This window comes from Pistacia vera, unplaced genomic scaffold, assembly GCF_008641045.1.
Source record: "Pistacia vera cultivar Batoury unplaced genomic scaffold, PisVer_v2 Contig1585, whole genome shotgun sequence".
Classification (NCBI taxonomy): Eukaryota; Viridiplantae; Streptophyta; class Magnoliopsida; order Sapindales; family Anacardiaceae; genus Pistacia; species Pistacia vera.
This window is the reverse complement of record NW_022195669.1, coordinates 11,491-79,568: the sequence shown is the minus strand read 5'-3', so window position 1 is coordinate 79,568 and position 68,078 is coordinate 11,491. Positions and strand designations below refer to the sequence as shown.

Below are 68,078 nucleotides of genomic sequence, written 5' to 3'. Positions count from 1 at the left end.
CTTTCTAATACATAAAAACCAAAATACATGTTAGAATGGATATTTAACTGAACCATATTTTCCACACTTTTTTATTGTTAACTTCTTCATCATACAAGTAATGATATTATGATTACCAACTGTTTGAAACTATTATTTACAACTTTTTTTTTTTTTTTTTATTGTGGATCTTGTGTTTGAAAACCATTATTTGACTTACAATTTACAAGTGCAAATCTCTAAATCAACAGTCAAATGTAAAGCAAGTCTTACATAGAAGAAACATCTTCAAACAACGACATAAACTACTAGCAATAACTACTATAGGGCTTTCAATTATGAAGATCCTTGCAAAAGCAGAAAATAAGGATGATTCACTATTGCTTGGAACGCATTTGTTCTTCGTGGAACATGATAGAAACAGAGGATTACAACTACTTTTTGCATCTTACAAACAAAATAACCAACAAGCAATGTATCAGATCGTCGTTGCTCTAATCACTATGCACGACAGTAGAGGTGTAAAAAATCTAATGAAATTAGTGAAAGTAACTAATCAATTCCACAAACTGAAAAATTATAGGGAATGTTCAAGTCCATGACTCCAATTGCGACAATTCTCATTAAAAGAAGAATGTTTCAGATTTGCAAGAAAGAGAATCAAAATCGTATACATTGGAACAGATCAACGTCACCAGAAAATATCACATGTCCAAGATGTAACGTGGATTACCAAATAGTATGTATGAAATATAATTTTTAGTGAGCTCTTTATATTATTTATTCCACATGTAAAAATATCTCAATAAAAGTGTTATTCTCTATATTCAATTTTATCATTGGATTGTCTACACATGCTTGACAAACATCGATCTAAATATATTATAATGTAAATTAACAAAATCTATAAATAAACATTCCTATCGCATATCGAAAAAAACTTCGATTCTATTATGAACCAATTTAAATCCCACGCCGAATGATAACATCCATTTGAAGTACGACTGCCGAACCATTATTGACTATACAAATGATATATTATAATATCATCATCATATTTCTGACTTGAATACTTAACAAAATAATTATTAAATTTGTTACTGTTTCGTATCCTCTTATGCAAGAACTTATTAACGTTTCTTCGATCAACGTGTTTACTTATTCCTAGACATTTATTTGTTTTCCCAACGAACCTTTGGTATTCTCAAAACCAGATTCAGATAACAATACTGACTCCTATTAATTATAAACATCAATATAAATATATCATAATCTTAATTAAAAAAAACTAGAAATAACCATTTCTATTACACATTTAAAAAAACTTTTGTACCATTATTGATCAAACAAGATCAAAGTCAAACTATATGCATGTTTCATAACCATATTACCGAACCACAATTAATAAATTAATAAATATATTGTGACATTGTCATATCATCTCTGACTTTGATCACATTGTTTGTTTATCATAATAACTCAACATCTTGCTGACCCATTATTAACTACCTGACAAATATGCTGCACACTTAACAAAAATATTTATTACGGTTTTCTTTAATATTGTACAGATAGTCTACTAACGTTTCGTATTACCTTACCCAAATAATTATTAACACTTTTTTGATCGACACGTTTATTTAGTACCAGTTGTCTGCTCATATTCCACCTTTTCCTATCCTATTCTCTTATAAATATTGCTTTGACATCAATGACCCATTTAACTTTCTTCAGATACTATAAACTTTAATTGTTCATTTCTTCTCCAAAACTTAATTTGAAAATGGCTGACAAAACATCACAACAACGAATTCTAGCAATGACCTCAACAACAATAATTCTCCATCGAGGCAACCAAAAGGTATAAATATTGCACATCTTTTGTATGCAAAATTACAAAATCGCAAACAAAACGATGATACATATTTGCCGCAATATAAAAACCATTAAAAAAAATTTTGATATGTCGAGAATTCATCTCATAATTATATTTACACATTCATTGTAATATACTATATAGCTAGTAATTTTGTAAGAAATATAAGATAGAATTTACTAAATAACTTTTACAAACATATATTTACATAATGTAAATCCGAAAGTTCTAATTTTTATTTCATATAAATAGATACACAAAACATTGATATACTTAGTAAACATAAGGTAATCTTGAACAGTGTCGCCAAACTCCGCCACTTCTTAACGTCCCACCCGATCGCAAATCATCTAGTACCTGCAAAACAGTAAATTAATGGAGTGAGCACTAATTGCTCAGTAAGTAAACCAAACTGCACTACTGTGTTTCCTCCGTTACTTATGTTCTGATTTTTTTTTCTTTTCTCACTTTATTCGTTGATTATATTCTTCATTCTTTTCTATTTCTGTTTCTCTTATGCTATATCATTTTCTCTTCTTTTCTGTTTTTGTTTCTGTTTCTCTTATTTCTTCTTTCTAGTTTGCCGATCAGACTAGGTTGATGCATGGATTTGGAACCCTGGCCATGTGAGTGGGTATAGTCCTCATCTACATGCACTACTCACGGATTATACAAGTACTGTATTTCTCTAATGTGGTCGCTCGCTCGTGGCAGCGTGCATGTAGGTATACTCTACTGGGTATAGTCCTCATCCACATACACTACTCACAGACTATACAAATAATGTATCTCTCTGCTGATGCTGCTCGCTCATGGCAGTGTGTATATGGGTATTTCTATCACTCATGGGTTCCCCATCGCAAAAACCTTATATCATAGCATAATATAGAAAGAGATACTATGCACATTTCAACATGAATTTCCAAACTATGGAAATTCTACACTTGCATTCTTTAAAAACATACACTTTCCATATATGAACATATCATTTCATGATGACCATTTCATGGATGCATAACAAATTCATATAAACATATCATCCTTAGGCTTGTTTATACATACACAAGCTCATACTTAGGTGGTATATAACATATTACGCATAGCCTCCATGGTCATTCATTACATCAAATATATATGTTCATACAATCATTAAATAATCATAAAGACCACTCATTCAAACATGCTTCACAACCCTTTAAGCATCATTTTCATACTTGGAATCTGATGAGCAACTAAAGGGAATGGTCTACCGTAGGAAGAATAGTGGTAAGAAGTAGGGGAATATTTGCTAGGCAGGAGGTTAGAATTTGTTATGAGGGGACAAGTGGCTTGATAGGATTTGAGAGAAGAGAAATTCTATTAGAAATCAAAAGGTGTCAAGAGGGAGTAAAAAGGGCAGGAACGAAAGAGAGGAGATTCAAAATTAACAAGTTATTTGGAAGAGAGGTAGCTGACCCTCGAAGTCAGTATTTGTGGAGGTGGCTAACCCTCGAAGTCAATCTTTCGTTTACCATTTTCTTAAGTGTACTTTGTTTACTTTCTCAGTGTTATTTGCTTATTAAGTGCTGATAGGACATGGCTTCTGGATGTATCTTCTCTAGATGTAATGTTCTGTGTGGTTATTAATATAACAGGGTATTTTCTCATTTGAGTGTGAGTGTTAGTTGTGTTTGTTGAATAGATTGTTGGTATTGTTAGTGGAATTGCAGGCCAGGTTCCATCAATTGGTATCAAAGCATTGAGTTCTTGGTTATGGTATTGACGAGAATGGACTTTAGACTGGATAACGTGGAAAGAGAGGTTACGAAGTTGGGAGTGGAGATGGGTACTATTCGACAATGTCTAGTTGAATTACAGTCTTAGGTGCGAAGTGTTGGAGTAGGTGCCCTAGAGCCAATCAATTATTGTGGAATTGACTCTTTGTAATAATGTTCATTAATCAATAATAAAAGGCATTTTATTCTATATTGCGTAAATCATTATTATTGCAATATGTATTGATATATGTCCTTAGAATGGTAGAACCGTGACGAGGGTATCAAGTGTTTCAAATCTTGATAGTAAGAACCCTATAAGCACATATGGTGGCCATTCTAGAAACGTCCATAGCCCCAGTATTATTCTGAAGTAAGGGTACAGATAATACGGTAAGGCTATCATAGTGTTGAACGACCTTGTCGAAAGGCAGTGACTGATCTCACTTGTCGAGGTTGTTTGGTGACAACCTGGTGCAACACATGGGTGCCTGTTGTAGGCGAATACACCGTAGCAAGTTTACTGGACTGACCCACTAGAGGATTCCATATGGATGGTAACCCCAGTGTCTATGGAACAAATCCTCTAATGAATGGTGGTGAATGTGATCCTTAGACTTAAGATCACCGGAGTGCCTTGTGCACCGATTGGTGTAATTTGACACTAGCCTAACGCAGTTCTTTTTAGAGCTGTCAATACGGTGGTGATTGGCTACATTAAGGAGTGTATCAAGACTATGGTGGATTGATAGAGAATTCATCACTCCCGGGTACGGGAGAAGTTATCTCACGGTGCAATTCAGTATATGGCAATGACATTAAAACTGTGGCCACAATGGGATTGAGTTGTTACTCTATTCAGTTTATAATACGGGTCATTGGTCCAAAAACTAAATACATAATATCGAGAGTAACCGAAGGTTGACACTATTTCTATGCCTTCGTCTCGTCGAGATAACGAATGATGAAAGGATCGAATTGTACGGTAACCATATCGTTGACAGGTAGCTACTTTTCTAAATCCGAATCTACCGAGTGGCCATCATGCCTTGCTAGGTGCCAATCTTGGTCTGTGTATTAGTGAGACGATTAATTGGTGTTAATCGCGATACTATACACTGCCGATATGATGAGGAGCCTATGGGTCACACACATAGAAGATAATTTAAGATCCAAGAAGAAGGAAGGGCGTTTTCATCTTTTTAAGGTAAAAAGGTATTTTGGTAATATCACAATACAATTAAATTTGCTGAGGTCGTAGCCTTTATTTAATTTATTAGAAAAATTAAATAAGTGAAATTACGTTTAAATATGTGTTCATATATATTTAATTAAATCATCATTATTGTTAAATGTTAATATATAGATTAAATATATATTAATTGAGTTTAATTGAGATAATGATGAAATAAATAAAGTATCTAATTTGGGAGTGTTTGGTAACATGGTGTTTGGGTTGGAGCCCAAGGCTATTCCATATGGGAATAGGGCATTAAAGTTTTACTATAAAAGAAAATGATTATTTGTAAAAGAGAAGAGAATTCATTAGTTCATTTTCTTTGAAAAAGAACAAACACAACAGCCCCTTAAACACTCTCCCACGGCAGTATTGCATTTTTGCCCAAAATCAATTCATTTGATTTTCTTCTTTAATCTTAAAGCTAAGGAGGATCTAGCAAATCCCTCCTTAGTTCTTTGTGATTGTCTTCGTGTAGACTTCCTAAGTTCGATCCTACAATTGGGTCGGTAGCAAAACGTTCATTGACAAATTTGGAGGAGCCTCCAAACGTGCGTATGTTTTTCTAAACTCGGATTTATTTTCTGTAGATTCTTGTATTTTATAAACTGTAAAATTTATACCTTTGATCTTGGCTCAATGGGAATGATCCTAGAAATTATTGTTTTGTTTTCCGCTGCATTAACGGGTCGTTTACTAACACAAAGAAAGGATGAAGAAGAAACTGGTAGAACCGAGATGCGTTCAGTTGAAAATGTCCGATCTCACCAGGAAGAAAATCCAAATAGGGCGAGTGGGTCTGGCACCAGTAGCCAAGTCGCAATGAAATGAGTGGAAGAAAATTGGAGATGTTGATATTTTCCGACGAAGACCCCTTATGGATGGATCTTTAGAGTAGAGTGCTACTTTCACCTAAATGGAATAGCTGAGGAAGGGAAATTGACAGTGGCAGCTGTCTGTATGGAAGGTGAAGCCATAAACTAGTTCCAATGGATAGAATCTAGAGCTCCGGCGAGTTCGTGGGCCATGTTTAAGCTGGCACTCCTTCAAAGGTTTAGTGGATCCCAAGAGCTCAACCCCTATGAGTCGTTAATGGCCATGAAGCAAACTGGGTCAGTAATGGAGTTTTGACGTCAATTTGAAACCGTCGCTACACTTCTGGTAGGGGAGAAGGAGGAGATTTTACAAGCAACATTTATCAATGGGCTGAAGATTGAAGTGAGAGCTGAAGTTCGTTTAGCCCAGCCCACATCTTTAACTCAAGTAATTGATCTGGCCCAACGTATTGAGGAGAGAAATCACGTGATCGAAGAAGCCTAAGTGAGGGCAATTAAACATTCACATGTTAATGGGCCTGGGTCTTCATATGGATCCAGAAACTTGACCCGATTCGATAATAACCCAAACCCAAAATTCCCAAATACAATAGAATCCCTAAAATCAAATCCTAATTCCCATTTCAATCAACGATCGCCAGAATCTTCAATACATGGCTCGTCGACCAACTCCTCCAGTCACGACCAACTACTGTCATCTTTTCGGCCCTATGAACAACCAAACTTCCAACGACGCGAGTTCCCATTCCGTCGAATGACAGATGCGAAAATCCAGAAAAAAAAAGGAAAGGTATTTGCTTCAGATGTGATGGTAAGTTTTCGTTTAGTCACAAATGTGGGGAAAAACAGTTTCAGATTATTTTAATCGATGAAGAGGGAGATGATCCAGACCCGATTTGTGGTGGAGAGTCCATCAAATCTAGAATAGAGCCACAACAAGAATAGGTTGAGCTTTCTCTTAGCTCAGTGGTGGGGATTCATGGTCCAAAGACCATGAAGCTTAAGGGCAGAATCCGAGTTAAGGAACTGATTGTGTTCATTGATAGTGGGGCTTCCCATAATTTTATTAGTTCAAAGGTGGTGGAGTGTTTGGGTATTTTTGTAGTGGAACTCAGTCCTTTGGGGTTAGAGTAGGTGGGTATAGTGTGAGATGTGAGGGAGAATGTAAAGAGGTTTGCATGGAGCTACAAGGGGTGACGATATTCAAAATTTCTTTCCATTTGATATGAGCAGTGCTGACGTTGTTCTGGGAATTGCATGGGTGGAAACTTTAGGTGAGACGACCACAGACTGGAGGAAGCAAACCATGAGGTTTAAACTAGGAGATCAGATTGTGTGTTTGCGTGGGGACCCCTTTCTCAACAAAACCATGGTTTCACTCAAGGCTATGATCAAGGCGTTGCAGAGTGAGGGACAGGGGTGTTTGATAGAGTTTGGGCAGATTCAAAAACAGTGTGATAATAGTGAGGATGTTGATGATCTGTTGCTGGAAGTGTTGTAGAAATTTAGTAGAGTTTTTGATCCACTCCCTGGATTACCACCTACCAGGACTAGAGACCATGCCATTTAGTTAGTGCTAGGGACTCAACCACCAAATCTCCGACCTTATAAGTACCTTTACTACCAGAAAAATGAAATAGAGCATATTGTCAAGGAAATGCTAGCTTCAGGAATTATAAAGCCTAGCATCAGTTCATTCTCAAGCCCAGTTTTGTTGGTGAAAAAGAAGGATAGGGGGTAGAGATTCTATATAGATTATAGGGCAGTTAACAAAGTGACAGTTCCGGATAAATTTTCGATTCCAACCATCGACGAATTATTTGATGAGTTAGACGGCGCGACAGTGTTTTCTAAACTTGATTTGAAATCAGGCTATCACCGAATCTGAGTGAAACCAGAGGACACACTTAAAACAGCCTTCCAGACGCACAAAAGGCACTATGAGCTTATGGTAATGCCCTTCGGCGCTCACCAATGCACCGACTACCTTTCAAGCAGTTATGAATGATGTTTTCAGGCCTTACCTAAGGAAGTTTTTGTTGGTTTTCTTTGACGATATACTGATATATAGTAAGGAGATGGGCGAACACGCGAAGCATCTAAGCATTACCTTGCAAGTGCTCTTAGACAATCAGCTGGTGGTCAATAAAAAAAAGTGTAATTTTGGGCAATCATAGTTGGAATATTTGGGGCATGTTGTTTCAGCAAAAGGGGTGTCCGTTGACCCTTCAAAGATTAAGAGCATTATCAAATGGCTAGAACCGAGAGACATCAGGGCACTAAGAGGTTTTCTGGGGCTGACAGGATACTATCGATGATTTGTTCGCGATTATGGAAAAATCGCCCTTCCACTCACTAGCCTGTTACAGAAATACTCGTTTGTGTGGAATACAGCAGCTCAAGGGGCTTTTGATGAACTAAAATGGCTCATGACTAGTGTTCCAGTTCTCCAGATGCCTAACTTCACTCAAGATTTTGTCATAGAAACCGATGCTTCCGGAAGTGGATTGGGAGCAGTGCTGATGCAAGAGGGACGACCGATTGCTTTTCTCAGCAAAGGTTTGTCTCTAAATTCAAAGCTGAAGTAAGTCTATGAAAGGGAATTAATGGTTGTAGTTCTGGCTGTACAAAAGTGGCGCCATTACTTGTTAGGTAGACATTTTGTTATTCGAACGAATCAACACAATCTTCATTTTTTAATTGATAAGAAATTATTGAGTGAGAATCAGCAAAAATGGGTTATCAAATTGCTAGGGTTGCACTGTATAAACCAGGACCACAGAACAAGGCAGCCGATGCTCTTTCTAGGATGCCAGACGTGGAAGACCTTCGTGCTATCTTAGTGGGCTGTTTTTCTAGACTGGACAGTTTGGAAGTTGCTATTCAAAGTGATGACAGATTACGTGGGATCATGCAACAGCTCTTGATCGACCCCAACAGTCATTATCCCTTCAGATTGGTGGGCTGCCATTTGCTGTACCATAACAGATTGGTGCTACCTAAATCCGGGCCTCACACTCAGAAAATTTTACAGGAATTTCATGCATCGCCCATCAGGGGCCATTCGGGGTTCTTTCGGAAATATAAGCGTCTTACAAATGTGGTGTTTTAGGAGGGAATGAAACACGAAATCAAAAAGTTTGTAGCTACTTGCCCTGTTTGCCAACAAAATAAATATGACGCCATAAGCCCGGCGGGTTTGCTTCAGCCATTACCCATCCCTCACCAAGTGTGGGAAGATATTTCTATGGACTTTATCATGGGGCTTCCCAAAGCGAAAGGGGTCGATACAATTTTGGTAGTAGTGGATCGTCTGACTAAATATAGCCATTTTTTACCTCTCAAGCATTCGTACACAGCCAAAGTGGTAGCGGATCTATTTATCAAAGAAGTAGTTTGATTGCATAGGTTTCCCCGTACCATTGTTTCCGATCGAGATAGGGTTTTCATGAGCAACATTTGGAGTGAATAATTTTTACAATCGGGTACCCAATTACACATGAGTTTCGCATACCATCCGCAGACAGATGATCAGACAGAGGTAGTAAACCGTTGCTTAGAGACCTACCTCAGGTGCTTTGTCAAAGGGCAGCCACAGTTATGGCCAAAATGGGTTCCATGGGCGGAGTTTTGGTTCAACACTACTTATAACCGTTCCACAGGAATGTGTCCTTTTAAGGCCCTCTATGGTCGTGATCCCCCAACAGTTTTGCGCTATTCGGACCACACCTCTTCAGTCGAAGAAGTGGACCAACAACTTCAGCAACGCAACTGTGTTTTAGATGATTTAAAAGAGCATCTCCTCAAGGCTCAACACCGCATGAAGACTTATGCTGATCACCATCGCCGAGAAGTTGCGTTTGAGGTTGGGAACTCTGTATAATTAAAGTTACAGCCATATAGATTGAGATCTCTCGCTCATCGACTTAATGAGAAACTTAGCCCATGGTTTTACGGTCTATTTGTCATCACGGACAGAATTGGGGCAGTTGCATACCGGTTGGCACTACCACCTTCAGTTCGTATTCATGATGTTTTTCATGTTTCGCAATTGAAAAAGGCAACTTTTCCAATTCCCAATAGTCAACCTCTACCAACAGCTCTCAATGAAGATCTCATTTTACAACTTGAACCTGAAGCAGTACTCAAGAAAAAGAAACTCCTCAATGGATAGTAGGAGGTGCTCATTCAATGGAAAGGCCTACCCCCATTTGAAAACACTTAGGAAGACTTTGAAACTATCCACTGTCAGTTTCCTTCTTTCCACCTTTAGGACAAGATGGCTCTCCTTGGGGAGGGTAATGATGAGCAACTACGGGGAATGGTCTACGGTAGGAAGAATAGTGGTAAGAAGCAGGGGAATATTTGCTAAGCAGGATGTTAGAATTTGTTATGAGGGGACAGGTGGCTTGATAGGATTGGAGAGAAGAGAAATTCTGTTAGAAATCAAAAGGTGTCAGGAGGGAATAAAAAGGGCAGGAACGAAAGAGAGGAGATTCAGAATTAACAAGTTATTTGAAAGGGAGGTAGCTGACCCTCGAAGTCAGTATTTGTGGAGGTGGTTGACCCTCAAAGTCAGTCTTTCATTTACCATTTTCTTAAGTGTATTTTGTTTACTTTCTCAGTGTTATTTGCTTATTGAGTGCTGATAGGACATGGCTTCTGGATGTATCTTCTTTAGATGTAATGTTCTGTGTGGTTATTAATATAACAGGGTATTTTCTCATTTGAGTGTGAGTGTTGGTTGTGTTTGTTGGATAGATTGTTGGTATAGTTAGTGGAATTGCAGGTCAGGTTCCATCAGAATCAATTATAGATTATTAGACTACAAATAAACTAATAAAGTGGAAGCACTTTTGAGATAGTCATTCTGCACACGTCATATTCAAGAAAGAATATCTTGAGTTATACACATCGGATTGCTATGATCTTAGTCTCATTTTAAAGCTTAGAGAAAGGGCTACAACTTTTATGTTTAGGACTCAACCCAATTCGATAGGTAAGATGCTCAAAAATCACTTAGAAGGTCATGGATTTGACAGGGCAACCTTAGTAACATGCCTACTTTAAGGCTTTTCCATACCTATTTACCTCCACTTACTCCCTAACCTTTCCTAACCATTCTCCCCTGTGAAAACAGGTTAAAAGATCAATAATATACATTCAAATTTCAAGTCTTGTCTTTCTCTAACCCTTTCCTCATTAGGGTTTAGCCAACTCATGCATGCAATTTCTCTTTGGATTTTCATCAAACACTTCATATGCACATGCAACTATCTTGTTGGCTACACTTTCACTACTCTCTAATTCAACTAAATTGTGAGCTAAAAACTCAGTAATTATAGCATCAAACCTGTCCATTTTCAATAATTCTCTACACTTAAAAAATTTCAACACAAAATCTTCCACAACTTCACCAAATCATCACATAACCATATACTACTTCTCATGGATAGAATTAATACATCAATAAACATAAAAAACAGCCCATAACATGCAAAAATTCATTCAACACAAGTTTTGCTCAAATTAAGGTTCAAATTAGGTTTACTTACCTTGAATATGTGAGATCACTTCCCTTTTTCTCCAAATCACTTCCTCTTGGACCTAAATCATATAAAAACCATAAGAATTTAAAACTTTAAAGTCTAATCACACTCCTTTTGCTAGAATTTTACCTTAGGATGCTTGAAGATTGAAAATCTCCAAAAATCTAAACCAAATCCTATGATTTTCCTTTGAAGTTTAGTGAAGAAAATTGAGAGAAAAATGGGGTAGAGTGGCATGAACAAGGGCTGAATATGTGTTGCCATTTTGCCCTTACACTTTCTCTAAAATTCCATCTATGTCCCTTAGTCAATTACCATAATGCCCTCATTTTTATTGCATTCTCCATAAAATTCTATCTCTTTTCACTCTCCACAATTTCAACTAATTTTGAGTGAAAAGACCATTTTACCCTTAATGCAAGTTTAAGGCATTTTTTTTCACATTTTCTCAAAATAACTTTAACAAAAATCAACTAAAGGTATAAGAGCATAAATTAAATTACATACCTCCATGTGGGCGTTACATTCATGTTATCGTTTTTATATATTTATAAAATTTGATTGTATATTGTTTCTACAATTGTTTTAGACATTTTTCAGGGAATGCCAGAATTGAGGGAGATTTTCAAAAAAGTTGAGAACAATCTGGATAATCTACATACTGCAAGAGACAAATTCAAATAAGTCATTGACCAGATGTTACAAATCATGAAATATGTCATGGATATTATTTATAACCTAAACAAAAGAGAGTATGCATATGCATTAGAGGAATTGAACAACTATAAAAAAAAAATAGAAAATAAAGTCTATATCGTCCAAACCCACTTCACAATATGAAAAAGCGATGTACTTATTTCTTTTATAATAAAAATGTTATTCTCTATATTCAATTTTATCTTGATTCTAGTGTTACTCATTAATTGATTGAAAATTTTCTCCATGATAACACCTTAGTTTTGATTTAATTCTTCCATCTTTACACATTGGATGAGTACTAACAATAATTATATAAGTACATTACATAGATAAATGATCTTGACTGGAAAGAATCGTATACTATGAGAAAAAAATTTACCAATCAATGTCAAACGTGAAAATGAACTCAATATAAATTTTAAGTCAAATAATTGATCTTCATAATATTAATTGATGTTAATAATTATAAAGGTACAATTATTAATTTTATATTAACACAACTCTATACATATATAGAAGTTATATTTACTCTAAAACTTGTATAATCTAACAATTATCATCTCTTAATCTAATTACTTTATTCTGCTAAAATAAATTTGTTTACAACCTCAAGTAACACGTTAAGATAAATCATTTTTTTTTTTTATAAACCAAATTAAATTTGATTCTATTATGTGATAACATCAATACACTAAACCCTAAATCATTATTCACGATCCAAGTAATATATTATAATATCATCATTACGTTTCTTACTTGAATACTTAACAAAATATTTATCACGTTTACTACCATTTCATACCCCCTTATCCAAAAAGTTATTAACGTTTTTTCAATCAATATATTTACTTATTACTAGACATTTATTGGTTTATCCAAAGCACCTTTTGTATTCTCAAAAAACAAATAAATACTTTTAAATTTACATAACTTTTAAAGTGATACGAACTTAAATCACTCATGCAAGTTGAGAAGACTACCTGAATATTATGTGGTCTAATCGTACAATTGATGTTATTTTTCCAATTTATTCTTCTCATCCTTTCTATTAAACTCATGCCAATTAGATCTTATTCTTCTTAAACAACCTTGTTTATTTATTATAACATCTTTATTCATATTCCATCTGTTTCTTTTGTATTCCTAATTAAACAAAACACATCTATCAATAACATCAATACCCTTCTCATTATACTTTTTGATTGATGTGATTGATATTTTGATGATATCTCGTGTTGTACCGTGTGCGTACTAATCAAATATCTAAAATATTTAATATACATATATAGAAATTAACATGAATGCGAACCGTTTACATTTAAATATAAGTAAGACTTGACATTAAATGATTAATACAACCATCATTGATTTACAAAACTATTAAAAACCAAATTCAGATAAGAACGCTGACTCCTATTAATAATAAATAGAACATTATCTAAGCAATTGAAATACCAAAGAAAGAAAAAAAAAATTGTTCGCTACCCGCACGTGAACTATATAAACCACAGATACCATATTAACAACATAATTTACATATACTTGCATCCAAAAAACAACACCAAGACATCATGATTCCTTTCAAATTAACAAAAAAGCAACCCACAGGTCTATTACAATTACCATCAAAAATTCTACAACGAATTATTGTAAAAGCAACCAACAAAGATCACATTGCTTTACAAGCAATACGGTTAACGTAAGTTTTACTAAAACCATCCTATTTCATTAATCTATTGATTTCATTATTTTCTTACTCACACAGAAAATGATATTATATAAAATGGTTATAGTAGTTTGTTTCGCAACAATCTTATAACAATAATGGTTAACCATATAAATGACTCTGCCGAACCATGTGCATCTTTAGTTGTTAATAGTTTTCTAATAAACAAAAAACAAAATGCAGTTTAGGATCCATATTTAAGTGAGTCATATTTGGTACATTTATTTATTCTTAATTGCTTAATCATAAGGTAATGGTATTATGATTCCTAACTGTGGATTTTTTTTTTTTTTTAACTATTATGAATCTTGTACTTCAAAACCATTACTTACCGTACAATTTACAGGTGCAAATCTCTAAACAAACAAGCAAACATAAAACAAATATTACAAAGAATTGACATTTCGAAACAATGACACAAACTACCAACAACAACAACAGTGAGACTTTCAATTCTGAAGACATTTGCAGAAGCAGAAAATAAACAAGCTTTGCTACTACTAGGAACACATTTGTTCTTCATCGAACATGATACATATATGGGATTTTAACTACTAATTGTAGTTTGCCAAAAATAAAACATGTAAGCAATATATCACATTGTCGTTGCTCTGCATACTGTACTTGACAACAGAGGTACACAAATTCTAATGAAATTAGTAAAACTACCTAATCATTTCTACAAATTGGAATATTGTAGGAAAGAATTCAAGTCCCTGACTCCAACTGCAACAATTCTCATTAAAAGACAAATATTTGGGACTTGCAACAAGAAGAATCAAAATTGTATACACTAAGACAGATCAACGTCACCAAAAAATATCACATGTCATAGATGTAATGTGGATTACCAAATAGTTTGTATGAAATTTAATTTTTAGTAACTTTCGTATGGAATTTCTTGCACATGTACATATTTAAATGGTTTTTCGTTTAATCTGAAAATAAAAGTTAAAACTCACTCAATTATCAATGATTGATCCAAATATTTAATAACTTATAAAGAGAAATTCATCACAAGATTACAATTATCAGTAAAACGTAAACAATATTTAATAAGAATATTAAACACCAATGATTATGACAATTTCAAATAATTAAACATGTTCAACAAACAGCTATCTAAATATTGTTCCTATAACATATAAAAATAAATTTTCATTCCATTATTCATTAGATTGAATTTTACGCCAAACCACGACATATTTTGGAAACCCGCCTACTGAACCATTGTTAACTATTTATTACGCTCTCCTTTGATGCACCACAAACAGTTTTGCTACAAGTTGTCAAGACTTTTTCAATCAACATGTCTATCTATTGTTAGATGTCTATTAATTTTTCCAGAGCAACTTTCATACTGAGTGATACAGTACCCCAGACATTGTTCAAACATTACATTAAAAAATTGAACATATACAACAAACATCAATCTAAATATATTATAATCTTAATTTAAGAAAAAAAAAACTAGAAATAACCTTTTCTATTACACATTTAAAAAAACTTTTGTACCATTATTGATCAAACAAGATCAAAGTCGAACTATATGCATATTTCATAACCATATTATTGAACCACAATTAAAAAATTAATAAATATGTTGTGACATCATCATATCATCTCTGACTTTGATACTTGATAAAATATTTATTGTCCATCATTTAAAAATGTATCAATAAGATTTTATTATTAGTAAATCGCATTGTTTCTTTATCATAATAACTCAACATCTTGCCAAACTATTATTAACTATCTAACAAATATGCTGCACACTTAAAAAAATATTTATTACGATTTTCTTTAATATTGTACAGATAATCTACTAACGTTACATATTACCTTATCCAAATAATTATTAACACTTTTTTTATCAACACGTTTATTTATTACCAAATGTCGGTTCATATTCCACCTTTTCGTATCATATTCTCCTATAAATATTATTTTGATACATGACAAAATATTTATTGTCCATCCTTTGAAAATGTATCAATAAGATTTTATTATTAGTAAATCATATTGTTTCTTTATCATAATAACTCAACATCTTGCTGAACAATTATTAACTACCTAACTAATATGCTACACACTTAACAAAATATTTATTACGATTTTATTTAATATTGTACAGATAGTCTACTAACATTTCGTAGTACCTTTTCCAAACAATTATTAACCCTTTTTCGATTGACACGTGTATTTATTACCAGATGTCTATTCATATTCTACCCTTTCGTATCCTATTCTCCTATAAATATTGCTCTGACATCAATCACCCATTTAACTTTCTTCAGATACTATACACTGTAATTGTTCATTTCTTCTTCAAAACTTAATTCGAAAATGGCTAACAAAATATCACAACCAGAAGAATCTGCAACGAATACTAGCAACGATCTCAACAACAATAATTCTCCACCGAGGCAACTAGAAGGTATAAATGTTCCACATCTTTTGTATCCTAAATTACAAAATCGCAAACAAAACCATGACACATATTTGCAGGAATATAAAAACCACTAAAATTTTTTTTTTTTTTTTTATATGTTGAGAGTTCATCTGATAATTATATTTACACATTCATGTTACCGTTTCCATATATTTATAAAATTTGATTGTATATTATTTCTGCAATTGGTTTAGATATTTTTCAGGGAATGTCGGAATTAATGGAGATTTTTTGGATAATCTACATACTGCAAGAGACAAATTCGCAGAAGTTATTGACCAGTTGTTACAAATCATAAAATATGTCATTGATATTATTTATAACCTAAACAAAAGAGAGTATGCATATGCACTAAAGGAACTGAACAACTATAAGAAAAATAGAAAATAAAGTTTATATCTTCCAAACCCACTTCACAGTATAAAAAAGTGATGTACTTGGTTCTTTTATAATAAAAATATTATTCTCTATATTCAGTTTTATCTTGATTTTGGTGTTGCTCATTAATTGATTGAAAATTGTTCTCCATCCTAACACGTTACTTTTGATTTAATTCTTCCATCTTCACTCATTGGATGAGTACTAATAATAATTATATAAGTACATGATATAGGCATTCCAAAAATCTAACCATTTTCAAGAAAAACATATAAAGATGGAAATTAGTCTGTTATCAAATCTTGGCTGAAAAGAATCCTATACTGTGAGAAAAACAGTCAATATCAAACCTGAAAATGAACTCAATATAAATTTTAAGTTCAAATAATTGATCTTCATAATATTAATTTGTATTAATAATTATAAATGTACAATTATTAATTTTACGTTAACACAATTCTGTACATATATAGAAGTTATATTTACTCTGAAACTTGTATAATCTAACAATTATCATCTCTTGATCTAATTATTTTATTCTATTAGAATAAATTTGTTTACAACCTATTTCAAAAATATTAAATAAATATACTCGTGCATGCACGAGCCCCATATTTTGTTAAAGAATATTGTTTATCAAACCTCAGCGGGTTAATGTTTATTAACTCAAAAACAAGTTAAAGACCTAGACCCCTTGAGGGATAATGTAATGAGCAATCGACTTTTTTTCATTCAAAGTTTGCTTTAATGACACTTTCTCACCTAAAAAGTGTTAAAATACCAATTTACTACCCAAAATGCAGTTCTGTTATAAGTTTTGGTCACGTAGAAAGGCATAATGGTCAAAAGATAGTTAAAGGCAAGGGCATTATTGTCCATTAATAATTTTAAACAAAAATTAAATTTGAAATTGAAGTGTAAGGCTAAGGCATTGACACGTGTTTATCACAGTTGAAATTTGAAAGAAAAGGAAAAAGAAATGCAAAAGTCATTTGGCATTTGTGTGTTCTGGAAGCGACGAATCATATGTTTCGGGTTGACGTCTTCGACTACCTTTTGGTGACTGCTTACGATGACTAGTGAGTGTTAACAGCAAGGTAGACTGGTGGTGGAGTGGCGGTTGGCGAGTTTAGGGTTTTGGGTTCGTGTACAGTGTTAACGATAAGGGTTAAGGTTTGTTAACAACGACTTTTTCGCCGAACAGCGAGGTTTTGGTGACTTCTAGTGATGAGTTGGTCTTCTGAGTCGCAACTTTTGAAGTCCTTAATCGTTGAGGCTATCAACGATAGGGCTTAAGTGTGCGACTGTCTGAACTTCTAGAGGTAGTCATCTTTATTTATCTTTCTTTGTTTTCGTTTACTGTAGGTTGTGTTGAAAAGAAAGGTAATTTTGTTTTACTGTTTTAATTTACGATTTGGTTAATGGCAAGAAGATATGTTTGTTGCTTTCGTGTACCTTAGGGTTTATGGCGTAAAAGTATGTTTATCCTTTTAGTTTATGATAGGATTTAATGCAAAGGAATATGTTTGCTTTGTGGTGATTTGATGATATTGTTTGTTAAAAAAAAAAAAAAAAACTTTGTTTTGGTTTGTTAGGTCGAGGATAACAGTCAGAAGTTTGGAAAGAAGGGTCTGACTTCTATTGAGATCGGTGTTATTCTTCGGGACTCTCATGGTAATGCTCAGTGCAAGAGCGTTACTGGAAGCAAGCTTCTGCGTTTGTTAGGAAGAGGAAGGACAAGCCGTTTGGTTGTTGTTGAGAGTAGGATCCAGAGTATTGCTCGCTACTACAATAAAAGAAAGAAGCTTCTTCGGTCTAGAAGTAGTAAACCTTCACCACTGTTGCGGAGTTGTAATCTCTATGACTTAACATGGTTTGCCTGCGTATGATGTTTTTGGCTTTAACTGTTGTGTGGCTGTTATCTAAGTTTCTAGTTTATGCAATGACAGTTATAATGTTTTAACCTTTGTGTGTTTTTTTTTTTTTTTTTGTTACTGTTTTCTCATAAAACAATTTTGTTGTTGGGAGTGGAGTTAAAACTGTTTGTATATGTTATAGCGAGCAAGAGAATTGTTGGTAATTGACATTCAAATCGCAACCGCTGTTTATAATATCTGTGTAATTGTGGTAAGGTTGATGATTTAGAGCGTTATATTTTTCTGCAGGTGGGTCAAGACACTTATCAGGAAGAGACAATTCGTGTGTGACTGGAAAAGCTTGGCATCCTAATACTGTGGGTATCTCCTTCTTTGTCTTTTGCAGTACCTTTTTTGAGCATTTGTAATATGTGCATGTATGTATAAATTAATTCTTTACATTCATGGTTTGAATGTGATCTTGTGTGTTGTTGTTGCCGTATGTGCAATGCTTTCACTACTTCATAAAAATCTGACAGTGGGAAAATGTGAAAAAAAATTATGGGTTGTCAGCAATATAATTGTGAGATTTGTCAAATAGCGACTAGTTAGTCATCATCATATTAGGTATTGTAGGTATTAATTTTTGTAAATGAAGCTAAGGTTATGTGTCAATTGTTTGGTACTTTGAAAAAATTTTGCATAGGGATATATACGTTCATTGGTATGTTTTGGCTAATGGAAGAAAGAATTGCAGTTAACAACTAATTGCTGGATTTGGTTCAGTTGGTTGAAAATTTTGGCTTCCATGACCATTGTTTATTCAATGGGTTTTTTTTTTTTTTTCAATTAATTGTTAATCTATTTATTTTATATTGAAATTATTGAAAATTTTGACGTTAAATTTTTAACTGTTAAAATTGTGGTTGTGGATGTACTTGAAAATGGGTGTTGAGAATAGGTTTTCATGGGACTTTAAGAGAGGTGTTTTTAGTAGTTATAAAGGGCTTTTTATGGAAGGAATTTAGTAAATGTTAGTCAAGAATTGCAGGTCAATTCGAGAGACAATTTTGTCTCTTTGTTAAGGTTCGTGGCTCAAGTATGGTGTTTTGCTGTCACATTTTTATGCATGCATGGTTACTGCATTCTGTGTTTTCTTGGGCAATTTTTGGAAAGTGGTCTATATACCTGTTTTTGCTTGGTTGGCCTCCTTGTCGTTGTTATTTTGGTTTGGAGCACATCCTTTGCTGTATTTCTTTTGCTTTTGCTCACACACTTTTGTAAATTGTGTTAATTGCTGTCAGAAATTATTATTTCAGACTGTTTTATGCTCCATCATAATTGCTAAGTTGTAAACGCAAAGCATAAAAACTCATAATATTGCATATTTAGGGTTGTAAATGTTTGTTCCTGTATTGCGTAAATGCCATTTTAATTGTGTCTAAATGGATGAGTAATGTTGTTTGTGCAAATCTAAACCATTACCTTTTTCCTTCCCCTCATTGAAAGACTGTCTTCAGCCTCGAGCTCTAAAGAAGTGGCTTGAGGTACGAAACCCGATTCCCCTTTTAAATTACGCAGTGGAAGATCTTAAGCAGATGAATCCTTTTTATACGGCGTAGTGGGGAATATGCCTAGCTTTCTGGAATAAAGGGACTAAAAAAAGTTCCCAGCCGTGGAATTCATTATCTCTTTCGGATTCAATTGAAATTCCTGGTACGAACTCTTCAACCGTTTTCGTAGGGCTAGGATCAAGGGAAAGCTAAACGAAAGAAAGACAGATGCTCGAGTTGAAGGCACTTTTTTGACCAATTTAGCAACCCACTTTATCTTGAGCACAGAAGTAGTACTCTTTAATTTGAAATGTAGGATTAGCAGCCTATTTCTTGGAAAACCCCCTTCTATGATTCTAGAAAAAGTCAGAGGATAGCTCCTACACTAAGGAAGGGCGGCCCTTCCTGGCTAAATCTTTACTGCTACATCCCTTTTTCTATGGCTCATCAGCTCTTCCCTCTCAGAGGTAAGAATCAGTTGTAGCAAAAGAAGAAGTGTGACATTGAAGAATAAGGCTCGAGCTCGATAAGTAACTTCTTGGTCTAGTAGTTCGGACGCTATCCCATCCTCATCCGTTGCTACCACCTATTTCCTTACCCCCATCTTTGCCGCTTTTAGCTTTCTCGGCTTCCTATCCCAAAGCTGATGAAACTCTATCTGTGGATGGGGTAAAAAAGTACTTGACTAGCTTTCTTTTCCAAAGGAGGAATTTCTATTACAATTTTTCTTATTGTATTACTGTGGAAAGATTATCTGCTGTCGATACTCTAGGGTCGAATGGAGGGGGAAGGAAAAACCTTTCTTCATATTCGGAAATGGGCAGTATCAAGCCCAAACATAGTCATAGTTGTGTAATACACGATGAGAAAGTGGAGCAAATTAGTTGATAAAAGTGTCTATATTTAACAATGAAACGGGTTATTTATAAAGTTAATGGTATATTAGCATGAAATGATAGGCAATGGTTTAGTTGATTAAATTAGATGGAACTAAAATAAATAAATAAATGATGAACAAAAACCAAGGTCAACCAAAGAAACATAATGGGGCAAAACAAACTAATACCACAAAAACCAAGCCTAAACCCAAACACAAACTACTTAGTTAATGACTAAATAGCAATATTATTAGATTAGTCTTTGTGATGATGATGTGGCTTGTGTATGCCACGGTGGAGTCAGCATCAGTCAAAGAAATCAGCCTCAAATTAAACCAATACGGCAGCGTTTCAGCCATCAGTTTTAAGTGCCTTATCTAGCACACGAATTCAGTTATATAGTGTTGATTAACGACATGAAGAAATTGTTAGAGTAGGTGCCCTAGAGCCAAACAGTTATTGAAAATTGATTCTGTAATAAATGTTTATTTATCAATAAAAGACATATTCTTCTTATCTTCTATATCGTGTATTAATTGTATATGTCTTTAGGATGGTATAACCGTGACGAGGGTATCAAGTGTTTCAAATCTTGATAATGAGAACCCTATGATCACATATAGTGGTCATTCTAGAAACATTTGTAGCCCTAGTATTATTCTAACCAAGGACGCAGATAATATGGTAAGGCTATCATAGTGTTGAACAACTCTATCGAAAGGCAGTGATTGATCTCGTTTGTCAAGGTTGTTTGCCAACAACTCGGTGCAACGCATGGGTGCTTGCTAGAGGCAAGTTCACTGGACAGACCCACCAAAGGATTCCATATGGATGGTAACCCCAGTATCTATGGAATAAATCCTCTAATGGATAGTGGTACATGTGATCCTTAGACTTGAGATCACCGAAGCACTTTGTGCACCAATTGATGTAGTTTGACACTAGCTCAATGTAGTTCTATTCAGAGCTATCAATACGGTAATGATTGGCTACATTGAGAAGTGTATCGAGACTATGGTGGATCAACAAAGGATTCATCACTTCTGGGTATGGGAGAAGTTATCTCACTTAATAATTCAGTAAATGGCAATGACACTAAATCTGTGGCCACAGTGGGATTGAGTTGTTGCTCAATCCAATTTAAGATTCCTGTCATTGGTCCAGTAACTGAATACAAATATGTCGAGGATATCTGAGGTTGACATTATTTCTATATCTCAGTCTCGATGAGATAACAGTTGATGAAAGGATTTGATTGCACGGTAACCACACTGTTGACAGGCTGCGGTTAATCCAAATCTATCGGGTGGCCATGTGCCTTCCATGATGTCTTGCTAGGGGCCAATCTTGGTATGTGTGTAGTGAGATGATTAATTGGTGTTAATTGTGATACTACACACTACCGATATGATGAGAAGCCTACAGGTCACACACTTAGAAGATAATTTAAGAATCAATATGTGAGAAGGGTATTTTTGTCTTTCAGGATGAAATGATATTTTGGTAATCTCGCAGTACAATTAAATTGGCTAAGGTTGTTGCCTTTATTTAATTTGATATTAAAATTAAATTAGTGAGATTATATTTAAATATATCTTTATATTTAAATATATCTATGAATATATTTAAATGAATTATTATTATTAATTAAATGTTAATATATTATTATATATTAATTGATTTTAATTATAATATTAATTAATTCATTTAAAATACCAATTACATGGTGTTTGGTTGAAAGGGTGAACTAGCGTTGGAGCCCATGGCTATTCCTAAGTGGAATAGGGTTTTAATTGTCGTACTATATAAGTGTAACTTAAAATTAAAACAATGTAGAATTATTCATTCAATTAAAAACCCTAGCGACACAAAAGCTCTCTCTCTCTCTCTCTCACGTTTCACTCTTGAGTAAAAAAAAAAAAAAAAGATTTTTCTTGTTCTTCTTTCTTGATTCTTGAAGCCCTTGATTGTTCTAGCAAAATAATCAAGGATTCTACGAATTGTCTTCATGTGGATTTCCGTGAGTGCGATCCTACATTGGATCGATTAGCAAAGAATCACGTGAACAGTGTCTGTGAACAGTAGCCGGTGAGTCAGAGATATTCGGAGGAGCCTCCAAACGTCGGTATGAACTAAATCCTTGTATGAATTTGTTTTTATACAGATTTTATTTTACGTTTTAGTTTATGCATGTGAACAATACAATATGTGCCTGGATTTTTGGGATATGTAAGTGATCTTCTTCGTTTTAATATTTGGTTTTTTTGCTGCACGAACCTAATCACTTACTAACAGAAATGTGTGGCCAAGGAGAATGAGGAAGTGAACCTTTACCTTGCTGAGAAGTTTAGGGTAAAAGCCATGTTACCTATGTCAGGGGAGAAATAAGTGATGATGATGTAGCATTTATTTTGGAGCAATATGGGTTGAAAGGGGTGTTGGACATTCAGTTGTTTGTTGAAGCTTTGCCCGTAGAAACAATAAAACCATTACTAGCTTTGCCAGAACCTAGCACAAGCTTTGGACCTACTGATGAGCAACCAGAAGTTCCCCAAGAAGAGGGATTTCAGGATGACTTCTATTGGAATGTTGTTTCCAATGATGATGATGAGAATGTAGATGGTAGGGGTAATGTACACAGTGATGTAGATGGTGATAGGGATGTATGTACATGTAGATGTAGAAATTGATAGGGAGGTACAAGGATATGTAGATGGTGACAATAATTTGTTTCATGAGGGGAATGTGGTTGGTGATAATGAGGGTCAAGATAGGGCTAAAAGTGGGGGCATTTTGTCTGATTTTGAGCGTAACAGTGAAGAAAATGGTGAAAGTGGGATGAATATGTTGTCAATACACTGAGTAGGAATATGAAATAAAATGAGTTTAAGTATGGGGCCGATGGGATGATTTATTTTAAGGTGAGGCAGGTGTTTGCAAGTGTGAACCATTTTAGAAAGGTTTTTAAGGACTATATAATTCACAGAGGCTTTGCTATTAAAAAGGTGTACAATGAGAGGAGGAGGATAAAAGCAATTTGTACCATTCCACATTTATATAGTGTTAATGGTCGATAGGCAATCATATCAAATTAGAATATATGAACACAAAATCACTTACCTCAAAGTCTACAACAATCCTGATGCCACTCCTTCATGTATTGCCAAAAAGATGGGTGATTTTATTAGGTCTCAGAGAAGGAGTTGTGTGCGGCCCTTACATGATGAACTTAGAAAGGCTCATTTTTTGGAGACATCACAGCGTAAGCTATATAGGGCTAGGAAAATTGCCACCAGTATGACCATGAAAGAACATGCCGAGTCATTTGCGTGGTTGTTCAAGTACTACCACATTTTACGGGTCACCAATCCTGGGTCAATGACAGAGTTAAGGGTGATTAGAGAGACTGTGCCACCAACTCCTAAGTTCGGAAGGTTTTTTCTTAGTTTTTCAGCGCAAAAGATGAGATTTTTGGAGGGATGTCGACATTTCATTGGGACTGGTGGGGTTCTTCTATTAGTTGTCTCAATGGATGCTAACAATGGGGCTTTCCCTTTCGTTATCTGCATTTGTGAGGTAACGTATAATGACTTTGCGGGTTTTTCTTAAGCGTACTACATAATTTTCTTGGAGATGTTAATGATGTCATATTCATGAGTGATCGGTAGAAAGGTATATTAAATGCCTTAGAAGTTCATTAGCCACAAGCAAGGACTAGATATTGTGCTAAGCATGTGTATGCCAATTATAGAAACCAAATCCAGTGGTTAGCTTAAGAAATTTTTTTGGGTTATGAGTAAAGCTTCCAATAGGCCTGATTTTATTACGGCCATAGTAAGGTGAGGGAAGTTGATGAAGATGCATACAAGTGGATATTAGAGAATGAACCTGGTCACTGCATGCCTTTGACCTAGTTGTCAAGTCAAACCACCTTACAAACAATATGAGTGAGATTTTCAATGCATGGTTGGTTGAGGATAAAGAGCTACTGATTTTGAGTTTACTAGAGCTATACAGAATGAGGATAATGAAGAGGATGCAATGCAGGTTCCAAGCTGGTACTGACTAGATAACTTCTCTTCCACCAGTGGTGCACAAAAAAACTAACAGGTTGGTTAAGTCTGCTAGGTGTTTTGAGGTTCTTTATTCTGAATTTAATGAGTTCAAGGTTCTTGATAGAAATGTCAAATCAGGTTTGTTACAAACAGAGAACTGATTGTATTTTTCTTATATCTGTATTGATAAATTATACATCAATATATAGGAAAATAAAGAACCAATCTAGGAAACAAATAATCTAATCTAGGAAATGAATAATCTAACTTCCTATTTTATAGATTTGTTCCTAATATCTATTGATTACAATCCTAATATCCTATTATAGATTTATACACTCCTATTTTACAGATTTGTTCCTATTACGTATTGATTACAATCCTAATATCCTATTATAGATTTATACACTTAATCATGCAATAGCTGTAAGATTTTGCATGATTATCTACAACACTCCCCCTCAAGATGGAGCATAGATGTTAATCATGCCCAACTTGTTACAAATATAATCAATCTGAACCCCATTCAAAGCTTTAGTGAAAACATCTCCTAGTTGCTCTCCAGTCTTCACATATCATATAGAGATTAAACCTTGCTATATTTTCTCACAAATGAAATGACGGTCAATTTCAATTGCTTAGTTCGTTCATGAAATACGGGATTAGAAGTAATATGAAGAATGGCTTGGTTATCACACCACCATTTCGCTGGCAAAGAGGCCATAAGACCAACTTCAGTCAAAAACTGATATATCCATATTACTTCACACACGGACTGGGTCATAGCCCTATATTCTGATTCTACACTAGATCGGGACACAACAGTTTGCTTCTTACTTTTCCATGAGACCAAATTTCCACCAACAAAAACACAGTAGCCCGTAGTAGATCTCCTAACTATCTTGGAACCAACCCAATCTGTGTCAGAGAAGCACTCAATATTATTATGTCCATGATTTCCGTACAAAATACCACGTCCTAGAGCTCTTTTTAGATAACACAGAATTTGTTCTAACGTTGCCCAATGGTCAACCGTAGGAGAAGATATGAATTGACTTACTACACTGACAGAGTATGCAATATCAGGACGAGTGATTGTTAGATAGTTCAACTTTCCAACCAGTCTTCTATACCTCTTAGGATTCACCATCTTTGGTAAGTTGCGAATTAGGAAACATTGGCGTACTGCATGGCTTAGCTCCCAATCTTCCTGTCTCAGTTAATAAGTCAAGTACATATTTCTTTTGAGAGAGGAAGATGCCTTTCTTACTCCTTGTTACCTCAACCCCTAAGAAATACTTCAACACTCCTAAATCTTTTGTATGAAACTGGGTGTGAAGAAAAGACTTAAGTAATGAAATCCCTGTAGTGTCACTCCCAGTGATGATAATGTTGTCAACATATACGACAAGAAGAATAATGCCAACTGCCTATTGTTTGTAAAAGACTAAGTGATCAGACTTGCTCTTTATCATTTTGAACTTTTCAACTACCAGACTGAACTTTCCAAATCAAGCATGTAGACTATGTTTCAAACCATACAACGATTTGTGAAGATGACAAACTTTCCCATACTCCCCTAGAGCAACAAACCCAGGTGGTTGCTCCATATAGACTTCTTCCTGAAGGTCACCATGTAAAAAGGCATTTTTTATGTCCAACCGATGTAAGGGTCAAGAATGAGTAACCGCCATAGAGATAAATAAGTGAACAGAAGTCAATTTAGCCACAGGGGAAAAAGTGTCAGAATAATCCACTCCATAAGTTTGAGCATAACCTTTAGCTACAAGATGAGGTTTAAGCCTAGCCACTGACCCATTAGGATTTACTTTAACAGCAAACACCCATTTGCATCCAATAGGTCTCTTTCCAGTAGGTAAGTCAACCAAAGTCCAAGTACCATTAACAACTAAAACATTCATCTCTTCTATCATAGCATCACACTAGCCAGGATGAGATAAGGCTTCATGAACAGTTGCAGGAAGGGAGACAGAGTCTAGTGAGGGCACCAAAGAATAAGAAGAAGATGATAGGTGATCATAAGAAACAAATGAAGAGATAGGATAAGTACACTGACGTTTACCTTTCCGAAGAGCAATAGGAACATCAAGATCACTCAAGGCTGGATCCAACGACGAAGAGTCTTGGGCAAGACATGAATTCTGAGGGTCTTCTTGACAAGGAACACATGTATCAGGATCACTGGAGACTAGATCTGAAGACGAAAAGACTCGTACAGGAGGATCCTATCGACAAGAATAGACAATGCAAATTGGAGGTAGTGGACAGACAGGTGGTGGTGTCAGAGGAGGAATAGTAGGTGGGGAAGCCTTAAGTGTAGGAGTAGCTGGTAGGGATGCGACAGTGTAGATTCGTAAGTCATCGTCCTCCCTCTGACTTGTCTAGGTAGACAAAGTAGAAAAAAAAATGGTGTTTTCTAAGAAAGTAACATCAAGTGACACCACATATCTATTAAGACTATGACAATAGCATCAATATCCCTTTTAAAGGCGAGAGTAACCTAGAAAAACATATTTAAGAGATTTAGGATCTAACTTGGTTACCTGGGGTCGAACATCATGAACAAAATAAGTACTATCAAATATCTTTAGTGCAATAGGAAACAAAGGCTTAGACAAGAAGAGGACACTATAAGGAGTGGAACCATTCAGAATAGATGAAGGCATGTAGTTAATTAGAAAACAGGCCATGGAAATTGCATCGACCCAAAACTGTTTAGGAACTTGCATTTGAAATAATAGAGCTCGGGCGGTTTCAAGAAGGTGCCTATTTTTCCTCTCGGCTACTCCATTTTGGGACAGTGTGTCAACACAAGAGCATTGATGAAGAATGTCATGCTGACTCATATAAGACTGAAAAGAACTCGAAAAATATTCTTTGGCATTATTGCTTCTTAATGTCTGGACAGAAGTATTAAATTGAGTTTTAACTTCAGCACAAAAATGAGAAAACAACTCAGAACGATTTTTCATTAAATAAAGCTAAGTTTGTAACACCTCCTCTTTACTACTATTCTTAAAATGCGTACTACGTAAATTATAGATATACATAGCGTATGGAAAATAGTAGGCTCAAATTTTTCTTTACTCATAAAATAAAATTCTTTACAAATACAAAAGACTATGTATTTAAAAATTTTCTAATTAATACAAGATATCATAGCTGGTGGACAGTGGTGCCAATACTCTTCGCTCCTCAATGTCCATCCGACCGCTGCTCCTATTTCCTGCAAAACGGAGAAGAACAACGGGGTGAGCACAACAATGCTCAGTAAATAAGTCCTCTACTACCTATCCCCGTAACTCACTCTTTGGTTCTTTCCTTACTCTACCGTTCTTCTCTTTCTAATTCTCACGGATCCTCTCTTTCTTTTTAATACTCTTATTCTCCTTTAACTCTGTTCTGCTCTTTTTATTCTTTCTTTCTCTCTGTTCTTATTCTCTTTTCTCCTTCTCTTATTCTTACTCACCATGAAGGGCAATCATGGTCTCTTATTCTTACTCACCATGAAGGGCAATCATGGTTCTCTCTTATTCTCGTCATACTCACCATGAAGGGAAATCATGGTTCTCTCTCTTATTCTCGTTATACTCTCACTAACCATGGAAGAACTCATGGTACATGCATGTATGAGAGGTTCATGCAATTAATGCAAAAGAGTTGCATGTTTCTGTCTTTTACTCTCTATTCTTACTAACTCAAACTCTCTCATTCTTTCTCATATTCTCTCTCTCTTTCCATCTCATTCTTTCTCAAGCTTTCTCATTTTGTAGTTCTCTCTATCCTCTCATTCTCATTTCTCATAAATCATTTCTACTAACTCGCTCTTTAGTAGTCACGGCCTCATCTTACCGGAGGCACGGCCGAGACTCACTCCCAATCTACGTGACTTCTACTCATTCTAGCCGATCGGACTCGGTTATGCATGGATTCGGAACCCTTGGCCATGTGAGTGTATAATCTCTCTCTCGGGTACTCGGGTATAGCCCTCATCCGCATGTACTCTCACGGGCTACACCACTTCTCTTTCTCATACTCATGCCGCTCTCTCAATGCGGCGTACATACGGGAATACTCTACCCATTGCTCACGTATTCCCCATCGCATAACCTACTCTATGCTCTTATCTCTTTCTTATTCTTTCTCATGTTTGCTCATCTCTTTCTCACGCTAGTACTCATACTCAAGCTAGTACTCATAATATAACTTAACTCTTAGCTTTTCTCATCTCTGTTCTTTCTATTTCTGTTCTTTCTCATTCTTACTCATTGGAATGTCACGACCTCATCTAACCGGAGGCACGGCTGGGCGCTACCACTCTACGTGACTTCCGCTCATTTCTCTACCGATCGGATTTGGTTATGCATGGATTCGGAACCTTTGGCCATGTGAGTGTACATGCTTTCTCTCTTTCTCTCTCAAATGTCACGACCCCTTCTTACCGGAGGCACGGCTGGAATCTCATGTTCCACTCTACGTGACGGTCACGGCCTCATCTTACCGGAGGCACGGCTGAGGATCACAAAGCACCCACTCTCTTGACTTCACTCATCACTCACAGGTTCCCCATCGCACGACTTACTCTATTCTCTTCCTTAGCACTTTCTGCTCTTTTATTCACTAGTGCTCAATCTCTCTTTCTCTTTACTATCAGAGTGTTCTCATTCTCTTTACTCTTAAGAGTTGCTATTCTCAACATTCTCTACTCTTTCTCACTCAAACTATTACTCATAGTATAGCTTATACTCATAATTCTCTGCTCTTAAGCTAGTATTCATAATGTAGCTCATACTCAACACTCTCTATTCTTTCTCAAGCTACTTCTCAATGCAAAATTAATGCATATGAATGGTTCATACTCATTAATGCACTTTTGAAATGCCAAATGCACAATATTGCATCAAACCAGTCATTCTGCACAGGTCACACTAAAAATGGCATAACTTGCGTTATATACCTCAGATTGCTACGGTTTTGGTCTCGTTTTAAAGCTTAGAGATAGGGCTACAACTTCCATGTTTTGGTCTCAGCTCAGTTCAATCCTTAAGATGCCCAAAATTCACTTAGAATGTCACGGCTGTGACAGGGCAGATTTCACTTAGGCATTTTATCAAGCAACTCATGTGCATACAAAAACTCTTCTCTAACTACCACTCTCCTTCTCTTTTTAACCATCCAAAATGGGAAGAAACTCCCTTCTATGGACATGGTTCCTATCATAAAAGAACACTCCCAAAATATCTACTCAATCTCCTCCAACCTCATCTCAAACTCATCACACGTTAAACACTTCCCATAAAGGAAATATCCAACAAACATAACATAAATACTCTTCTCAACTCAATTCCTCAACAAATAGACATACATCTCTACTCAATTTCTTAATAAGCATCATATATACATGCATAAATAAATCTCTACTTAAGAATTTCTTAAACTTTAGCTTGAGTTAGATTTACTTACCTCATACTTGAGTAGTCTCCACTAAAGCTCTCTACTCTTGTTGGATCGATCATAACTTTCTCTTGTTTCCTCTTCTTACTTAGGATCAATTCTTTGTCAAATTCCAACTCAAAACTCTTACAAATCCCTTGGAAGATTGAGTGAGGAAATTGAGAGAAAATGGGAGATGAAGAGGCGGTGGAAATGGGTGAAAATGAATGGGTTAAGAGAATTCAACCCTTATTAGCTCATATAATAAACACTCTTTCCCATTTTGCCCTTACTCTTTCTTGAAAATTCCACCTTTATCCTTTGATTCTTTACAAACTCACCCCCATTTTACACTATTCTCCATGAAATTTCCTTACATTTTACTCCCCATTTTTCCTACTAATTAGGGGTAGAATGGTCATTTTATCTCTATGAAGAATTCTCTAGAAAACTCAAGAAACTTTTCTGCCTTCCGTCGCTGCGGCGAAGAACTTTCCGTCTCCCCGACGAAACATTCCAGAACCGATACCGCCAACACAGAACCAACGTCGTCGCGGCGAAGCTTCTCTCTCGCCCCGGCGAAGGCTGCAACTTCAAAATCTGCCAAGTCTTGATCAATTCCATGGTACACACTCAACCAAGGGTTAACCAAACAACATGAACAATATACCAACTCATTTAGGAACAATTCAGTAACCCTTTAGGCCATACCTTAAACAATGGCTACGTATCTCAAGTGGGGCGTTACAAAGTTACATGAGAGTTGTCATCAACAAAGGTAACAAAATATTTAAATCTAGGTTTAGACATAATAGAACACGAACCCCAAACATCTGAATGAACTAATTCAAAAGGGACATTAGCCCATTTTTTGACTCTTAGACTTGAAGGAAGACAGTAGTGTTTAGCAAATTGACATGATTCACAATCTAACGAAGATAAATTATTAAATTGAGGACATAGTTTCTTTAACAATAGTAAAGAAGGATGTCTTAACCGACAATGTGCTTCAAAAGGGGTCGAAATACTAGAACATGCAATGGTTCTAGGCACCTGTGTGTCAAGGATGTAGAGCCCTCCAGATTCATGTCCTTTACCAATAATCTGCCTCATCGTAAGATCCTTAAACAGGCAATGATCAGGGAAAAATGAGATGCAACATTTAAGAGCATGAGTGAGTTTACTCACAGAAATTAAATTAAAAGTGAACTGTGGTAGACTCAATACAAAGGATAGGGAAATTAACAGAGTAGGGTTAACAGACCCAGACCCAAGAACACAAGAAGTTGACCCATCAGCTAAAGTAACATTAGACGAGGAATTATATGACTGATAGGTTGAAAAGAGACTAGGATTACCTGTCATATGATCTATGGCACCAGAATCAATGGCCCATTTAGAGGATGAGGAAATAAGACATGTATTTGGTTTACCTGACTCAGCAAGAGCAGTGATGGAAGTAGATGAGGACTTTAATGATTCTTGATATTGAGAAAACTTGGCAAACTCATCAGCTGAAATCATAACCTTTTTCTCAAAAGTATCAATAACGGCAACATGAGCTGACTGAGTTTTCTGGGCCTCATTTTGCAACTTTCTACACGTGCTCTTTGTATGACCGGGTTCATGACAGTAGTAACACACAATCCCTCCTAAATCCTGACTCCGATTATCACGATTATTCGAACCCCCTCCTCTATTATTGCTCCTATTATATGAACGCCCGATGTCATTATTCTGACTTACAAAAGCACTACTCGACTGAACAGATAGAGTGTTTTCTGTACGAAGAACCCTAGTAAATATTTCTTTGAGGAAGGTGATCTCAGAACTGGCGAGAACCTAAGATTTAGCAGATTCAAACTCAGAAGGAAGTCTAGCTAGGAAACACATAACCGCCATTTTCTCTCTTATTGAACTTTCACATCAGCACTCACTGGTAAAAGGATGTTAAGTTCTTCATATATCCTTTTAAAGTCCATAAAATAGGCTGTAAGAGACATATCTTGTTTCTCAGCTCGATAAAAGGCTTTGCATACATCAAAAATACGAGAAACATTCCCTTTCCCAGAATACAAAAAATCTAGATAGTCCATCAACTCTTTCACATATTCACAATGATTAATTAAACCAAGTACTTCACTGTTGATGGAGTTTCGTATCTGCAAGAACAACCGAGCATCCTCTTTCAACCATATTAGCTTTGAATCGTCTTTAGACGGATCTTTTGTGAGATGATCATCTTCACTAATGCTTCACATGTAGAGACGAATTGTCTTACTCCAATCAAAATAGTTATTAGACCCATTAAGCTTATGTTCCATAATTTTTGACATTACAGGAACCATATAAGTTATAGGCTTATCAGCCATGGTAAGAAGACGAAAAATTGATCTTAACACAAATAGCCAACACAACTTACAGATGAAAATCAACAAACTGACCTCAACACAAATAGCCAACAAAACTCTTCAAAGAACGAAATTTGATACCAACAGAAATCAACAAAACTGATCTGACCTGGTTGAGATACTGAGGAACTGATCACACAAACTAGCTGAAAATATCAAGACGAAGCCGGGAAGGGTGATCGGAGCACTATCCTCCGTCACACGCGTCCCCACGTGTCGGCACGTGAATACTGCCGCAGATGAAAAAAGTGGTTCGTGAGACTCACGCGCTGCTCCTCCGGTGACCTGACTTCAGGGAATGGTCGATCGGCAGGAGGGGCTTCTTCCTAGGTAGGCGGTGAGAAAAAAAAAGGCCACTCTCTAGGGCGACTCACAAAGAATGCTCACTTGGGAAACGAAATTGAGAAACAACCTAGAATTGCTCTGATACCATGTTATAAACAAAGAACTGATTGTAATTTTCTTATATCTGTATTGATAAATTATACATCAATATATAGGAAAATAAAGAACTAATCTAGGAAACAAATAATCTAATCTAGGAAATGAATAATCTAACTTCCTATTTTACAGATTTGTTCCTAATATATATTGATTACAATCCTAATATCCTATTATAGATTTATCCACTTAATCATCCAATATCTGTAAGATTTTGCATGATTATCTACAACAAGGTTAAAAACATCCATTGGTGTTGGGGAACCAATACTGTGATTGTGGCTTATGGCAGATCTCCATGGTTCCATTTGTGCATGTTGTCAGTTGTCTTTTACACATGAATATTACCCACTTTGAAGAATATGTAGATGACAAGCTAAGAATTACAACATATACATGCAAACTTATGCAGATATGATTCATCCTGTACTAGACAAGTCCGCTTGGCCATATATGAGTGACAAAAAATTATGGCCTCCGTTCAAGCACGCCAAGTCGAGCAGACCAACAAAGGCAAGAAAGAGAGATCTAACTGAGGAACCCAAAAATAAAAGGGTCTCCACACTTAGGTGTAATATTTGCGAAGGCATGGGTCATAACAAGAGATCTTGTAAGGAAAATCCAGCTATTGTAGATAAAAGGAAAAACCAAAAGGTATTATTAATTTCTTTATTTTGTCTATTTTAATTTTGCTAATTTGCTAATTAATATTGTTTCCCATTTTGGATGTTGTAGAGAACATATTTAGCACTAATGACTACATCAGCCTTAAGAGCCAAGTTTGCAGCGTCCTCAACAAATGTAGCTTCTTCAAGTCAAAACAGTGCTCCACAATCTCACAACACAGGTGGCAACAAGTTCTGAACAGTCTAATGCAAATATATTAAGTTTTAGATAGTCGTTAAGCCAAACATCTAACCTTCATTTTATCATTTAATCACAACTTCTTTAAACATTGGAACTTTGAATTTACAAATGCAATGTAAGAGAAGGTAACTCACTTATGCGTAATTACACTTGAATTTTTATTAAGCTCTCAATTCCACTGTTCAATTGTCTGTCATTGTTTCCTATAAGATTGCATTTTACACTTGTTTTGTTGTATTATTGATATTGAACTCTTTTCTGAGCTTTGAAGATGCCTACGGGTTCTTTTATATGTGTGTGAATGAATTATGTCAATTGCTTCCATGGAGGATGAATTCTGGGTAATCATTATTCGCTGCTAGTTGTAATAGATTGTTGAAAGTTGAAATGTAATGGTTTGTAATTGAATATTTGGAAGATTACATGACAAAAGTTTGAGGTTATACATCTTGCTAGTTTTGTAAATGTGTGGCCTATGAGGAATCTTTTGTTATTGTTTCACGCTGCTTCCTTTTGAACTCCATTACATGACCTCTATCGCTTTTAGGATATGTTCAACTGACTATGGAACATGGTCGGTTTGACTTGTTTTTGTTGGAAACTTTAAGATAGTTGGTTGACACACCTTATGATTTTTGTGTGGATGAATGTGTAAAGCTAGTTAACTATTTTTTTGGAATGGAATTGCTTGTCCAAATTTGTACAGTGAAAATGGCATAAATCCTATTAAGCATATTTGTTCTCAAGTACAAATGTTTCAATGCTCTCTTGGGTTTGTCCTATTTTAAACTCTCCTACTCTGCTGGGTTTGTCCTATCAATGTAATGCTCTTCTTATATCTACATTATAAAAAATAAAATAAAAAAGGCCTGGAAAGATTCTACAACTATAAATATTCTATAGTGTCTGTATTATAAGTTTGTAGAAATTCTAAGAGAAAGTTATTGTTTTAATCTATTTCAGGTCATAACCCTTGGAGATCATCAATGGCTAGCAGTACAAGAAGCATCAGAATTAAAGCCTAATGTTTATTTACCATCTTCGTCACCTAGGACAGATCAAATACGGGTCATATTTTTGCTCTATGTATATATTACTGATCATAGATTTATGATGGTGGCATGTAGGGAGATGGAGACTGAATTGCATTAGATATGTTTAAATGAGAATTATGACAATGATAATGAATTGACTTTGATATTTTTGAATGAGAGTTGTGACAATGACAGTGAAGTGATTTTAACTCCAATGTTGTGTTCTCTCCATTTAAAACCTGCTTGTTTTTTTATCCAGATTGAAGATCTTTGAATTGTCTTCCCCCTTTTTTGGGGTTTTAATTCAACGGATTGAATTGTGATTCTTAAATTTGCACTCTTGTTGGGTTTAAATTGACAAAATTCATTATACAAATGTCAGTTTATTTTGCATCAAACAAAGGGACAAAATGGTAATTTTAGTTGCTTCAAAATTTTAAAATCCCAACGGTTACTGATTAATTTTTAGCATTAGAGACAAATTGGTAATTTAATCTTTACACATAGTTGGAGGTATATTATGAATTACAAGGAATTACACAATTAAAAAGAGGTATATTGGTAATTCACTTTGTTGACATGACATATATTAATAAAATAAAAAAGACTTTTTTTCAGTCAAACAGTTAAGGGTGTTTAAGTCTTTACAGTGAAAACCATTGTATTTAACGGAATTTACAAACGGAACATGACAATTGGATAGTAAATTGATATTTTGAAACTTTTTAGGTGGAAAAGTTCTGAAGGCAAACCTTGGGTGGGAAAAGTTGCTTTACTCTAATGTAATAACAAAACTTTTTCTGAAAGAAACAAAAATGTTCCCACGGTTAGTAGGTAAAGTGCTAGTGAGGTGTCAGAATTTATATTGTTATGGGTTAATAATATTTATGAAATTTTATTTTAACACCTAAAACTTAATTGTAGGCAGATTTTTGTTATTTTAGAAACTTCAAAAAGATTTTTGTTATTTTATCAACTTAGGGGAATTAATGTTGTTAACTAAAAAATAATAATAATCATAAGGGGATTATTTTTTATTTACTAAATCCCACATGGAAAAAAAAACTTATTGGACTTTAAAAAATATATATATATATATTTTCATGGACTAAATGTTAGTAGCTCTCTAGGTTAGAAAAACTCATGTAACAATTAACATGGAGTCTAGGAAAATCTTAGTCATCATAGAATAATGTTTATTTCTATTTGTAGTATTTGTATTGTAATATTCGTTTTCACATTGTGGTCAAGGTTCTTATTCTTTTTTGAAAAAAGCCTGGTATTATCACATATTTAAATGTTTTTTTATTTGATTCCAGACATTTATTTAGGTATCTTTTGAGATGAATGATGCATGTGGCCTTGTGGACCCAACCCACCAAACAAAGTGATTTGCTTGCGTTACTATAACGCAAACTCATTGCTCAAACTCAATATCACCCCAAATTAACAAATTTTAAATCATAATAATGTATTTAATACTTATTTGTCTATGATTTTGCTGATCGATTAAGACAACTTTAAATGACTGTACCATATTATGTTATTGAAAATTTTCTTTCTTATTTATTAGTCCTAATTAATAAGACTTGAAAAGTGGTTCAACATTCAATTTGTTTTATATGAAGGTAATTAAGGTTCAACACTCTTCACCAATCAAAACTCTTTCCAATTAATATTTGTTTTATAAATGTAATTTAATAGAAATTTCAACATAATATATAAATATTAAAATTATCATAATAATCTTCATTAATTAGGAAGACAATAGTAACAAATTCTAAATTATTTGTAGTAATTCATTCATACATCCATAACCATAACCATAGTGTGTGGTTATGCACCACCACTACTAAACTAGTTGTTGATTTAAACACTCCAACTTCTTTTTTTTTTTTTTTTTTTTTACCGGGGATATCCGGGTTAGCTTATGTATACCTCAACTAATCTCCTGAAACCTTATAATTATCGGTTGGAGTGTTCGAGCCAGTTTATACATACCTCAACTAATCCCTTGGGACCTTAGAACTACCGACCGGAGTGTTCGAGTCAGCTTATACGCACCTCAACTAATTCTCTAGGATCTTAGATCTACCAGCCGGGTAAGAGCTCTAATGGTTATCCTCATTAGCAACCGAGTAGGGACTCGAACTCAAGACCTCTTGAGTAATACACCCAAGAGTTCTTATTGAACCACTTTGTCACCCCAAGGTAGTTTGCTCCACCTCTCTCACTCTTTCCATCATCAATTATTGAGAAAACTCTCAAATTACACAAATAATTATGCAATTATATTTATCTTCGATGAAGGATATTTTTGTCATTTTGTTAAAATCATTAGCCTCCTAAAACCTCCGGGTGTAGATGTTTTAAATCCATACCTTTTGGGGTTCCATGTAATTTACCCTAAAGAAATAATATTTACATATATAAAAGGAAAGCACGTCACCCAAACCCACTTGGAAAAAAGATTTATTTGTTGCATACTTGCATTTGCATTCTCTCTTCACCTTATTAAATTCTCTGACTCTCTCTGTTTATTAGAAAACAAAAGAGAGTCGTCAGAGAAAAACAAAAAAAATAAAAAACCCTATTACCGTTTTTTCTCTGCAACAACCGAAACGATTCGATCTCAGCAATGGCTAACAGTAATCTCCCCCGACGAATCATCAAGGTTACGCTCGCTTTGTCACTATTTCGATCGCTTTCTCTATTTCTCAGATCCCTTTCCTTCAAAATAACCCATTCAATTTCGTCAATTGAAGCTTCTATATGAATGATTACTTGTTCTTTCAGTTTTATGCTCTAATTCCGGCCGATTCTCGCTCTTTTTTATTGGTTTGATTGTGTAATATAGGGAGTTTAATTGATTGAGATCTTTGCTGTCGATTGGACGGTGAAATTAGGGTTTTTTGTTGATCATTTTTGTGTTGTGTTTTGAACTTGTTTTTTGTTGATCCAAACAGGAAACTCAACGTCTCCTTAGTGAGCCAGGTGAATACTTGATTACCTCTTATTTTTGAGTTCTGTGCGTTTAGGTTGGTTTGTTTGGGTTTCGGTGAGTTGATTTTGTGGTTTTTGGATACAGCTCCCGGGATAAGTGCTTCACCGTCGGAGGATAATATGCGGTACTTCAATGTCATGATTCTTGGCCCAACACAATCGCCATATGAAGGTAAATTGCCGAGTTGTACATTGCTTTTAATGTCTTAGAATTCTTATGGTTGCTTCGGTTATGTAAAGCTGGAATCCCCATTTGCGTTCCAGAGCTTTGTTCATGAAGACTGTCTATCATAGACTTTGGATGATGACAATTGTTTGAGGAGTTGTGCTTTTAAGTTTCCTCTACTTTCAACATATCTTTCATGGCATTCTATATTAGATTTTACATACTCTGTGCAGTGCTTTTTGGCTGAAGATGTGTGATGAAAGTGGTAGTAAATTTCACTTATTGCTTCTAGTCATTTATTTGGCTTTTGCTTGCACTTTTCATGTTTTTTTATAAAGTAAAGAGATCCAATACTTTTATTTTTATCTAGTAAGATAAATCAATTAGAAAAAGTTCTGTTATTGAGGTATAGCATCTCCAGGTTGCATGTTTCTTTTTTGACCTTTAACTTATTACTTTTGCTCTCTGTACAATATGATGCATTGTTTTCATTTGTTTAGGAGGTGTTTTCAAGTTGGAACTGTTTTTGCCTGAAGAATATCCAATGGCTGCTCCCAAGGTACTTAATTTCATGGGCATTCAATCTATACTGTCACTATCTTACTTTTTTGAAAGGTTTCTATTTCTTATTGTATATGATTTTCTGATTCTCGTATTTATTATGTTATTCAATTTTTTGGTGGTGTGACAAATATGAGGAAACTTGAGAATCGTCTGTGGGATGCCTTTTTGATGATTTTTAAATCAACTCGGAATCCTGTTTGGCCAACACATCTTTGGCTGTAAACTTTTGATACAGCCAAAGAAGTTAATCTTGTGCTTGTCTTCGCATTTACATGGATGCCCAAGGTTGTGATCTAGGTTTTAGATGGACTCTGTCCAGTCTTAAAGTTGTTGGTTTCAATATGTTTTGAAATTAAATCCAATTTCATAATCGAGGACGGCTGGTAGGTATATTGAAATTGGATCTTTTTCTAGTCTCTTCTTGTTGTGGTGGTCTAAGATTGGCTTGTTTTCTTAGGGCACTTGTTCTTTCTTTTTTAAGGATTATTACCCTGTATAGATTCCATCTATTATTACCATGTCATAGCCCTTGAATTTGTGTAGTTTGTAAGGTTTAATTTAGGGTTCATTATATGTTCAATTTTGTGTTTGCCCTAAGACTGTCCACTTTTTTTTTTTTCATAATAATTTTCTTTGTAACAGGTTCGATTCCTCACCAAGATATATCATCCTAACATTGACAAGGTTGGTTGTAGCCTTTTGTGCTTCTGACTCCTTGATTTAGCTAAAGAACTGATGTTAATAATGTCTCTTACCAAATGAAATTTGTAATGTAGCTTGGAAGGATATGCCTTGATATTCTGAAAGACAAGTGGAGTCCAGCTCTCCAGATTCGAACTGTACTTTTGAGGTATTTTGTTCTGTGACTTTGTAATTTGAAATTATTGCTATGTAGGAACCTATTATGTTCTGAATCTACAGCACTGGTTGTTCAGTTTATATGGTGTTTTGGAATGGGGAAAAACTCACCTTGGCATATTGCTAAAGCCTTCACAATATTTTATATTTTTTATGTGTTGAACAACTTTTTGTTATATTTATATTTGCTCTTCTATTTATGTATATAGTTGACTGCCTTCACGATGTGTTGTAATTGTAATTTGAAGTTTATATGTCTTAAGATTAGAATAAACTTAGATTGTTATTTTTTGGCATTGTTATTCTGTTAGCATTCAAGCACTTCTGAGTGCCCCAAATCCCGACGATCCACTCTCTGAGAACATTGCAAAGCACTGGAAAACAAATGAGGCTGAAGCTGTTGAAACAGGTAATGTTGATACGTTTTTGTTGGTAGTTGAAGAAAGGTTTTGATTTGGAATTGGAACTTATATGATATTTTTGTTTGGATATTGCAGCAAAGGAATGGACACGTTTATATGCGAGTGGTGCATGACGAATGACATGGTGGAAAGATTTACTTATCTGAAATAACAATTGTGTAATGTATGCTATTCACTGTCTATTTAAAATGGCAAACTTGGAAGAATTGATGATGATGTTTGAACATTGAGAGTTTGATATTTTAAAAAGCTTCCAGTTACTCTGCCTGTTTCGTCTTTGAATTTGTATGAATAGATTATATATTTCTCCTCTTTAATTCAGAATTTAAGAATTATTTTCTACTATGTAGTTTTATTAGACACAAAAGGAATTGAATTTTGAAATTAAATTTCAGGTCACTTAAATTGGGATCTATGTGATTGTACTATAAGATTTCATTTTTTATTTTGGTTGTGAATGTTAATCATTAATTTTATATCAATGTGACTCATAATGAAGCATTTTATTGTTTGTATTTTAAAGTAGGAAGACAATTATTGAAGTTCACTTTTAAGAAACAGTCAAAATGTCAAATCGCCAAAAGCAAATGAAACCAATAATTCTCACGTGAATTATTGACTAGATATCGGGCATGTTTGGTTTATTATTTTTATCTATATTCTTAATCCTATTTTCCAAATAATGTTTGGCACATTATTCTAGAAATATTATCTTATTTTTTTAATTACTTTTAGACCTCATAAAGTTATTAATTTCATCAAATACACCTTGAAAAAAAGTTTAAAAATTATTAAAAACACCCCTGTGATCCATACTTGCCAGATTTCGGCAACCACCGTTGGTGGTAGTCGGAATCTGTACAATAGCCCATCTGCCGACCAGAAATGATCGGAAGTTCATCGATCTGGCCTTTTTCGGCCAGATCCACCACGGATCTGGCCATGAGAAATGGCCATTATTGAGGTCAACGACGGCCAAATCTTGGCCATCGTTGACCGAAAACGACGGTCATGTCTTTGGCCAAAGATGGCAGTCATTTTGGCCTTTTCCGGTCGTCGCGGCCACAACAGACCGTATATCTAACCTTTTCCGGCCAAATCTGTGGTGGATCTGGCCGGAAAAGGCCATAACGATGCGTTACGACACAGATCCGACCGGTCTGTGTAGTAACACGATTTTCCGGCCAGAGTCCGGCGGTGGTGGCCGGAATTGGGCGCTATAGGTGGTGGGGGTGTTTTTGTCATTTTATATATTAGGGTATTTAATTAAATTAGCAAACCTAAGGGCTTTTTCATAAATTTTTAAATTTTACCTCGTAATACTCCCCTATCCAACTACCCAATATTATTCCCAAAATCCTATCCAAAATAATAAACCAAACGCACCCATCATTGTTTTAAACCCGACCTAGTAAGGCCACCGGGTCCTGGGTTAAACCGGCGGTGATCCAAAAATTTAAAATCTTACTCACTTGAAAATTTTAGTCAGTCCCTATAGGTTTGAAATCTAGAAAATACACCCCTGCAATCTGTTTGGGTTTTGACTTTTCCAGTCAAATTTTTGTTGATTCTAGTAGCCAAAATTCAATCCGACACCACCACCTAAACCACCATCTTCCACTCTTCAAAACCCCTCTTAACTTCGGAACTTGGTAGCACTCTGTCATCGACTGTGACTTGTGTATACCATAGCGATTGAGTTGATTTTTTCGGCCAAATTCTGTCTTATTCCGGTGTCCAAAATTCAACCAAACACCACCAGCATCCACTTTACAAAACCCCTCTAACCCCGAAACTTGATAGCCCCTCGTTCGTCATCCGTGGCTCACATATTTGGTTGAATTTTCTGACCAAATTTCAGCTTTTTCCGACGTCCAAAGTTTAATCGGACACCACCCCTTAAACCACTAGCCTCCACTCTACAAAAGCCTCTAACTTCGACACATGATAGCCTCTCATTTGTCGGCAATCAAATTAAGGATTTTGTGAATAGTGAAAAATGGTAACCCAAACTAAAGAGGCTGTCGAGTCCTAGTTGGGTTAATTAAGAAAATACTCAAGGTTCTAAAACCTGACCCAAGGGGTCGGGTCCTGGTTTGCTTGGTCCAACCGGTTAAATTGGTGATTCAGCAAGTTTGAAATCTTGCAAACACACTCCTAAAAAATACATAACAGTCCCAGCAGGTTTGAAATCTTGTAAATACACCTCTACGATCTGACCCTAATTGATTTTTCTGGCCAAATTCCAATTGATTCTAAAGACCAAAATTCAATTTGACACCACCACCTGAACCACCGTCCTCTGCTACACAAAACCTGTCTAACTCGGAAACTTGGTAACCCCTCATTCGTCGGTCGTGACTCGCAAACACTGTCGCGATTAGGTTGATTTTTTTCGGTCAAATTCTAACCAATTCTAGCGTCCAAAATTCAATCCGACACCACCACTTGAACCACTGGCCTCTACTCTACAAAACTCATCTAACCTCGACACTTGGTAGCCCTCCGTTCGTCGACCATGACTTGCGTATTGGGTTGATTTTTTCAGCTAAAGCCTAATTGATTCCAACGTCCAAAATTCAATCCGACACCACCCCTTAAACCACCAACCTCTGTTTTACAAAACCTCTCTAACCCCGATACTTGATGACCCTCATTCGCCAACGATCAGTTTAGGGATTTAGTGAACAGTTAAAAATTGTAACTCAGATCAAAGAGGACACCAGTCACTGGTCCAACCGGCCAGTCTAGTCTAGTTTTCAAAACACTGAAAATACTAACCTTAATTTTATAAAGACTATTTATTGATGAAATATAAATGATCTCATTATGGAATTTTATTTAGAAAAAATTTAACAAATATAGCGCGTAAAGTTTATTAAATAAACCTTAAGAGTCCTGGAGTGGTTTTACAATAAGAGGTTAAAAGCAGCTGTTTGAAGTAGCTGATTAAGAAAAGAGTAGGAGAGCATCTGGTAAACGTCAATGAACTGTTCAATCAGTACACAATCACAATAACAAAAATACTTCTAATCTCATCACTAAGATTGATCAATATCCTCCACGTTTTGCTTCCATTTTCCCGCTATAGTGAATAACAAAAATGAGTACAAAAGATGATCATACCACTCGACGAGGGACATTGCGATTACATTTTATCACTTGGGTATTCGTTTTAGCAGCTTATACTTGCCAAAAGTATTCCTCCGCTGCCACCTATGGGGAATGAAAAATGATCGATATAAGGCAGGTGAGAGCTCCCGGTCCAGGTAAGGCAGTACTGCAATTGGCTGAAAGTGCATATTATGTTAGTATAATCACAAGGAAAGAGACATGGGAATCTAAGGGACATACAGATGAAGATGGCTGATTTTACCTCCCATTTTGACAAGTCTGTACCACGATATGGGTAAGGACGACTAAGCTCCAGCTCAACAAGGAAAGTACACGCTTCAAGGTCATGGAGCTGCAATTTAGATGGTGGGTTACTTCAAGAAGAAAAAGGCCAGGTACATAACAAGATAAAAAAAACATTCTTTGAGTTATTCTAGAGATGAGTGGTAACTTACATATTGCTCAGGTGATGCCTTGTTCTTATTGTTAAAATATGCTGGTGCTGCAGAAGTCCCACCCAAGGTAGAATTGAATGGGAATGGAAGAAGCCCTCGGAATCCATCATCAATCCATCGAACTTCACCCACATAATCAGGAATGAAAAATGAAGATGGGTAGCGGTGCCACTCACCTCCAACACAAACTACAGAACCTGTTGGTGCATACAGTTCAAAAATTAAGTTAAATGTGTTCCTCTCTAAAATACTCAAACCATAATAAGTGGTTATCTCGCCTATCACACTACAAAAATTTATTGCCAGTTGATAAAATGAAGCTTTCACTTGTTCAATAACTTATGTATAGGGCTTAAAGCTGGCAAAATTTAGTGAAGCACCAGTGATTGGATAAATTACACCTAGACTTCCAAAGGAGAAATCTTGAAATAAATAATCTAAGACATCATAGACAATGAAGCTCTTCAATGTTATTCACAATCAATAAAGTATTTATGCTGTCAAAAAGCTATTTATCATTCGGACTGTAATATACTATTTGGTTATAGGCTATAAGGTTTTTGAAAAGTGTAAGCATTATACTTTATACATATAAGGCTGGTTTCTAATAAGTTGGCATCTCAAGGCCACTCTCCCGCATTTTGAAGAAAATTCAAAATTCTTATTAACGAAAAAATAGCATTCTTGTCAGTAATAAGTTTTTTTCCCAAGTCATTATAAATGCCAACTTTAGCAAACATGTCTACATCATAAAAACAAAGGCACAACAATCTGAACCAAAATATGTAGAAAGCATTTGTATCAGTAGTCTCAACTATCTTGAAGATTTTATGTAACTTTTATATGGATATATTTTTCAACGGGTATACTATTGGGAAAGGGTGAAATATCAGCAACAATAATATAACCCCAGAACAGCCGTTACCTGTGCCTGCATCATCATGGTGCTCTAAAATCTTGTACACCTCTATCGGAGCAGCATAACCATTAATCAGTGAAAATGTACGAGAGTGGGAGGCACATAATATGAGACTAAGAACCAAAGGCCTAAGAATTTTTGCCGACTGCACACCCAACCAACAAAAAAACCGTCAATCAAAGTCCAGCGACATAGATGGACAGGTTATAGGAATATTAAAGGAGCCTACCGTGACCAGGAGAGAATTATCAGCTGGATTATACTTGTCTCGGAAGAGATCAGGAAAGCTCTCAATGACAGCTGAAGCAGCAACACAAACAAGTGGGTATATTGGATAAAGGAACCTGCAATATGCTGCAGGTTAGAGAAAAAAAGGTTTGATAGAAATTAAGTTTTGAGGCAAACTTCTATAATCATGATTCGACCAATATTGAGAAAGGAAGGGTTTATGTCTTTATGATACCAAATGAGAACTCTCTGTCTGGAAACCATGCAATTATTATCACAACCTATGTGATCCAAGACTATCCAAATACTGCTATTCAATTTTAAAATATATTAAGATCATAAAACTATTTCTCACAATTTTTAAAAGTCATTTGATCCCAACCTTTAAAGTGATAAATTATTCAGTAATTAAAGGTCAGCATGGAAGCATATACCAAAAGGCATAACCTACGTGCTGCATGTTCTTGAATGTTTAAAGAGTACAATTAGTCAATATTTCTATAAGCATGATTAATGTCTCATAAACTAACTACTATCTCTTTTAAATTCAAATATTCTACATTGAACTACATATTTAAGTTAAATGGATAAATATGATAATAATTTCATATGTTAATATTTAAAGTTTTAAGATAGAAATTCAAAAATATTATGAAAAGGACACAAAGTTCATCTGATAATTCAAAGTAAAAGGAAACACAATATAGAATTGGAAAATCCATCAGCAACTATCCAGATTCATTTCATTCTCCAAAACGGTTTATAAGATAGTTATAAAATGAAAACAGCAATAAGAAAATAAGCAAGGACATTCTTGGACTACAATCAGATTGATCATACCTTTCTTCCTTGTGTGGTTGCAATGACATAAATGCCAACCAAATATAAAAAGGTGAGACCACAATCAACAGATCTGGGGCATACTTTTTCCTTGCAATCGGCAAAATTGCCAAGAAAAGCAAAGCAAGAATAAAACAAAAGTTAAAATTATTGAACCCATTCCTCAAATAATACAAAGGCCCTTCAGTTCCGTATAAATGGCTCTCACCACCTCCTACGACATTATATACCAACAAATTCAAAATAGATGATGTCCATTTTCCATAGTAGTGATAGTCAACATATACCGAAAGTGCCTGCAAAATTCAATTCTTTAGTGATACTCAATTAACGTGAATTGCAAGAAATAAGACTATGAATTCCAAATCAAGAAAAGCTATACATGTTGAAGCCTAGTGATCAAATTAACTTACAACAACGGCAACAGAGGTGACAGCACCAGCAAGAAATGCTTGCTTGAATCTTCTAATTAAAGAGTATAATACAACTGGCAGAAACGCCAAAATCGAGAACGGCCAGCCAAGCATTACTCCAACAGCTGATACTGCAACAGCCATAGCAGGTTTGTCTAGAAGAAATAATCCAGATGAAAGACTGATGGCATACATTGACAATGAACTAGGTAGGAAACCTGGAATATTACCGCAACAGTCAGGAAACTAGAGAAGTCAGATAAATGGAATATACAGTGTACAGGAATGCTTATTAATAGAATAATTAAGACGTAAACGACAGGCTCACTCACTAGTGCTAGCAAAGAAACAACCACTGGTTAAGCATAGCATCGCCAGAGCATAAGAAGCCAGACGCTTTCCATACTTCCTCGAAAGGGCTACCACCAGAACGGTATCTGCAGCAACAGAAAGGAGACCAAGAAAGAGCCTCACTGCATAGAATACTCTCACCTATAAGGATGAAAAATATGCAGCTATTAAAAAACAGTCTACCATCAAGAAATTGCAGAAGAAAGCTTCAGAATGCAAGAAAAAAATCTTACTTTCTCATCAGCAAACAACCAAGAAGCCGGTCGGCCCACTAATTCATGAAAAAGAAGGTATAAGTATGACCGAAGTGCAAACTGAGAACTGCAGTGAACATATAAAAATGAAAAAATTCTCAATAAACTCTTCCAAAAGTTCAATCTTTAGCAACTATTAGAATGCAGTTGAGATTCCATTTCACAATCAACAATTGTTTTTCTTTATATCCATTCTAGGCGTTAAGCTCCTCGAATTTTTTAAAGTTAAAACTAAAATTTAGAGAAGAACCTAAAAAACATATATATAGAAAAAGAAAATCCTCCTATTCTGAAGAAATTAATATAATTGATTTTACATTACCTGTACTCCCACGTTTGGAAACCGGATTTGTAGAGCAAGTAGTGAAGCGGCTCCCAGTAATTGAAAACCTCATCACAGTCGTGTATGATGTTTGATGTAGCGCTCATGTAGCGTAGCATACCTAGAGCCACCACCGGCAAGAACCACCTGAGTCCCTTGTCCTCGTCTCCGCCGCCGTCCGGTCCCTTCGTCGGCTTATCGTACTTCGTGTACGTGGACGATGATGGCGGAAGATCGGAAGGCTCTGACCGCCTCTGCCGCGTCGTTAGAGACATCAAGCTTTTAAAATGAATTCTAACTGTTTGTGAAAATGATCGTGAGAGTGAGAAACAAAGAGCAAATGGAGCTTTATTGACTCGGTGAACTCACTAAAGAAAGGACGCTCCAGCGTGGAATGATCCGTTGCTTCGACCCGAAGTAATATATGGGTTTTTCACTTTCTTTCTAAACAACTGTCACACCCCTATGTTTTACGACATTTTAAGTGATACTAAAATTTGTATTTATGACTGAAACAACCCTTTTTTTAACCACTGTGTCTCCTATAGTAATAAGAAGTTTCTAAGTAATTAACAAATTCATATGTTTCAAGGATTCCTAATCATGTTTTAATTAATTAACTCAACAAATTATTGCGTTTCAAGGATTATTATAAATTTATTTATTTCCTAATTCATATCAACTTCAAATCACCTCTCCAAAAGCTCTATAAATACTTTCACTCTCCGAAAATTAATGCGTATGAACTTTTCATGATGAGGATAATGAGGACAAAGAGGATGAAGATGAAAGAAGAAGCTCAAATATCATCATCATCAATGGAGAATATTTCAGTACGGAAGTACGTGGAAGTTCGCAGCAAAGAAGACGGGTTTCTGGGCTCGTACTTCGTGGCCAAAGTGGTGGCGAGAGTGGGGAAAGAGCGGCTAAAAGTCGAGTACACGACGCTGGTGTCAGAGGAAGACGAGAACAAGAGACTGCGGGAGGTGGTGCTGGCAAGGGACGTGAGGCCGTGCCCGCCAATAATTGAGGTTGCGGAGTTCCACGAGCTGCAGAAGGTGGACGCGTACGACAGAGAAGGGTGGTGGGTGGGGAGGGTTATTGGCAGAGTCGGCGGCGGAGATGAAAATTATTTTGTTCACTTTGATAGTACTGGGGATAAGCTTGTTTATTCTGGTTCAATGTTGAGAGTTCATCAAGAATGGGAAAATGGAATTTGGGTTCCTTCTGAGAGAAGAGGCTAATTTGCATGGATTTGCATGAATTAATTAACAGTTATAATATTGAATATTGATTATGGATTATTAATTAGGATTAAAGAAATATAGAAATATTTGCAAAAAGAATTCGATTTGTATTCAAATTGCATTAGAAGATTAAAGAACTTTCGTTTCCATTTTTTTTTTTTTTTTTTTTTTAATAAGAGTTTTTATATCTATCATATTTTATTAAAGATTAAAACCTAATATTACAACACTTGCAAATTAAGTTACTTTTCAGTTTAAAATAATTATTCATATTTTACTAAAATATATACTAAGAAGTCAAACATTTTACAATTACTATTGTAATTTACAATCAATTTAGTGTAAATAATAGTTTGTAAATATGATCTTTAATACACTGATGATAAAACACATATATTATTATGAGGGGGTGGATCACTCATCATATATTTTTTTTCTTTTTTCGATGATTGGGTGTATCCGAACCAGCTTACGTGTACTTTAATTAATCTCTTGAAACTGTGAAACTATCGACCGAGTAAGAACTCCAATTGCTACCCCTAAACCGAGGATGCACTCAAACTCATCACTTCTTGAGTAATACACCAAAAAATAACTATTGAATCACTCAACCAACCAAAGGTAATTATCACTTATCATATTTCATACTGTTAACATATGTTCAGATTATGTCAAAAAAAATTAATTAGTGGAAAAATGTTTGAAAAAAAAATTCAACCAAACAAATATTCAAATTTTTACTATTTTAAGATATTATAGAAACATATTTTCAAAAAAAAAAAAATTAGATTTGAAAATAATTCTTTGAAATTATTAAAAGTATTTTTACATTTTAAAAATATTAAGAAGTTTGTAGCACTCTGTACTATCATGAAATTTGTCTAGTAAAAACAGTAATTAGAATTGTAAAGCAACAGCGAAATATATATGAAGGCGCTTTGTCAATTAATTCACACATCACAAATTTGACAAAGAACATCCTGATGGCATTGCTCTTGATCTTCATCTTCATCATCATCAACAACAAAAATAGTGGAAAGAAAACCAGAAGAATCTCACATAACATCACAAAGAGCTATTATATATTAAAAAGGTTCCATGCCACTACTTGTATTATAAAAACATAACAACAGTTTTACTAGGTTTTATAAGAGTTTGTTGCAACTATAACAATGCTGGTGGCTCTGATAGTATTCGAGCACAGCAGCCTGATCGTATAGCTACACGGACTCGCCTCAATTTTCCGGTGCATATAATTATTGGGTATTGCCTCTGTCGAGAAGTAAACAGAAAGAAGAACACAAGAAAAGCTCATTAATGACATCGTTTAACCGGTGTTCTGGAGTCCGGCAGCAATACCCTTCATGGTCAAGATGAGAGTGTCCTCCAAACCAGGGGCGTATTCACTTGATAGATTAAGTTTCACAAGCTCATCACCAGGTTTCGCTGATTCTGATTCCATAATTTCCTTCGAGATATGTGGCCGCACCTTCACGTTGTAGTTTGGATCACGAATTCGTTTCAGTGTGTAGGCTTGGCACACGTTAAGAGTTGTGATGTATGAATCACGCAGCCTCAGTCTTTGCTTCAAGTAGGGATCTCCTTCCAGAAGATCCTTGTGTCCAGCAATCTATACATACAAAAGAAAGAATTAGTTCCAAGTATTTGACAATTATCTTCAAAAACTATGGGGAAACAAGGGAGGCTTCAAACTTTGACAACACGGGGATGGTTCTTTTCTTATAAAACAAAAATAACTCATAGAGGAAACGAATGCGCTACCGAAAATAAAACCAGGTACAGTATCATAAAAGAATAACAAACAAAAAAAAGGGGTCTTCTGTTGGTGTAAATTTACCTGCAGAAGAAGGCTCTTGGTTTCTTCATAGTTGGTCCTCAGCCTCTGTCCGAATGACCATAGGTCTTGAGAAACAAGTAGCTGGTCAAAAAGGGCGGCTATCCCAGGGTTTCCCTTGGCGAACACCATTTCAACCAAATCAATCGTGACTCTAAAGAATGGCCATCCCTTGTACATCGCCTGCAGCATATGAAGATTCCTAACATCCTTCTGAATGACACGTCTGAATGCAGCTCCAAAACCAAGCCACACAGGAAGATGAAATCTTGTTTGTGTCCAGGCAAAGATCCAAGGGATTGCACGGAGAGATTCAATACCACCACTTGGCCTTCGCTTCGATGGACGACTTCCAATGTTCATTCGGCCATACTCCAGCTCTGGTGTAGCCTACAATCATATGCAGAACAGAATTGTTTAATTGATCACAAACATATCATTAATTTGAACAGATTAAAAAGAGACACGTGTGTGTACTTACAAGGCGGAAATATTCAACAAATCTAGGTTCATTGAACACAATGGAGCGGTATTCCTCTGTTGCAACAACAGCCATTTCATCCATCAGGGCACGCCATTCTGGTTTCGGTGAAACTGGGGGATGCATACCATGCTCAAGTGTGGCAGCTGTAAAACGCTGAAGTGTTCTGAAGCACAAGTGTTCTTCCCCAAATGATTGCTCAATAACCTCACCTTGGACAGTAACACGGAGTGAGCCGTGAATTGTATCTGGTGGTTGAGACAATATAGCAAGATGGGTGGGACCACCTCCTCTTCCAACAGTCCCACCACGGCCGTGGAACATAGTTAGTTTGACACCAAAATCCTTAGCAACTTTTATAAGCTCCTCTTGAGCCTTATATAGCTGCCAGGCGGCAGAGAACCGTCCAGCATCTTTACCTGAATCCGAGTACCCAATCATGACTTCTTGCTTACCATTAATCCGGTTTCTGTACCAATCAATTGAGAAGAGCCGAGACAGAGCAGCAGGAGCTGCCTCCAGATCTGCAAGCTTCTCAAAGAGTGGAACAACTCTAAGTGGCTGTTTCACATGACACTCACGCTGTAGGAGTTCAACAGCAAGCACATCAGATGGTGCAGTTGCCATTGATATTATATATGCTCCAAAACTGTCTGCTGGGAGTTCTGCTATGACATGAAATGTGTCCAAAACATCTGCAATTTCTTCAGTTTTAGGAAGATCAGGACCAAACAATGGTCGTTTGCCACTGAGTTCAGCTAAAAGCCATTCCTGTCGGCGTTCTTCAGACCATTCACGGTAGGAACCAATTTCCAAGTGCTTGGTAATGGCATCTAAGACATCAGTGTGGCGATCTGACTCTTGCCTGATATCGAGCCTAACAAGTGACAGTCCAAAGGTGGAAACTTGCCTCAAGAAATCCAGAAGGCTTCCATCAGCAATTGGTCGATCACCACAAGAGCAGAGTGACCTATAACAGAGTTCAAGAGGTTCCAAGAACTACAAAACAAAAAAACTAATTAGTAAAAAGAGACTACGGGAAAGTAGAAAAGAAAAATTCAATTTATGGGTTCATGCTATGATGTCCAAATCAACACTTGAGTATGATCTAAAAACAAAATCATTAATTACATAATCCAACTCAAATAACATTTTTCGCTTTTCTCTTGAAAATTACATTCTTAATGGTTCTTGTTACTCCAGAAAGGAGTTAATCAATCCATTATGCAACGTAACCATGATTACAGATCGACACTGCAAATGGAGGTGGAAATGAATACCTAGTGCCCTATAGATTGACTCACAGGTAGGGCAGAATAACATCAGAAAAAGAGCAAAAACTGTTTACTATTTGATAATAAAACACTTATATGAAGAAAAATGAAGAAGATACCTCGTCAACATTGGTGAATACTCCCTCCTCTGGAATATCAGAGATTCCATGGGCCAATAGCTGACGAGCACGTTCACGTGTCTGATACAGCTTATCCCTCACATCACCAAGAATTACACGATAGGGTTCACTTGGAGGAATTTGTTTCCAGAACTCTGGTAGTGAAATGAACATTAGAAACATTTTGAATACATTTATATCCTAAGAAATAAATTTCTAGAATGAGTCTCTGCTGCACTTACCAATATAGTGCTTTGCATCTCTCCTTGAGGATCTGTGAAGTTCATCAGAACGAACACGAAGCTCATCACTGCAACGCCACATGGACAACTGCAAAGAAAAAACTAATTAAGAAACTTAAAATAATGATGACAACATTATGCAACAAGGATATATGAGTGAAAATCTCACAATTGCAGAAACAAAGCTCCTTAGAAAAGGAAAAAAATCAGAGAAGCGATTAAATACCTCAAACATAAGATCCTCAATTTGGGAGTAGTACAAGTTAGCAGCCATCATTCTTGCCAATAAGCAAACATCCCTTGTGACCTCAGGAGTCACCCTTGGATTACCTGAAATTCATAACATTCAAAAATTAAGCTTTGGAGACAGAGGAAGACAAGAGCTCCTGAACTAGACACCACCCTTCTGATGTTATGCATGCCGTCTTTAATTCGATTACTTTGCTATGAAGTTTGTATCATAAATATTTCCCAATGGAGAAAGATCATACCATCACGATCACCACCCATCCAGGAAGAAAACTGAATAAGTGGGGCATTGTAAGGAACACGCTCATTGATCCCTATGTTTTTCAAAGCTGTATCAACACGGCGCAAGAATTTAGGGACACCCTGCCAGATTGTTTCATGGAAGTAGCTCATCCCTGCCCTCATTTCATCTTGTGGAGTTGGAGGGGTCCTTCGGATTTCATCTGTACGGAATGCAGCTTGAATCTGGAAGAGAAAGAAACATCGAAAAAGATTAATTTTGCAAGGATACTTTGCAATTAGTTAACAAATGCTAGATGCCCGTCTCATACAATTTATTTATTCAAAAGATGTTACCACACAACCAGGTTAACATAACTAAGAAAAAATTAACATCTCAATGCTAGTGAAACATAAAAAAACAAAGAGCTCTTAGCCCACCATGAGGATTATTTTAATTATATTTCTGTTAATAGCCAGCCATTTTATAATTGAAAAGTATACTAAATACGTGATACACAAAATTTACCAGAAGTGATAGTTAATCTAGTATTAAACAAATCGTTCAGCAACTTTTTAACAATTAGACTACTTTAGTAAAATGTTCTGTAATGGCATCAGAAGCCAAAGTAGTTAATTTAACAAACTGGGAGTTTACCTCTCGCTGTAGAGCCTCATCAAGCTCTTGCTTATCATCCGGAGTGATATCTTTGGCATATAACTGGGCTAAACAATTCCGAATCCTGAACACATCAGAAAACATACAAAAGTAACAAAGTTAAGCTAAAGAACATTCATGAAATCAGATCTTCATGGAGAGTGGAACTTAAACTTACCTGATAATGTTAGCTAAGTACATTAATATCTAAATGAAACCGTACAACGGTAAGAATCACAGAACAAACCTTCCATGCTTCTGAAGCAAAGATCTACGGACGGATTGAGTTGGATGAGCTGTTAAGACCAGATCCACAGTTTGATTCTTCAAAGCATCAAAAATCTCCTCCGGAGACTTCTTTAGTTCTCCCACAAGTCTCTTGAAAGTTTCTTCAATGTCAGATTCAGTTGTTGCGGAGTTCTCATCCACGAAATTACCTGTTTTCACCTTCTTGATCCTTCGACGGTAAGCAATCTGAACCTCCTCAGCCAAGTTGGCCAAGTTAAGCATGTGGGAGAAAGCTTTAGCAATAACAATGGAGTCCCCAGGATCCAAACTTGTCAATACATTTCCAAGCTCCTCAAGTTTTTGGGGCTCATGCTTCCCTTCATACTCAGCAGAAAGCTCATAACACTCTTGAACCTAAACAAATTTAACATCATCAGTTAAGTTGTGCAATTACAAAAACCATCCAAATTCTTCTTAAACATTTTTATTTTACCGTAGTCTCATATAGCCTTTGATCACTGCAATTGTGGTTTTAAATAAATCAAAAACCCCGAAGCTATGCAAATAACTCGATTTAAAATAGCTTAATTTCAAACTGAGTCACTTAACACTCAAGTCAAAGCCTTTAAGATACTTTGACTTAAAAATAATAACTATAACGAGTCTTCCTGTATACAAAGAAGAGTTATCTGGGTATCAATTGAAACCAGCTAATCCATGAGATTCTGGGTTCAGTGAAAAACACAAAGTTCCAAACTTTTCACACCATAAATTGAGAATTCCACTCAATTAAAGGTATCAGTTAAAGAGTGTTTGGCTACATGAGGATCAGCCAAATTCAAGTTCGAAAAAAAAAAACGATGCTTGAAATGATCGGAAACGGAATCAAAAGAGAAAATGACAAACCGTTTCTCTGAGATCCTCTCCATGCAAATCTTGAAGAATATCAAGGAATCGATCCAAAAGCAGAGCATCATATTCAATCAACTTATCATCTTCACTAACTTTTCGAGGCACCAGAAGCCTCAGCTGTGCATCAATCGATGCCATCTTCTCTATATTCCTAGGCGCCGCCATTGTTCTCCACTCTTTTCAGCTAATCCTTCTCACTGACAAGAATAAGAATCTCAAACCTTATAATCAAAACTAAAAAACTAACAAATAATTAAAAAAACAAAAAACAAAATCTGATCACAACCCAGAAAAGTAGATCCTCTGATAAGAAACTTTGATTGTTAAAATAACACGTGTATGTAGCAAAAAATGTAGCTTTATGAAAAAAAAATCTAACTTTTGGGCTCATATAGAAACAGAGCCAAAAAAAAGAAAAAACAGAGTATGCTTACAAATGGAGTTGAAAATTAATAGATTTTGAGAGGGACCCAGATGAGAATAAATGAAAAGAGTTATGGATAATGAAGCACCTGAATCCGCGCAAGTGAGATTGAAGAAGAAAAGACAGAAATTGGATCAGAAAAGAGAGAGAAGAAGAGAGATACAGAGAAGAGATGAGGAGACAGTGATATATATAGAAGAGAGTGAAGAACAGAAAACAAAAACAAATTTGGAATTTCAATTACTTTATGGTAATTCCATTTCTCTCAGTAAAGGGCGAAATTTGTGCTAAAAAAATATTAAAAGATTTATTTAATTATTTATGAAAGTAAATTGAAACTCCCCTGCTTTGTTTTGTTTTTGTTTCAACTAAGTGAAGGCTTTTGAACACCTCTGAGGTTTAGTGAGATAACAGAAGACCCACAGATTTCAGAATAAAACAATTACATCCTAGTATAAGTGTTCAGTTCTCTGGAACTACAAGGGTATAAGTGTTCTATTCTGAAACTTATGAGCCTTTTATAACCTCACTAAACCTTAGGGGTGTACGGAAAACCGTAAGTGTGTTAGTTGGTTTGGTTTTCCTTTCTCTCTCTTCTTCTTCAATCTTTTTTTGTTTTATTTATTGAGTTTTATTACGGTAGTCTGCACCCATAAAGTTACCGGAGTTGGTAAGTTAACAAATATCAATTTATTTAATTTAATTTAATATTTTTGTTTCTCTACTTGGTAAAGGAATATTCTTGAATGATGCTTTTATAAAATTCTGAATTCTACAGTGAACTTCTTTCCAAGTGGGCAAACGATTCTTCCAACTTTCCATATTTTCTTATCGGGACTTGAAGTAACTGTGTTTATAACTAGTTCCATATTTTTTTTATCTTCTAATAAATAAAATATATGAAAATAAATAAATAATATTTTTGGCAATCTTAATTTTTTATATGCATTCTCTAATATTTTTTTGTTTGCTTTTTTAATATATTTTTATTGCAATCTATGTTATTAAAATGGCAAATTACAGTAGAACTTCTCTATAGTTATAATGTTGGGATCAACTAAATTTGTTATTCTGAGGAGGTTATAACTTAATAGAGGTGTAGTTACAAGAATTATTTTTTTATTCAATAATTATTGTTTTGATTTCTTATTTTATAATTCATGTTTTAGTAGTATTAGGATTTCAATTCATTATTTTAGTAGCATTAGGATAGTGCGAAAATTGATATCAAATAGTCATTGCAGAATTGAGTTATTAGATTCGACAGCTTCATTACACTAATCAAATGATATTAGTGTCTTCCTCAATAATCAAAATGAGCAATAAGTCATGTATATTTTAACTAAAGAAGAAATCATTACTAGAATTAAACAATAAGAATAATGATATAATCCTGAGGATGATAGTACGAAAATACCAAAGGTTTCGTGCCAAGAAACTCTAATCATACTTGAGAAGCTATAAATATTTTGGCTTCAACCAGAAGGTATCCATGCTAACGACTTATTATGTACCTGTAAAATAAAAGATGTGATAACAATTTTACAACATAAATAACTGTCCTAAACAACTTTAGATAAATATTTTATTTTATCTTAAATTTTTAATGTAACATAACATATATTTTTTGCAATATACATATAATTATTACTATGTAGAGGTAAGTTCCTTAAGACGGGATCTAGAAAAATTATAACTTATTACAATGTGAAATTTATTCTTATTTATAACTGGCTCGAGTTGAGACCATAATTTTTTATGACTACATGAAGGTTATTTCTATATAGAGTATCACTATATAAAGATTCTACTATAATTAGTTATAATCCTTTTTTTTTTTTTTTTAATAATCGGATGTCCACTTTATGAGGCTCGAGTACAAGATCTTTTGGTAACCTACTCAAATAGTAAAAGTCTTATTATTCCGCCACAAGACTAATGGTTGTCATAATCCTTCTTTTTCTTGCCATACAAAGGGAAAAAAATAGTTGTAATTAAGATAACAAATACATTATGGTTTAGTTAATAGTAAGATTTTATTAAATTATGTATGTTCAATTTGCATTTTCTATGTTCGTCAAACATAGAGTAAAAGTTTAAACTCATTAACCAAAAATGAATTCCATTATTATTTTTAAAATTTATTTATAAACTATACCAAACTCTTTTTACCCTTATAATATACATTAACAAAAATCTATTATATATTAAAAATTCCCTGGGAAAAGAAGCTCGTCTAATCTTGGAAATGGTTCATCTGGTGTAGCTTCAGGCTTCAGCCTTCACATATGCCTAAAAATGTATAGAGTGTTTGTTGGTCATTAAGGAGGGAAATTTGTCACTCAATATTCATTGGTGGTTACCACTAATTCCATAAAATTAAAAAAATAATAAAAAAATCAAACCCTTCTTTAGAATATGCTTTGGTGAATTATTTATTCTTTAGGGTATATAATCATGAAGATTAATCATAAATTAAGAAGAATTTCCTAAAACTATTCTATATTAATCCAAAACATGACACGTCTATTAAGGCATACACAAATTTTTATTTTTTAAGTTATAGCATAAAACAAATGTATTGTATATACATAAATGAAAATGCTAAAGTTTATTAAAGATAAAAGTTGTGGTTGATAGGCATGTTGGTACACATGCAAACAAAAGATAAAAGATGCGTTTGGATGAAAGAAAAAGTAAGAGAAAAAAATAATTCGATCATTATCACTAATTAAGCTCATAGTTTAGGATTAATCAAAAGGCTGCAAGGTTAAATTATTAATTAAAATTAGAGAGTTTCACATGAGTGGGATCAGTAAAATAATAAAGTTGGGTATGTGTCCGCATCAACTATGACATATTATGCGCATAATCGTGCATGCTTCCATGTGGTTATGTAACTCTCTATTGGATCTTGTCTCTCGAAACAAAACCACTTTTCTTTTTTATATTTAACATATTTCATCTTATCAAAACCACTCCTGAACATCATTGAGTAGCTTGATAACAAAAAAACAAAAAGAATATAATTTATGTGGTCTCGAGTTTAATAAGTCATCACGACTTCTAATAAGGGTGATCATTAGAGTTTGTATCCGATTGATAATTTTAAAATCCCAAAAGATTAGTTGAGATGATATGCCCAAATTAGCTCGGATATCTCCGATTATTAAAAAAAAAAAAAAAAAAAAGACAATTGTTAGCCATTAATATTTAACCAAAGAAGAGATTATAGCTCAACATATATTTAAAAGGTTATGTGTAAAGTTTAAGATGATGAAAACACGTAAACCTGTTTGTCATCGTTTTTTTAAGGTAACTATAAATATTGTGATAAATATAGATTAAAAACATAAAATAATTTTGTTTTATTTTGCAGATTACAAAAGGATAAGTAAATAAATATTACCACATCTTATGAGATAAAATAACGATGAATTTTTAATCATTTCCTACCCAAAATGGTGTTTAGAAAAAGTTTAAAGTCTTTATACCATCAAATTTTAGTTATTTTGTAACAATTATGGTATTGTTCTAAGTGAGACACATTTTTTTTTTTATAAACTGTTATTTCTTCTTTTTTTTTTTTTTTTGAAACAAAAAAAAATTTCAAACTAGTAAGATATCGATCTAGTATGATAATATGACAAATTCTACTTTATATTAAGTGATTATATATACAAATTTAAGAGGTAGTAATTTTTTTTTCTATTTTGTCTTGAAAAAATGTATAATATTTGTTCATTTATATTATCCTTTAAATTTAAAAAAAGTTTCATATGTTACAATATTTTATGTTTGTCATAATAAATTACAATAGATACATTTCACTGTTTTATTTTTAGATATTGTTTTCCAAAAGTGATGATGTACATATTGCCATATTTTGAAAATACAGAAATCACGTTTTTTTTTATTTTTGAATTCAATTAAAAAAAAAAAAACAATTGAAAACTTTAATATGATAATGTGATATATTTATTTGTGTTAAGAAATGTTCACATGTGTGGGAGAGAAAAGGATTATAAATATATATCATAAAACCTAAATTATAAAAGTCAACTATGAATTATGTGACTCCCACAGCATGACTCTCGCATGTGTTCAACGTGTGACATTACATCATGGATCGAATTGGGATTTAAGTTTATAATTAACCAATATTTCATGAATCAAATAACATATATATATATATATATATATATATATATATATAATATATATATATATTAAATTATTATAAGAGCGGGGTAAGAATATTACAATGGTGCTGCACATTGAATTATTAATTCCTTATATTTTTAGTTCATTCATATTAGGTCATGATCCCACCACTATTTTAAGGAGTAAACAATTTTCCCACTCAGTTTTGCCTTAACGACATTTTTTCACTGAAACGTTTTAAAATATTACTTTTCCAGCAAAAGTTTATATCCGTTTCTACCCAAATACATTTCACTTTTTCAATCGTGTTTTGACAAGTTATCAGGAGTTAGGGTAAAAGAGGTTTGTAAGTGCATACCAATGTATTGAATGGTGGTGATGGATTAAATATTAGCAGCCAGAATCAATTGGAAACCAGATAAGAACATGAAACCTTAACTTTGAGGTGATTGACAATTGACGAGAAATCAGGTATCGGGGTAAGTGAGTTTTTGTAGAGAGAGATCAAAGGTTTAAATAGTGGTGATGAGAGAATTTTTATTGTCAGGATCGGCTCTAGTAGTAACAGAATATTTACTTTAGGTGGAAAATGATATTTTGAAACTTTTTAAATGAGAAGTCATTAAGACGGCAGACCTTGGATGGAAAAGTCGTTAACTCTATTATTAACTCTTCCCAACATGATCCCTCTTATTTTCTTCTCATTTTCGATTCTATTTCCAATAATTCATCCATACATAATTTTTACACAAATTTATGATAATACTAATTAACGAAAATTAACCAGCAATTTGAATTCTGAATCGCTTTTCCCGGTAGAAGCCAGAACAAGAACATAAAAAATCAAATTACGTGAAGTCTAGGATACGTGTTTGAAATTTCGAATCCCAAGCTTTGGATTTTGCATAAAACATTTTGAAAAAAAATGTATAAAATACTTTGTTCCTACTCTAAAGAGGAATTCAGTATTGAATGCCAATATCTGTTATAAATTAATGTGATTTTTGACGTGTTTATATGAAAAGAAAATTGTGTGATTGACTTGATAGTGATGTTAATGGTTGAATTAATAAAATAACTTGATAATCATACAGGGTCGTGTATATTCATCACGCATGCTCGCGTGACCCAATCATACTTTAAATGTGATTAAATAAAAACGAGTTTAATTTTGACTCCTGGAAAGAAGCACCGTTTTTTTTATTTAATTAAAATAGTTTTCCTCAGGCTTATTTATTTTTAATTTGTATATTATTTTGTATAAAATTAAGACCAGTCATTGTAAAAAAAATAGTCATTGATTGAAAAGGCATTTGGGCAGCCTATGAGCATCATCAACTTTTGACTATGAAAAGGCGTGATCATGCTGATAATAAGTTATAAGAAATGAATAATAGGGGGTGACTATTAATTAATATTTTATTCACAGCTTATCAACTTTTGATAACCCCTCAGATAACTCCTTATTTTATTAGCAGCTTCGATTATTCCCAAGGTTAAGACGATGCCTTGGAATATCCCTTTTTTTTTTTTTTTTTTTACCTTAATAACATTTTCCCTTTTTATTTATTATTATTGTTGACGCTTGATTTTGGACGCCAACCCTCGCACGTGGGAACTCTGAGCTGACCCAGGAGACACACGTGATGGATCCATGAGATTTGAATATGGAGCTGAGATTATATATTTGCAGAAAAGAAATAAAAGATTGACAAGAGGGGTTTTTATATTGGTTCGGATGCAACAAGCGACTCCTACATCCCCTGTTTTTTTTATTTGATCTCTCACTATTTCTATGAATTTGCCCGTACATACAAAGATGAGAAAACAGTGTTTTTACAGAGAAAGAATTGAAGCTAAATCTCAGCCCAGCCACCAGCCTCCTTTTCTTCGGAAGAGAATGCCCATTTATTCACATTTGCACTCAATGCAATGATGTGTTTGCAAGCTGCCTTGACACATGGAAGGCTTTGTCCATTCATCTCTTTGAAATGAGATAAAGTTAGTGAGAATATCTTTGGAGATATGGGCTTGACCTGGTATAAAGAGACATTAATTGTGCTGACATAGGCTTGACTTTTGAGGCATAACAAAGCCCCCCAGTTTTTGAAGTGCGTAATCGCGCTTCAGAAACTAAGTCTTTGATCTGAATTGCTGCAGTCTCGAACTGAAGAGCTCGAACTGAAATCTGTTAGGAAGATGATCAGAAATCTGTTAGGAAAACGACCTGAAATCTGTTAGGAGCGACCAGAAATCTGTTAGGAAAACGACCAGTATACTGTTAAGAAAACGACCAGAAATCTGTAGGAGCGACCAAAATCGTTAGGAAACGAGCAGAAATCTGTTAGGAGCGACCAGAAATCTGTTAAGAAACGACCAGAAATCTGGTAGGAAGACACCAGAATCTGTTAGGAAAACGAGCAGAAATCTAGTAGGAGCTCGACCTGAAAGGTCATAACGAGCTCAATCTGAGCAAACAAGCTCAACTTGAGAGCAAAACGACCTCGACCTGAAGGTCAAAACGAGCTCAAAAAGCAAAACGACCTCAATTTTAGAGGTCAAAACGAGCTCAATCTGAGCAAAACAGCTCAACTTGAGAGCAAAACGACCTCGGCCTGAGAGGTCAAAACGACCTGAATGAGCGAAACGACCTCAACTTGAGAGGTCAAAACGACCTGAATGAGCAAAATGACCTCAACTTGAGATTCAGAACGACTCAATGGCAAAACGACCTCAATTTGAGAGGTCAAAATGAGCTCAATGAGCAAAACGCCCTCATTTGAGAGGTCAAAACACCTGAATGAGCAAAATGACCTCAACTTGAGAGTTCAAAACGACCTGAATGAGCAAAACGCCCTCAACTTGAGAGGTCAAACGAGCTCAATGAGCAAAACCCTCAATTTGAGAGGTCAAAATGAGCTCAATGAGCAAACGACCTCAATTGGAGAGGTCAAAACGAGCTCCATGAGCAAAACGACCTCAATTTGAGAGGTCAAAACGAGCTCAATGAGCAAAACGACCTCAATCTGAGGTCAGAACGACTCAAAAAGCAAAACGACCCACTTAAGAGGTCAAACAGCTCGACCTGAAAGGGTCAAAACGAGCTCGACCTGAAATTCAAAACGAGCTCAACCTGAGAGATTATAACAGCTCACCTAAGAGCACAAGAGATCAGATCTCAGCGTGTGATCAGCGATCTGAACACGCGATTTGAAGCTAAAGATCCGCGATCTAAAGCTGAGGATCAGGATGGCATGAGCGTGCGATCTGCGATCTAACCACGCGATCGGAGAACTCTGATGCGTGCGATCTGCGATCTGGCCACGCGATTGGAGAATTCTGATGTGCGATCGAAGAATTCTAACGCGTGCGATCTACGATCTGGCCACGCGATCGGAGAACTCTGACGTGGGCTTGAATCTGAGCACGCCATCAAGGAACTTTGATGCAGGTTTGAGAATCGGACCTGCATGGGCCCACCAAACTGTTGGCGCTTGATTTTGGACGCCAACGACTCGCACGTGGGAAACGCTGAGCTGACTCAGGAGACACACGTGATGGATCCATGAGATTGAATATGGAGCTGAGATTATATATTTGCAGAAAGATAAATAAAGATTGGCAAGAGGGGTTTTTATAGTGGTTCGGATGCAACAAGCGACTCCTACATCCACTGTTATTTTATTTGATCTCTTACTATTTCTATGAATTTGCCCGTAAGGCATACAAAGATGAAGAAATACAGTGTTTTTACAGAGAGAAAGAATTGAAGCTAAATCTCAGCCCAGCCACCAGCCTCCTTTTCTTCGGGAAGAGAAATGCCCATTTATTCACATTTGCACTCAATGCAATGAGTGTTTTGCAAGCTGCCTTGATACATGGAAGGCTCTTGTCCATTCATCTCTTTGAAATGAGATAAAGTTAGTGAGAATATCTTTGGAGATATGGGCTTGGCAGCTGGTATAAAGAGACATTAATTGTGCTGACATAGGCTTGACTTTTGAGGCATAACAATTATTTACACTTTATAGTGTCAAACTTCTTTATTTACTTATAAATGGCATATATTAAAAATAAAATTTGAATAAAAATATATCTCAAAAATTGTAAAAGATGTTAACAACAAAAAGGCATGGAAGATGTTCTATATATTTTATAATTTCAAAGATTTGACTTAAATATATATTTATATAATACTGGGATAACGTTGAATTTGATGGTCTACGTGTAGGCTGTTGGGTGGTGATGGGGCATAATCTTTAAATTGTTCTTGGAATATGCCATTCAACTTCTCTTTTCTCAAAATAAAAGAAACAAGTGGTTATTATATCAAGCATGATTTGCGTAGATAATTGTGTTCTGATTTTTCTTCTCTTTTGACAAATTCGTGCCTCTTAATTTTTGAATATTCTCATTTGACTCATAAATATTCACTCAAGAAGTATATATTATATACTTTTTATATGGGTTTGTATTTTTGCGAAGCCTGCAACTAAACTCAATGGAACTAGCAAGCGTGGTCCCATGTTTTTCATGGACCACTTCATGCGTACCGTTGGTTTGGTAAACCGACCTTGTGTTTGACTTTTGGAAACTCCGTCTTCAATTGGAATTTATTAGAAAATAGTCACTCTTATTTCTTTCTTTAATCTTTCATTTTTAAGAATATTAATTTGAATATTTTCTCCCCCCTTAGTCCACCCCACATTGATTTTTTACTAGCAAAAACATTCAAAATGATTGAATTTGAGGTAAGTCTAACTACTCACCCAATAAGACATTGTTGAATGAAAAAATTATCCCCTCTTATAAACCAGTAGGCTGAGTGTGCCTAGTTGGTGTGAAACCTTAACAATTGTCTTCACGGTCAAGCACATATTTGGGTCATGCCTATTATTGGAGGTAGTTGCCCGCTCTAACTCTCTCATCCGCTGATCAAAAACTAAGCTTAACTGAACTTGACTTTGATATCATGATAGAATTTGAGGTGAGTCTGACTCCTCACCTAATAAGGTTGTTGAATGAAAGGGTATCTCTTCTTATAAACTAGTAGGCTTGAGATACCTAATCAGTGTGAGACTCCAACACAAAATACTAACGTCAGTGTATGAAATCACAATAATCTAACATGTAAAGGCTATAAATACCATTTTTTTATATATTTATAAATTAATAAAATATCCAAAATTAACTTTATACATAAATCCCAAATTCCAAATCCCTGAACCTAAATTAAGAATAATGATATGAGAAATATTATGTATTTTTTTCTAAGAATAATAATTATTCTAAAAAATATTTTTTTTTTTTACTGTTTAAGATAACATGGAGTTAATAACATTTTCATCCTGAGGTTGAAGATAGTGTCACTTTGGTATGATTAACAAAACTAAACAATTAAAAAAAAAAAAAAAGACAAATTATTGTATATGATTGGAATGCACATAAATTTGAGAAAGGAGGCCTAAAGGTGGGATATTTTGTGCCTAATTCGTTCAAGAGAGTGACGGTATGCATAAATTAATTAAACAACATTATAACTAATTATGACATAATGTAGTACTTAATATTAATTTGTCACAGGCTCTGTCTGAGTGGTGATATTTTTGTGCCTAATTCGTTCAAGAGAGTAGACGGTATGGCATAAATTAATTAAACAACATTAATACTAATTAATTATGACAATGATGTAGTACTTAATTATAATTTGTCACAGGCTCTGTCTGGACATAACCAATTAGAAGTTCAATTAATCTGTCTTCTATAATTGTTTTAGACGAGAACTGAATAAGAGAATCGACAAATATAAAAACAATTCTGCAGTCTTCTACTTTTTTTGTTTATTTATTAAATATTTAATTAATCAATTTCTTTGACATTATTGTTTTAATTAAACAAGTAATCTATATTTAATAATCGAAAACAAAGTTATCGATTTTTAGATTATTAAATTATTTGTTCAAATAATTTTTATTTTGACACGAAACGATTGATAATTGTATATACTATAAGTTATATTTTGTGATGAATAAGCATTCTATAATCTATATTATAGAGATAATAATTATTTTATAATATGATATTGTTGATGCTTGATTTTGACACGAACAATTCACACGTGAGAAATGCTAAGCAGGCTTAGAAGTCACACGTGAGTATGAAAGTATTTAGTTGAATATTGGGTGAATGACAATGTTTAAAGTGATTCGGATGCTCACAAGGCAAATCATATGTTCACTGATATTGTATTAACGAGTGAAGACAGGCTGCGTTTAGCGAGCTGAGTTACAATGTAGAAAATACAAGAGAGAAGTCCTCTATTTATAGTGGGATGAATTAAGGTAATGATTACTAAGTCTGCGAGTGGGGTAGATGCCGTGCAAATCCTTCTGCGTCCCATTGCTCACCTACCCGAATGATTTCCTTGACTTGTGTAGAGATTGGACACGTGGACCTTTTCCAACCATTCGCCAACCTGGCATACACCTACTATACTGGCAGGAGCATGCCGCTCACGTCATCACACAATGTGGCTGCATCTGAGCGGTTGTAGAACCTTCTTAAGCTCTGACCACCCATGCTGACAAGATTCCGCGTCAGCCCTACTTTTCCAGGCATAACAGAAGTCCCCTAGTTTTTAAGGTTTGAGAATCAAATCTTGAGAACTTCATAATTATGCCTTGATTTGATATGTTCCAGATGATGCCCGATCGATCCGACCTGGCTGCAAGGAGATCGCAAGACATTTCCATATAGGCGACCTGAAATGGTCTTCTTCCGCAAGGTCTACGACCTGGACTAGACCTTATTTAGTGTCGTATTGATGAGCCTCTTATCTTGACTGAGGTTCGCGACCTGATTATACTTAGCGTATTTTTTGCTGAAGGCAATGAGTCACATCGCTTCGCAACAGACATGAAACAAAGAGTGTTTTATCTAACAACCTCTTCAGATGTTATCCGTTGCACTTTGACAGCTAATACATTAATAAAATACCTTTTGCTCTGACAGACGTGTCCTATGCGCAATAAGTGTCAGCCATGCGCATTAAATGTAAGCCATGCTGAAACGACATTCCTTATCAGAACATTAAATGTTGATGAGAGCGCATTTAATTTGGAGGAGAGAAACGAGCCATCGCTCGATTATTTCAACGGAGGGAAGCGACGATTTGATTCCTCGAAGCGTGACGGTTACTTTTTCCCATTGATTGATGACACGTGGTCGCGATCAACAGCGAGAGATGATTTCCATCCAAACGTTACTTGATTTCGGGAAAACCAAGTGCCACTTCCTTCACTATAAAATCCCAGGCTTGCCTCAAGCAATGTCACAATACTCACTTTTTCAGAAATAGCAAGAAGCTCTCGTGAGACCAGATTTTCCACCTCCCAGATTGTTGGGCGCTTTGACGTTCACAGCAGGAAGTTTCATCCTCATATTCAAGAGGTAAGGATGATTCTTTCATTACTTTCATTTTTCTGTTTTGACGATAACCATGCGATAACGGTGGGTGTTTGCGGGTGGTTGATCGGAGAATAAGCTTTTCCTTAGGGTTTGAATCTTTGGGGGTGGTCCCCAAGGACTCTTAGGGTTTTTCTAGGGTTTAAGGAATACAATGTTTATCTTTTCTTCCACGTCATCGTACAAAACTTTGTACGATGACTGAGTGATTCCTACATGTCGCTCTTTTTCAGATCGCAGAAGAAATGGACCTTTCAGCCACCCGAACAGACGAAGGAACAAGCTCGTCGGTGTAGGACCCCCCAACAGGCCCCTCGCAGGAAATCCTGTCAATAGCCACAGGAGAGGAAATTCAAAAAGTGGTAGATCAATATGCAATTAGTGTAGATGTCTACCAGCACAGGATGTATACAGCTCGAAATCCGCCAGAGGGAATAGCTGCGATCTCTAAGAACATATTCAAATGCGGAGCACTGATTCCCTTCCATCCTTTCATAAGGTCGGTACTAGACCACTTCAGGGTCGCACCGTTACAACTGACGCCAAATGCGTATATGATAGCCATGGCCATGTATATCGCATGCGGCGAGAACGGTTTAGGTGAGCTGACCGCGCTAGAGCTCGGTTGCTCGTATTATTTGAAGAAGAGTAAAGACAATGACTCTTTTTACCTCTCGAAGTGATCTACGATCGAGGGAGGGATACATATTTACCCAGCAACGTCGGGGAGTATGAGACAAAATTTTTCTTTTTTCATTACGATGGCATTTGCTAGTTTAGGGAGCCGAGTAGGTCTTCCTTTCTTTTACTTGGCGAATTTTTCTTCTTTTAATCTTTGCTAATGAACTTTTCGTTTCTTCGCAGTAAACAAGACGACCAGGTTGTCGGCCCTCGTTGATTTCAACAGAATAACCGCTTTCGGTCTTCTGCCCGAATAGAGTCGCGACGCGAGGCTACTCGTGAAAATCGCGAACCTGCGGAAATACGACTTTTTCGGTCTCGAAGCGACCTTAGAATCCTTACCGAGTAAGTATTCGTAACATTAGCCAACTTTGTTATTTGCATACAATGAACTATTTTGCTAACGATGTTCACATGCAGTGACCATGCCAACGAAGGTACCCAGGTTACTGAGAGCTAGGTAGTTCACCTTTCCTGGGGTCGGTGCCACAGGACCAGCCGGGGCGGCCCCCACCGGTCCTCCTGTCAGAGGAACGTCGACGGGGGCGCCAGCTCGAGCAACGGATGCTCCCCAGCCCGCAGCTGCCTGACCTAAGCCGAAAATGGTGGCCCAAAAATCCAAGAAGAGGAAGTAGCTTCGGGTTGAAGAGTCAGAATCTGAGCCGGAGGGCTTAGGCATTCAGCCCGGGGGGTCACAGCCTTATCAGTCCTTCTGCTCGGGAGGGCCCCCTAAGGGCACGACTGGCATTACCATTACCCCTAAGGGTCCACACATGGGGCAAGGGGAGGTCGCGACTTCCAGGAAGAGAGCGGGCAAGGAATCGGTGGGCGAGGTGCCACCTGCCGCAGGAATGGGCACGCCCGTGTTGGATTCTATGGGGCAACTCCGAAACATTTACAGCCGGTGATGTTTACCC

General features: G+C 35.4%; 4 protein-coding genes across 5 annotated transcripts; 2 read left to right on the top strand and 2 right to left on the bottom strand.

Annotated features, from left to right (window-relative positions):
- The first annotated feature begins 37,506 nt into the window (after positions 1 to 37,506).
- Positions 37,507 to 40,390, top strand: LOC116124998 (ubiquitin-conjugating enzyme E2 36). Its single transcript, XM_031410735.1, has 8 exons — positions 37,507 to 37,709; positions 38,002 to 38,029; positions 38,124 to 38,210; positions 38,705 to 38,763; positions 39,411 to 39,452; positions 39,545 to 39,618; positions 39,938 to 40,035; positions 40,124 to 40,390. The coding sequence occupies exons 1-8, from the start codon at positions 37,674 to 37,676 to the stop codon at positions 40,159 to 40,161; spliced, it is 462 nt and encodes a 153-aa protein (XP_031266595.1). The 5' UTR covers positions 37,507 to 37,673; the 3' UTR covers positions 40,162 to 40,390.
- A 2,573-nt stretch (positions 40,391 to 42,963) lies between these two features.
- Positions 42,964 to 47,321, bottom strand: LOC116125000 (dol-P-Man:Man(6)GlcNAc(2)-PP-Dol alpha-1,2-mannosyltransferase). The gene is made up of 10 exons (XM_031410737.1): positions 46,945 to 47,321; positions 46,602 to 46,689; positions 46,350 to 46,509; positions 46,018 to 46,235; positions 45,605 to 45,900; positions 44,766 to 44,880; positions 44,543 to 44,681; positions 43,618 to 43,814; positions 43,425 to 43,514; positions 42,964 to 43,338 (listed from the first exon to the last, which is right to left on the bottom strand). The coding sequence occupies exons 1-10, from the start codon at positions 47,217 to 47,219 to the stop codon at positions 43,207 to 43,209; spliced, it is 1,710 nt and encodes a 569-aa protein (XP_031266597.1). The 5' UTR covers positions 47,220 to 47,321; the 3' UTR covers positions 42,964 to 43,206.
- Positions 47,322 to 47,708: 387 nt separating this feature from the next.
- Positions 47,709 to 48,188, top strand: LOC116124999 (protein AGENET DOMAIN (AGD)-CONTAINING P1-like). Its single transcript, XM_031410736.1, has one exon. It carries the CDS (start codon positions 47,709 to 47,711, stop codon positions 48,186 to 48,188), a length of 480 nt encoding a protein of 159 aa, XP_031266596.1.
- A 1,114-nt stretch (positions 48,189 to 49,302) lies between these two features.
- Positions 49,303 to 55,070, bottom strand: LOC116124997 (phosphoenolpyruvate carboxylase). 2 transcript variants are annotated; one of them, XM_031410732.1, is made up of 11 exons: positions 54,941 to 55,070; positions 54,423 to 54,625; positions 53,536 to 53,930; positions 53,289 to 53,373; positions 52,654 to 52,876; positions 52,389 to 52,492; positions 52,163 to 52,250; positions 51,921 to 52,075; positions 50,528 to 51,526; positions 50,050 to 50,436; positions 49,519 to 49,821 (listed from the first exon to the last, which is right to left on the bottom strand). In XM_031410732.1, exons 2-11 carry the CDS (start codon positions 54,591 to 54,593, stop codon positions 49,519 to 49,521), a joined length of 2,910 nt encoding a protein of 969 aa, XP_031266592.1. In that variant the 5' UTR covers positions 54,594 to 54,625; positions 54,941 to 55,070. The 2 variants fall into 2 exon arrangements, with proteins under 2 accessions (XP_031266593.1, XP_031266592.1); XM_031410733.1 differs by lacking the exon at positions 54,941 to 55,070 and having other exon boundaries at positions 49,303 to 49,821; positions 54,423 to 54,593.
- Positions 55,071 to 68,078: the final 13,008 nt, after the last annotated feature.

Excerpts from the sequence above, each read along its gene's own strand:
- LOC116125000 (XM_031410737.1), bottom strand. The coding sequence starts at position 47,219 with ATGTCTCTAACGACGCGGCAGAGGCGGTCAGAGCCTTCCGATCTTCCG. Across the intron at positions 45,901-46,017 it reads TCACCTCTGTTGCCGTTGTT|GCACTTTCGGTATATGTTGA; the intron begins GTAAGTTAATTT and ends TGAATTTTGCAG. Across the intron at positions 43,339-43,424 it reads CAGACTTGTCAAAATGGGAG|CCAATTGCAGTACTGCCTTA; the intron begins GTAAAATCAGCC and ends ATGCACTTTCAG.
- LOC116124998 (XM_031410735.1), top strand. The coding sequence starts at position 37,674 with ATGGCTAACAGTAATCTCCCCCGACGAATCATCAAG. Across the intron at positions 37,710-38,001 it reads TCCCCCGACGAATCATCAAG|GAAACTCAACGTCTCCTTAG; the intron begins GTTACGCTCGCT and ends TGATCCAAACAG. Across the intron at positions 39,619-39,937 it reads ATTCGAACTGTACTTTTGAG|CATTCAAGCACTTCTGAGTG; the intron begins GTATTTTGTTCT and ends TTATTCTGTTAG.
- LOC116124999 (XM_031410736.1), top strand. The coding sequence starts at position 47,709 with ATGAGGACAAAGAGGATGAAGATGAAAGAAGAAGCTCAAATATCATCA.
- LOC116124997 (XM_031410732.1), bottom strand. The coding sequence starts at position 54,593 with ATGGCGGCGCCTAGGAATATAGAGAAGATGGCATCGATTGATGCACAG. Across the intron at positions 52,251-52,388 it reads TTGAGGATCTTATGTTTGAG|TTGTCCATGTGGCGTTGCAG; the intron begins GTATTTAATCGC and ends TTTTCTTTGCAG. Across the intron at positions 50,437-50,527 it reads TTGTTGAATATTTCCGCCTT|GCTACACCAGAGCTGGAGTA; the intron begins GTAAGTACACAC and ends ATATGATTGTAG.